The sequence below is a fragment of the Cornus florida genome, unplaced genomic scaffold (genome assembly GCF_030987335.1).
Source record: "Cornus florida cultivar Cherokee Brave unplaced genomic scaffold, ASM3098733v1 CherokeeBrave_3.0.0_Hap2_Chr11, whole genome shotgun sequence".
NCBI lineage: Eukaryota > Viridiplantae > Streptophyta > Magnoliopsida > Cornales > Cornaceae > Cornus > Cornus florida.
Genome location: NW_026775581.1, coordinates 51,806,755 through 51,878,843, shown reverse-complemented (window position 1 = coordinate 51,878,843; position 72,089 = coordinate 51,806,755). Strand labels below are relative to the sequence as shown.

General features: G+C 35.3%; 2 protein-coding genes across 2 annotated transcripts; one reads left to right on the top strand and one right to left on the bottom strand.

Moving 5' to 3' along the window:
* The first annotated feature begins 14,623 nt into the window (after positions 1 to 14,623).
* LOC132285915 (uncharacterized) lies at positions 14,624 to 37,571 on the top strand. The gene is made up of 6 exons (XM_059788152.1): positions 14,624 to 15,386; positions 18,014 to 18,065; positions 35,055 to 35,144; positions 36,210 to 36,274; positions 36,704 to 36,865; positions 36,987 to 37,571. Exons 1-6 carry the CDS (start codon positions 14,769 to 14,771, stop codon positions 37,035 to 37,037), a joined length of 1,038 nt encoding a protein of 345 aa, XP_059644135.1. The 5' UTR covers positions 14,624 to 14,768; the 3' UTR covers positions 37,038 to 37,571.
* Positions 37,572 to 38,296: 725 nt separating this feature from the next.
* Positions 38,297 to 45,907, bottom strand: LOC132285914 (aminoaldehyde dehydrogenase 2, peroxisomal). The gene is made up of 15 exons (XM_059788151.1): positions 45,727 to 45,907; positions 45,158 to 45,300; positions 44,792 to 44,872; positions 44,560 to 44,708; positions 42,943 to 43,035; positions 42,693 to 42,816; positions 42,518 to 42,583; positions 42,369 to 42,435; positions 42,082 to 42,158; positions 41,657 to 41,770; positions 39,897 to 39,974; positions 39,662 to 39,813; positions 39,512 to 39,572; positions 39,276 to 39,382; positions 38,297 to 38,761 (listed from the first exon to the last, which is right to left on the bottom strand). Exons 1-15 carry the CDS (start codon positions 45,833 to 45,835, stop codon positions 38,671 to 38,673), a joined length of 1,512 nt encoding a protein of 503 aa, XP_059644134.1. The 5' UTR covers positions 45,836 to 45,907; the 3' UTR covers positions 38,297 to 38,670.
* Between the last annotated feature and the right edge of the window lie 26,182 nt (positions 45,908 to 72,089).

Below are 72,089 nucleotides of genomic sequence, written 5' to 3'. Positions count from 1 at the left end.
ACGTCTGTGACTTGTTATAAGAACAAGCTAGAGATAAAGTGAGTACATATGCACTAGAGATTGTTATACATGCTCGTTGAGAAGCAAATATGGAAAGGTGGATGAGGTGAAGTATTTAGTATATGGTATTTCAAGAGTTTAAAAAACATAATAAATACAATTTCAGGATTATCCTAAAGTTGTGGGGGTAATACTATCCATAAATGAAATTTGCTACGAGACATCTCATCTTAAGAGAAATACTTATAAATGTGGGGGATTCCGAGTCCTAAGAGTTCTAGGATAGAACCAAAAATCATTTATAGTATTATAACAATAGTGCATGTTATTTCTTATATGAAAATATTATGGAACAACTAGAAGAGTTCTTTTTTAGATGAAGAGCTGTGTTATTTGTTCCAGTTGAAAAGTCAAGTGTGCAAGCTTATACGTCCTTGAGTGGATTAATGTTGATACGAGACAACGATATAAATGTGATGCATAAGTCATTGTATGCCTTAAAAAAAATTTGATATACTAACTAGTATATTTGATATGAAAGATTTAACATCTGATAACATAGTATATTCTCAATAGAGTGAGATTGAGATAATACTAGTTATGATAACAAAAACCTAGCTAACTTTTGTCGATATAAATCTCAGATATAAATACTAGTAAAAGTATATCACTGATTGATATTGCAAGGCAAAATTAATAAATATGACTATTTGCGCACTTTCAATCCAGGATAGGATCACTGAAAAATAATAAATTGGGTAGTTGAGATACACCCTGAGTCAAATAATGCATAGATCGAGGTATCAAACTAAATTGGAGATGTAACAGTGATGTAATTTAGATGTGGGATATTAAAGATTTCAAATCCAAGAGTTGATATGTCTTTAATATTAAATGTGTAGTTGTATGTTCTTTTAAAGAATCAAAGTTAGAAACTTTGAATAAATCAAACAAAAAAGTCAATAGACTTAACTTAGAGGACATATCAAAATAAGTCCACACCTGTGCCACTAAAGAAAAATATATTGCTAACAATAAGCAATTTTAGGGCACAAAATATACAGTTGCTCTGGAGAAATCTCTGCAAAGTGTAATATTTCTAAACACAACCTTATGGCCACATATAAAATTGAGGTTGTACTAGAGAGCAATTGTACAGATTATTGAGGGGAATAGGATTAAAAGCCGAAAGCTAACGAGTCACCTTAATGGAAACCCAACCTAGCTGACTAGAGATCCCAAGATCTAGGTTCAAAGGGACAACAAAAATTCTGAGTGACTCACCAGAAGCACTGGGAAGATATAAATCTTCTACCCATTTCTATGATGAGACAGTGCTACCTACAACGAGGATTAGGATAAGCTATGCTTTTAATGACTTCTTATACCTTGAAAATTCAAATGGGGTATGGTAGGATACTCTTAATAAGAAGTCACCTATATGGGTGTGAAGTGGGGCCACTTTATGAGAACTAACTTTGTGAGGAAGGGAACTGTGTGTTTGCTATTGTCTTGGTTTACATCAACGGCTGAACAGTTTAAGACAAGATGTTCACTAGTTAACCAGTAAATCCGATAGTAATACACTAGGGAAGGTTCAAGGCCAAAAACTACCTATCTCGATGTACTAACTTTTCGGCTATACTCTCTCTAGTGTCTGCATGATCATCTTTTACATTTAAGCAGCCAATTTTCATTCATGTGGGGAATTATTAGAATTTTTGAATGAAAATTATTTCATTAGTAATCAATATATGCCTTTGACTGAATATGTGTGATCACTGGTTGGTTGTGGGATGAAAAGATGCAATTTACAACAAACAGACATAACCTATTTAATGTGAACCATCGCAACCTATTATAATAGTTGTGTCCAGTGATGAATAGACACATATAAATGGTTATGTCCAGTGTGAAGAGACACATATAAATGGTTGTGTCTAATGGTGAAATGGTTGTGTCCAGTGATGAAAAGATGCACCCAATCCGAAAAGGCATTTCTATTTCTATAAATATGAATGGTTGTGTCTAATGATAAAGAAACGCACCCAATCCGAAAAGGCATTTCTATTTCTATAAATACCCATTGGGCTGCCATTTGCAAATCGTTCAATTCATTTTTTTCTTTCTCCCTTTTTAGACTTAAACCCAACCCAAGTGGGTTCAAACCATAGGTCAAGTGGTCCGAGCCATTTATACCCTAATCTAATTTCATCAAACCATATTAAGATTGGTACTAATCATTTGGTTCGGATTGCATCCAATTTAGCATTTATATAGTATAGATGCATTTTTGAGTCAGAGAGAGTATTACATGGAAGAGGTTCGCCATATCCACGAGTTTGTAGTGCTGCTACTGGTGGATGTAAACTGTTGTATCCTGTGAGATAGACGCTACTAAGTCCGTTAGCACCATAGCAGGGCGAATCTGTCTTAGGACATAATATTCAATATTAGCCTCGGTCCAGGTTCTTTATTTATTATTTATTAATTTATTGTTTTATTTTGCATATTTAATTAATTATTTCTTAACATATTATTAATTATCTTGTGGCACATTAGTATAGGGTTAGTTATATCTTAAATATCACATGAATCACATATATTTACAAACATAAGATACATAAAAATCATTTTTCCCAATATATATATATATATATATATATATATATATATATATATATATATATATATATAAAATACCATAAGTACCATGCACCTAAAAGCGTTCATGAACCTAAATGGTGATAAATGAAATTCAAGTGTGATTTTTACCCTTAAAGTTCATACTTGAAAAAATTTACATCTTTACCCTTGATGTTGATCTTCAGACTATTATGCCCCTCTTGTAGAACTCTAGACAATTTTACCCTTGCAATGGTTCTTGGACTAACTTGTAGAACTTTAGATGATTTTTCCCCTATAATGGTTTTTGGACTATTTTGCCCTTTAAGTATTTCTTGAACTGTTTTGGCTATTTTGCCCTTTGAGGTAGAACTTTAAACTATTCTGCCCTTATAGTATTTCTTGGACTATTTTGCCATTTAAAAAAGTACTTTAACTGAATTGCCCTTTGTAGTAGTTCTTTGACTGATTTGACATTTGTTGAAGATCTTGGACCTTATTGCCCTTTTAATGTAGCTTTTTGCAAACAGTATTGTCTTCACACTCAAATCATCTACCTAATAATTTATTTCTATTTCACTCATTAATCATATAATCATTAAATTACAAGAGTGAGTTTTGTACTATGAAATTTGCCAATTACAGCATTAGAATTGCTAAATTCCTAACAAATAGTATTTTAAAATCTCTCAATCGCACAAGTCATACTCGCCAATCGCTCTTTGTACGGGGTAGTCTTGGTCATCATAATTAGTATGGTGACAGACTCGTGAAAGGTTTATAGCATTGGATGGACCAACCAAGAGCTTGAACTTGTTATTAATTGAACCTTTAAGAAGAAATTTGAAGAGTGACAAAAGGTTCATTTTGATAATAATTTTTCTTAGACAATTTGTACATTTGAAGTTATAGAAACATTGTTCCTTGCCCCCCAAAAAGGCAAATGTGGTATAAATTTGAGTTTTTGCTTTGGCGAAATTAAATCTCATTGTATCTTATAGCCTTTTGATGGAAACAAATGCTTTAGCTGTGTTTTGTGCCTTTGGACTTGAAGAGATGTTACTACTTGACAAAGTGTATTATCTTATCGCTTTTGTGGTGGTGTTGACTTCGTTCACCATGACTGTGATGTTCTTATTTTTCAGTCTGAACTTTACGATAAGTCATAGATTCTAGGAAAGGCTTTCTTAAGCAGAGGATCGAGGTCTCTCCATACATACAAAAAAATTTGTACTCATAAATATCTTGTCTGGAAATTAAAGAATAGAAAGTGGAGTAAATATCAAATTAATTGATTTTGTAAAATAAACGAGTAGAATCCTCTTAGTATATTTGTAAATATATATATATATATATATTTTAAATCCTCCAATTTGATTACTTTTGTTGGTTGGATCTAAGGGTTGTTGAAACTTGAGTTTTTGAGATTATTTTGTATTTGAAGAAGTCCATCAATGATTTTTGATCGAGAGTTGAAAGAGTTTGACTTGAAACAATATTGTTTGGAGATTCTTTAAACTTGCTGAATCTTAAGGAGGAGGACGTGACTTTGTTGTGCTTCTTGTTCTTTCTCTTTAAAGCTTGAGTGGTGAAAGAGTGATGTGTCGGCCAAAGCTTCGGTATCCTCTCCGAGTCTTCTTCTCTAAAGCTTTGGGTGTTGGATGAATGCCTAATCCAACAGGGATTCAGTATTCTGTCTGAGTTTTTTTGTTTTCTTTCTCCGCCCAGGACCTTTATTTATAAGCTCAATGGAAGAGTGGCTTTGTAACTTGTGTAACATCTTTATCTCTAATGAAATGTATTGCTTATAATAATTAGTATATTGATATATACAATAGTGTTCAATTGCTCCTTGGTGAGTAGGGAGCAATATACTCACTTTTACTCATAACCTTAGGATCTAATCCTACGACTAATTAAAACAATAGTTATTTTAGGTAATTGTCTTTATTTTATTAACCATTAATTATGAAATGACTATATTGGACATTCTTTTTTTAAAAAAAATAACAATAATTTTTTTAATTTGATTAAACTTTACCTATGCCCTTTTCCATCATTGTCGGTCGTCACCACCACCCACCTCCTCCCCCACTGCCACGACCACCTCCCCCAACCATACCACAACACTGCAACCTCCATCACCACCATACTGCCACCCACCACCACCATCACATACATCAATAATTATAAGGACGCCAATTAATTTGTAGATTTAGTAATTCTTAGTCAAAAGTAGCTATCAAATCTGTCTGGGTGGAGGTGGTGTGGTGTAAGTGGGGCGGGGAGGGGGGTGGGAGGGAGGTGGTGCCCGGATAGAGGTGATACTGGCGGTGGGGTGATGACAGTTCATGGTTAAATATATATTTTTTTCTTTAAGAATGTATCAAATATAATCATTTCATAATTAATTGCTAATTAAAATAATGTTAATTTCCTAAAATAATTATTCTCCCCAGTAGCCGTTGGATTAGATCCTAACGTTATAAGTAAAAGTGAGTGTATTGCTCCCTGCTCATCAGGGAGCAATTGAACACTACTATTGATATATATATATATATATATATATATATATATATATATATATATATCACAATTATCCTTTCATTTGGTTGACCGATATTCAAGTTGGATTTTTTTTTTTTTTTTTTGTCATTCAAAGGCTTAAAGGCCAAAAGCCAAGATGGCAGTACAAAGGCGTAAAGCCAAGCCAAAAAAGACATACAAATCTTGAAGCAAAGCAAAAAAATAAAGAACAAGCTCAGATTTGTGAAGGAAACAGAGCTTAACACTCTGCAAACAGAACTACCATGGGAGAACGCAACAAACTAGAGAAACCGAAAGGTCTGGCCATCAGCATGGCAATCGCTCTAAAGCTACAACCACAAGGCATTCTGATACACAAAACCCCGCATAAGATCCAATCAAGGAGAAAAAGATCAAATCTAGGCGAGGAAAAACTCAAAACCGACCTAGATCAGAGATCTAACCGGAGAAAGACAACAGATCTATCCAAGCAAGCCGAAAACGAAACAAACATGAGCAGATCTAGCCGAACAAAAACAAAAAGAAAACTTTGTGTTTGGGGGAGCTTCTCGACACCAAAAGTCCTTTTGTTGATAATTCCTTTCCACAAGGAATTTTGCTAAAAGGAATTTACAATAAAAAGTTGTTTGGTGAGTGTAGTTTTTAAAAGACATTTTACTATTTTACTTTTTAAAAGAAATTTTTGTTTTACCATTTCCATTCAATCCAATCTCTTTAATACTGCCATTCAAACCCATCTCCATCGTCAATGTTTGACGAAGGTTGAAAAAAATACCAAATGAAATTTTTTATAAACAAAATATACTACCTAACAACATGAGAATGTAGCAAAAACAGCAAGATTAGTTGATCAAAATGAGAATACAACAAAAACAGTAAGCTTGTGTACTATGAATTTTCATCCCTATTACATTTTTGAAAATAACCCTCAACAGATAAACTAATTATAGTGAAATTATAGACCCATTTTTACCCCTACTCAAGATTTGATCATGGATTTCATCCTTAACATTGGTGCATTAGATCCATCAATTCTTTACAAATTCACCTCTAATTAAGGTTGCTTTACAAATACATAACGAGTTGAGTTCTGAGTCTGAGTGCAAGCCAACAGGGAATTAGAATTGGCATTTTATTGACTTCATTCACCTCGATATACGTAATAAGAGTCCTCCCTCCCAAAACCATAACTTTAATTTTCAGACACATAAACACACACACTGTGGCGGCCCAAGTTTTGTAAACTCGGTGCGTCAGTGATGACCAAAAGATGACCCGATAATGGATTCGAAATGCGGAAGCAAAAGGTGAAACAACGGTCTCTAGAGATACAATGCGTCTCTAAGACATCAATGTGACCCTCAATGAGGTCACGGAACCCAAAGGAAACAAATGCAGAAGTGTCGTTTCAAAAACGGACAAAAAGAACCTAGGGGCAAAATGGTCATTTTGCAAAAAAGTGGATTCAGGTACTATTGAGCACACCGCTGGAAAGATAATGACAAATTAGTCAAGTTCAAAAATTTTTTTACTCAATTTGGAGTCCGGACGGGGGAGAAAGGTCAGAAACAAAAATGATGTCGTGGCGGCCCGACGAGGACAACCCACCACTACTGCAACTGAAAATAAAAACGGGCATCTAAACGGACTTTTTTGGAAAAACTCAAAGAAGAAACCCCCCCTAAAATCAAGTTTCCTACTCTAATCTCAGATGGAAACAAAAAAAATACATTTCAAAATGCCCAAAATGCCCCCAAGAAAATCAGGTCAAGAGGAAAAAAACTAATCCGAGCTACTGCCCAAGTTTTGGAAATAGGGCTTTGGGAGGTTTTTAAATTGCCTAAATTGAAAATGCAATCTTAAAATGCACCTACAAGACCTCCGGAAGTTTCGGATCGGTCGTGACGATTTTCAAAAAAAAAGTTGATGAATATACCAACTACATTTGTACTAAAAATTTGCAAAACCTGGCAGCAAGGATTTTTCGAAAAAATATTGATTTTTGAGGGCCAAAATGATGTTTTCTGGAAAAACACAAAGAAGAAACCCCTCTCAAAATTGAGTTTTCTACATGACTCACAAGAAAATATGAAAAAAAAAACGCATTGTAAAATACCCAAAATGCCCCTGGAACAGAATAGGGTAAAACTTGCTAAAAATGCTACTTAGAGTTTTTGTTTCATCAAGGAAGGTATTGTTTGCCAAAGTGAGCATGCAAGTGTATGTAATATGATAAAATAGATGTGCTACAATGGCCTATGGCCTCATTACAATACATTTACAATATTTAACATATCAAACCTCCAAGTTAGAAAAATTACATTTCATAGACAAATCATGAACATGCTAACGCTTGCATGTGAACAAGAATGCTTCTAAAGAAGCTCAACTCAACAATTCACCCAAGCAGTTGCAATCTCCAATCTTGTATCATGTACCTGAAATATGCCCCAGTATCGTAGGGGTGAGTAACATAAAGCTACTCGTAGGAAATGAGCATGCATCGACCTAAAGTTTTACAAGTTGCATGATTTAATTATTGTGGTTCATTCCACCTAACGTCTATGTCAAGGTGAGACTCAGGGAGCATCCTAGCTACCTAAGATCATTTCTAGCATCAACAACCTCATTCATGCAATTTTAACAACATAGGGTCATGCTTACACAAAGCAACAACATATGAGCATGCTTACACAAAGCAACAACATAGTGGTTCTCAAGGTTATCAACTTGAAGTCTAAAATGCAACATCAACTAAATATAATAATTTAGCATAATTAGAATATCTAATACCACACATCAAGACATAGATTCTCTAGGTTATCAACTAGCAATCTAAAAGTGTGAAATCAACTAAATATATCAATTACCAAAACCACAAGTCACAATTAAACATTAGTTGTCAACTTGGAATTGAATGTGAAATCAAATAGTGGAAGACTTGGACATCACAGCTCGGATTTCCGCCGAGACAAGGCAAATTTGGAGCTACTAACCCCCAGGCAGCCTACCCAACGCGTGAACTTTATAGGGCTAATTTGGAGCTACTAACCCCCAGGCAGCCTACCCAACGCGCGAACTTTTGACTTAGAGGACTCTTGTCCCCGTACTAGAGCCAAACCCTAGCCATCACAGCTTAACAATATCCCAAGCAACTCCAAAATAAATAGGTTAACAACTTATATACGTATTAAACAGTACACGAAACTACCTTCATGCACAAGTAGGTTGTAAGCACACAACACATGCTCTAAATCCACAACAACTATAGGATGACAATGTCGAATCTTCAGAGCGCGATTCGTTACGCACTATAATAACATCACATGTCGAATCTTCAGTATGCGATTCGCCACACGTTATAACAATATAATCCAATATTGAAAACATTATTTATAATTCTATTAAAGTCTAAAGTCATGTTTCAAACATACCATCAATGCCAATTTCAGGATTTAATCATTAAAACAATAGAAACGGAATTTAATCAAATAAACTAATTAAATTCCCTAACTTTCAAATCTCAATCAAATGGCCTCTAATCAATGCATATTATACAATATAGCATAGTATATACATACATTCACTAAAATCTCAATTAGGCCAATGGCACAACAAGGTAGAATTTAATTATATCATGATAATTAAACTTTTAAATTTCAAAGTAACTTCAAATGGTCCCAATTTAATATATACTAGTACACAAGTCCTAGTCATCATGATTATCAAGTAAAAAACTTAATTGGGCCAAGGGAACCATTAAATATATTTTAATTAATCATTTAATTTAAAATCTCTAGATTTTCATACTTGTCCAAATACTCTCAAATTAAAGTATGTTAACAAACACGCTAAGACTTAATTTAAAAGCATATTACAAGTTCATTTCATGAAAAGTATGGCCATGGGATTTAATCTTTCACCAAAGATAAATATTAAATAAAAAGTGCAATTCTTATTCAATTAATCCCAATTTAATATATGTTAACAAACATATTAAAACATGATTTTCTAGCATGCCACAATTCCATTCTAAGTTATACACATCTTTGTGAATTAAATTTCATACAAAGAAATAATTAATACTAATTTTCTAGAATTGATACAAGGCATGTAATTAAGTTATATAATCATGCTAAACACTCAATACAACACACACAAAAGCCTAGAACATCCCCTACCTCAATTTGAGATGAAAATCTCAAAAGCCACCAAATGGAAATCGCTCCGAATCCGACGAAACTTCTAGGTTTTGTCGGGGACTACACCATGCACATAACCCCCAAGGAAGCCCCATCAAAATCACAACTTGACTTCAAACCCAAACTCAAAGAATGGTCAGAAATGGGTTCTAATAAGGGTGAAAGAAGCGCGTAGTCAACACGAACACTAACGCAAAGGCCCTTCTATATTCTAACGAAGGAATGAAGCTCAAAAGAGGAGAGAGAAGATGGTAGCCTCCCTTGGGTTGCCATGGAAGCTTTAGGTCGTGCAAGAGAGTGGGGAAGATGAAAAAATAAAATATCTCAACCCCCTTTTATAGAAATCTCAAAAAGTGCCCCGAACGGGCCCAACCGGGTCCGAAAAAGTGAAATTTGAGCAGACGCTCTCAAATGACAAAACTCTATGAATGAAAAAGATTCAAAATGAGAAAATATGAATAACGGAAGAAACAGCGTCAAAAATTGAGTGCCGAGCAGAAAGTTATGCCCCAAACAAGTTTGGCCCTGACCGGGGCCAGAAACCCTGAAACTGGAAAACAATGACTAGAAAGAATTTCTAAGAGTTCACAACTCGACGAAAAGTGAAAATGAATCCCATACGAGGATCCAGGCTCAAAATAAGGCATTTAGCAATAACTTTCATTAATTGCACAATTGCCCCTCCAAAAAGTGAAAACTGCACTAATGGCCCAGAATGAAAATATCTTCCAAAAATATTTTCTTAAAAACCCCTGAAATAAAATATCTTCAAAAGATATTTACGAAAAACACCCTAAGAAAAGAAAATAATTTCAAAGAACTTTGAATTCATGCCCCTATGGAGACCATGAACAATTAGGGTACTTTCTTGCAAAAGTAAATATACGTATTTCGTGGAAACCACTCAAGATGGAGATACATGAAGTCAAAAACTAATTTAAAACACAAGAAGTGTGGTTATGCCAACAAAGTGTCAAACGGGGAAAAGACAAAATAGGGAAAAGGACGAAATAGGGAAAATGACGAAAAGTGAATAGTGTCGAAAAACGAAAAATGTGGAAACGACTCGATCCTCAAAGGAAGTTGTCAATCCACATAAAAGAGTCTCGGAAATCACTCCAAAGCACTCGAGACGACACTAAGCGAAGAGGAACTGAATTTAGAAAGAAAAGATAACGGAAAAAAAATATCCATGAAAATCCGGGTCATTACACACACACACACACACACATATTGTTACAAATGCTCGTATATGAAGACATATTAGTTAATAATACCCTGTAAAATATAAGGGGTTTGCCGGCGATTTTTTTTGCAGTCACCTCTTTTGCTAATCGAAGAGAATCGTGACTAGGAGTAACATGTAGTTTACCCCTTCAATAAAGATTTGTAAATTCAGGTGTCAAAGGAGGATATGAGTCAGATCGTAGTAAAAAATATAGACGAGATATGAGGAGAGAACCAACCGAGCAAATGGATATGGCTGGTCCTACCTTTTAATTAGGGTTTACCCTTCTAAATGTTAAAAAGTCCATAATAGGTTCTCTACATTGAGTTCCAAGTATTTATGGCTTACATAGTGTATTCAATTGACCTACAGGGGTATCTTGATCATTTCGTAGTGTTAAGAAGACTATCTAAATGGACCAAATGGTCTAAGAAAGGTACATTGTCTTTAAAGACACTTCTGCAAACATCTTAGGGTTAGAAACCCTAGCAGAGACAATATTATTTTGATATAGAGCTTTTCAGGGGTAATTAGGTCTTTTCACACATGTATTATATCATAATACATTGTGTATGTTGTTACATTGTGTTGAATTGCTTAATTTCACAGGTGTTCAAAGTATTCACAGATTTAGCAGCTGAAATCTTTATTAATTGACAATATCTCTGTAAGGGTATTTTTTTGGTTAATGTATATATGCTAAGAACTCTTGTGACATGTGACTTGTGATCTGGGTATGAAAATATGCAGGTTGTCATTCTTTGCTTAGTGATTAAGCTTGTGATACATTCATATATATATACATCTTCAAGGCTGTCAATAAGGATGCTTATTGATCGAAGATATTTTCTGAATAGGTGGCAAGTGTATTATGGTATATTCACAAGGGAATTTCAGATAATTCCATGTCCATTGATTGGATAGTGGTGACATATACATTTCCTCTTTGAAATAATATTTGTATTGTTGATGTACTATATATATGCTGTTATAGTCTTTCTAGGGTTTTTAAGCCTTTGAGTGAACCCTTATAACAAGCTGAATTGAGAGTGTATTGTGAGGAATATATGAACACACTTTTTCTGAGATTATATACAATGATGAAGGCTTGATTTAAGTTCAGAAATCCATTCAAAGAATACACAAGTATTGAAGATCAAATGAAGGCCTGTAGCTGTGAATTTCACTAGTTCAGAAGCTGGTTTCAAGGCCTTAGTTTGATTTAAGCCTACTGTGGTGCTTGTACTAGGTTGAGGCAAGTGTAACTATATATTTTACATCTTCAGAAAGCATGTTTATGACCATCTTTTATCTGCATTTGATTTTGATGTCTCAGATATGTATTTCAGCTTGATTTTTTGGTTTAGTATGTTAATCTGAACTTATTATCACTATATCTTGCTGTGAGTTGAATTTATATCATTTGAGCAAGTTTTTATAGTTGAATCAAGATTGTTGAAGTTGAGGTTTGCACAGGATTAAGGTCAATACATGTTTTGACCTTGTGAAACCCTTGTTGTCAAGTTTCTGCAGAACTGCAGTTGAGTAATATTTGTATACACATGCTATATTCATCTTTATTATCATTTGAGCAAGACTATAATGAAGATACAAGGCTTTGGATTCCATCTCTGAGGTTGTGGGACTCAAAATTCCTATTTTGCCCCTCAAACCTTAGTTTCAGCAGAATGAAGACTATGTGCTTGTGTTGATACTTTAAGTTTGTTTAAGTATTATTGATTATAAACCTTTTTATGTATTGGTTGTGAGCTGTGAGTGCTCATTAGGTCCAAGGAAGGGTGCTTTGGACAGAGGGAATACAATGTGCACTAAATGTTTCTAGTGTATGTGTAGAGGCTGCGAAAGCTAATGTTTCATCTTGTACAAAGGTATGTGTAGAAAGTGAAATAGCTGAGTGTGTAACTACTTGCATACAACTAGTGGAGATTTTATTGGATGAGGCTAAGGTTTTTTCCTATTAAGATGGTTTTTCTTGTAAATGCACCGAGTCTTGTAAATGTATGTGGAAGCTTGTTGAATCTGTTATCATACTCATTATATTACATTAATCATACAAAGAAGAAAATTTTTTAGAAGAACCAATTCACCCCCTCTTGGTTCATCAATTGTGTATGACTAAATTATGATGTATTGTTCTTATTGTTTTATGAAATTTCCATGTGCAATTTTTCAACAGTATAAAGCTGATATAGTTCCTATATAAATTCAAGATATATCCCACATGATATATTAGTTAAAAAGAAAGGGAAAAATCATTGTGCAAGAAAGTTAATCTTTCCTTTACATGTTCTCATGAATTTGTTATCTTATTTTCATTGTGCAAGAGGGAACTTTTTGAATTTCTTAAAATAAATGTATAGATGTAATAACAATCAATGACATAAATGTATTTGTGCTTTTCTATATTTAAACACCTTGTTGCAGTTACATATAATAGCAATTAAGACCTACTGTTACATATTATAGGTGTCATAGCCGTTTAAGCTCAATGAAAGATATGTACTCTTTATTGTGCTATTATAATAAGTGTAATGCCTAATAGCATGAGTTATTTCTTAAAAAATAGCTTTAAATAATTGACAAGATAGAGATTTTACTTAAAAAGTGTTTCACTCGTGGGAAGTGGACTTGAAGGTTTTCCTGGCTTCTTTCAAACCGGCTTCTAAACCATTAAATATTTTTAAAAGTCTGTTTCAGAAATTTTACCAAACACTCATTATAATTGGAAATGGGTTTCCTGGGCCTGAAAGCCCGTTTTGATCCTAGAGGAAGCCCAACCAGACAGGATCTTAGTTTGATCTATTGGCATATATTTTATGGTGGGCCAGATTGATAGTAAGTCCAAATTATACTTTGAATTGTCAATTGGATTAAAAGGTGATTAATAAAATTTTAATGTCTACATAGGATTATAAATTACGAAAAATATTAAGCTTACATAAAAAATTCTAAAAGTTCACATCGACTTTTATCATTTTATTAAAAGAAAAAACAAGTTTTTAAATAGTTTGCAATATTTATATTAACATAATTAGTAATTACTATATTTTGCTAAATGGTATGATGAATTAATTCAATTATGTAATTATACACACTTTGTTAGAACTATATATTAAAAATTGAAATAAAGAATACAAGAATTGTTTCTTTTGGGTAATTAAAACATATCTAAACAATAATATACAACTTTATAAATGTTTTATATTATTTTTGAAACTCTTTTAATTTCATTTAATATTGGAATATCATTAAAATAAAAAAGCAATAGTTTAAAACTAATAATTATTGTAATATATTAAATAAATTATATAAAACTGCTATCGTATTTGATACCACGAATTTTCATATAATATATATATATATATATATATATATATATATATATATATATATATATATATGCGTGTTCTTGTGACTTGCATTTTTTATGCCAAATTTTTAAATGTAATATATATATATATATATATATATATAAACAATTATACTACAGCTTTGTTTACTGTACCAGATTTTACCAACCATGCTACAATCGAATTGAATGTTTATCTATTTTTTTTTTTTTAATATAACAAGATTTTCTGATTTGTCTTTTTTTTTTTTTTTTTCCTCAGTCAATTAACAAGAATTTATTTATTTATTTATTTTTTGCTTATTTTTCCAAAAAATATAACTAGAATAACTAGAAAAAGGCTTCCACAAAACAACAGCAATGCTTTTAGATTGTACTATTAGATTAGAAGCAGAATTTGAGGGCTCGATTAATTAATTTAATTAACCAAAAATTTAAAAGATTTGTTTGGTTCAAATTTGAAAACTGTGCTTCTTTTTATAAAACTGAACATAAAGTAAGGTTTTCAGCAATGATAAGTGATGTATTTGTCACTTATAAATTTTGTGAGGCCTTTCATTTTTATTGATGATCAAATTTTGTTTTATCAAACAGTAATTAAGCAAAAATCATTTTGATATATATCTATATATATATATTGAGATCTGATTTGAAAATTTAAAACCAAACAGGCCTTGAAACTTCCATTTGAGTTGGGTGTTTTTGAGCTTGAAAAGGAATGCAAACAGGCCCTAAAAAGGGCATTTTTTTTTCAATACCCCATTTTCTGTAACAAATACTCAGACTCTGTGTATCAATGGAGGAAGCGAAAGCCGCAGCTTACTACGACGAGCTGACACGCAAAGGCGAAGGAGCTGCCAGGTTCAAGCAGGGCCTCGGCTTCTCCTCCTCCTCATCAACCACCACCAATGACTCCAACGACGTTGTTCCAACCAGAGGCTCAGCTCTTCCCTCTTCTTCTTCCTTCCTCAGCAGCTTCGTCAGAGCTTCGAGCCCTTCTTCAAACACCTCCCAATTTCAGAAACAAGCTCAGCTCCAAACCATTCACAACAAGCTCAACAATCCCAAACGCAATTCCAATTCCAAACCCTCCTCCGAAAATCACTCCTCTAGGTCTAGGGTTTCGAATGACCGTGCAAGAGATGGCCACAAGTCTGATGTAGAGAGAGAAAGTCGAGAGAGATCTAGAGATAGACATTCGAGGAGGCGAAACCGAAGCCGAAGCAGAGAGAGGCACTCGGATCGGCGGTCGAGTAGAGATAGAGATAGACATAGGGATAGGGATAGATATAGAGAGAGAGACAGGGAGGGGAAGAGGAGGAGTTCTTCCCCTAGTGGTCGGAGGTTGGAGAGAGAGAAAGGCGCGAGTAAGGCTGTTGACTATTCCAGATTGATTGAAGGTTATGACAAGATGGTATGTCCTATTCGTCTTTACCCAGTTGTTTTAAATTGGTATTTTCAATGTTTTCTATACAAGAATTTGGTTTAGGGTCTCCATTGAAATGATATAAATGATAGGCTTTGATATTGCCATTGGCATGCAGCTTTGCCTCATCTCGAAATTAATTTTTTTTTTCACTGTAAATTCAAAACTTGATTGAGCTGGGGCTACTGATATAATTTGTGGAATTAAGCATCACATTGTAAGTGTTTGAAACTTTGAATTTAGTTCCTTTGGTAGTGGAAAATGTGGAGTTACTTTGTGGAAACTTATAGCATTAAGAAAGTCAAACACGGTAAACAATGATAATTGTTGATAATTAAGCTATGAATTTATATGATAAAGTGGTCATTGATGTTGATATTGTTTTTTCTTTGGACCCAATTTTTTCTAAATGTTAGTGCCAAATAGAACTTTTAACCCTCTTTGTTCCATCATTTATTTAGCTTGTAGCTCCTGTGAGGGGTTAGGCATGGCGTCAAAATCTTTAGATGCACGCGGTATACTCCATTCTATATACTCTCACAGTAGGTTTTCATTTGTATGAGACCAACTCAGGTCAATTCCAATAAAGCATTGTCCCAAGAATTAGGGGATGGTTACATGAATCCTATTTCACTAATATGCTCTATGTAAGCGATAATTTCTCAATCCAATTGCATGTCATCATCTTCCTCACTATCCATGATACTTTCAGTCTTTTTCTTTTCCTAACATCACCTTCAATGTGGACCACATTACTTTGCAGGTGCAAATTTGTTTTGAAATTAACTCATAGGATGGTCAAGTCAATAAACTACTGCAAAGTGCAAACCAATTACATTTTAATGTTTTTATCCCTATTTAAGGATAAATGATAAAAGGACTTTTTCGTGTTTGGCTGGAGGGATGGGAAAAGAGGGATGAAGCATCCCTCTTTGCTTTGTATTTTTCTATCTGCTCAAAATTGGGGGGAAGAAGACAGAGAAAGAATGGATAATTACCACAAATATGTAATTTCTATTTTTAACCTTCCCAAAAATTTGAAATGAATATCTAATTTTTATAATTTTATATAATGAGGGTATATTGGTAAAAAGAATATAAAAACTCTTTTCCCTTCCGACCAAACAAAAAAAAGTGTCGCCCCATTCATCCTTTCTACTATCCATTCCATGCAACCAAACAAAAAGTGAGGGAGACACCTTCCCTTCCCTAGGAATGCCTCATTCATCCCTTCCCCTCTTCCTTCCGGCCATTTTTCCATCCCTTCAACCAAACAGAGCATTAATCTGGACTATCACAAGGAGTCAAGAAGAAGGTAAAAGTACATTAAGGTCAAGTAACTTAAAAGAACGACTAATTTGAAATAAATTATAAATATAGCTTTGAAACCCACAATTTTGTTCAAGATGATGAAGAAATTCTTTTCCAAACAGAGAAAGACTATACTTATAAGGAGTTTCTGTGATTGTGCTCCTCGTTACCTCTTTGTAGATACATATATATCTATATGTGTATGTATTGTTTTTTTTTATAAGTATATGTGTGTGTATTTTATATACTAGGTATATAAATTAATTGACAGTTTCTAATACCAAATTTTCGTGCAAAAATTTGTTTTAGACCATGCTGTCTCAATTCCTTTGTAGTAGAAGGTGTGCATGAAAGAGGCGTGTGATCACACCTTATCTGAGACACAGTGTGGCAGATCTATACTCTTGTATTTAACCCAAAGCAAGTTTGTTCTCCACTTTAGACATTTTCTCATAATGTATCTAAGATGCTCATATACAGTTTGAACTAGGAAGCACATATAAGAAGTAAATACAATTTAGTCAAAGTGGATGAGAAAACAATCTTTTATAGTTCTTTGAAAACAGACATTTTTATAACTGAGTTTTAAGAAAACTGAACCAAGCAGAGTTTTTTGTATAGTTTTCTATTTTAGAAAATTGTTTCCATAGTTACAAGCCAAGCATGCCCTAAAAATCTCTCTTATTCTTTTTCCATACCTCTCTCTCCACTACTCCAATCACCCTACCCTTTAACTATATAGTTATCATGTAAATTTAAAAGCGGCGGGACAAGTTCGAATTTCGAACATTATATTTGTTAGATACGAAGCTGTAGACCAAACTTGGTTCTTTCTTAATATAATAGTTTAGATCATTAAATGTGTTTTTTCTTCTCTATTATTTCTTTGTTTGCATTTTTTTCCATAATTGAGGAGTGCATGTTAACTTCCTATGGTTAATTGGTTATTCTATGTGCCTTTTTGAAGTGAGATCGTACTCTTATGCATACCAAAGATTAAGATATTGGGGCAGGTGGAATCCACACTCTTTCCCTTTAAAGGGTCCAAATTCTTATATATTTTTCATAAGGAAAAGGTCCAAATTCTTGTATACTGTGTGAACCTGAAGAAACTGCTTCAAATGCAACACATCATTCCAAAAGTGGGAGTATCCTCCATCCAGATGGTCTTTTTGTGAAAATGTGTTATAATTGTCAAGTAGAGGTTTGTGTACTGATTGTAGTACATTGCATATGCTTTTTGTGGTTCTGTTTTGTCTTTGCTATTGTTATAAAATAAAGAATGTGTATCTTTTCAATGACAGTCGCCAGCTCAAAGAGTTAAAGCAAAGATGAAGTTTCAGCTCTCTGAAACAGGTACCTTACCCAATGCTGTAGTAACAAACTTTTAATTGGTTATTGATTGTTTTGTAGTCTATACCTAATATCTATATGGATGTGGCTCTAACTTCATTACTTTACTTTTTAAATATTAGCTCTATGTCTTATCTTCCTAATTTGCTAACTGTTATTTTATATGGAGTTGTTTGAAGAATGAAAAAATATAGGTTGGGAACTATTTTGGATGGAAATATGTGTTAGTAAGAGTTAGATTGATTTATTTCATTAGCAAAGTAATCGATCATTGTTAAACCCCAACTGAACTGCCCAGTTGAAGACCGATTATATCGGGCATTAAAGTCAGACTGACATTATAGCTATCCCTATGTTCATTGTGGTGGTTTTGGATTTTGTTGGTGTTGGTTAGAGTTGTCCCCTGGATTTTGTTCTCTTTCCTTATTCTTTGGTAGTAAAATTAGCTATTAGCTACCAGCCTACCACTAAACAAAACACACACACACACACACACACACACACACACATATATATATATATATATATATTTGAAACCTTTCAAAAAGGTTAAAGGTACTGATAAAATTTAGTTAAAACATGCTCGCGTGTGCCATGAGCTTATTGGCAATACATGTTCCAAGCTTGGCTTCACATAAAATTGAGTAGCTTGAGCTTGGCTTGCATTGGCTTGTTTGAGTCTGCTGCAAGTAGAAATAGGTAGCTTTCCTCTTATATGTTCTGAAAGGAAAACATGTGTCAAATGCTTAATTAACATTTAACAGTGAAGGTGATTAAACTAAAGGCAGCCTTTTGGAGCACACTTGATAATACTGCCATCCATTACATTGATACATTATAAGGTCTATACTGTCACACACGTATTTTGACAAGTCTATATTGTTACATATATAAATTTAGTGCCACCTTGAGTCCCTTGTTTAGGCTAATGCATTCTGTAAAGCGTGTGAAGATAAAAATAATGGTGAAAAGCTATGGAAACGAATCAGGAGGTTGCACCCCTAGGGCCTAAGTGGGGTCGCACCTCATAAGGGACTTGCAACCCAGTTATACTCACTATAGAGTGTAGACAGTATGCAATGGAGCTTGCGTAAGGACTTATACCAAAAAGACGTGAGGGCATCAGGGAGGAACCTAGGAAGATCTGTTGGCATAATCTGGGTAATGATTGTGGACAAAAAACACTGGGTATTGTTAAGGCCCACCTTAAAGGGGGGTGGGGGCACGACTATTCAGGTTTGAGGCTTGAAACACAGTTTGGGGTTACTGGTTACCAGGAAATAGAGTAAAAGGCACGAGCCTAGGAGCACACATGTCTAGGCATGATAATCACATTGACAAGGATTGTAGTCAAGCCTATTTTAGCATTGTAGGGGTTCGTTTTCGTAACATAATAAAATATATAAATGGTGAGGCAAACTTGGAACACAGTGGAATCCGAGGTGGATTGAGAGAGGTGGAAGCCCAACTAAACTTGAGAGAGAGAGAGAGAGAAACAGGATGGCAGTGTACCATTGACTCCCTTGGTAAATGTTTAAGGGTTGTGAAGACAACCTATGTGAGAGAGAGGCTTTAGAGCTCTCAATGTCTAGGAGGAGTTTTCCTCCCTGTTTGCTTTACCCCTCAGCCTTGGAACACTTTCTTATATAGGCCAGGTGAGAGGTTGGATGATGTCATCCCATGACATCACCTATAAATTAATTAATATAATAATTAAAAGAGATAAATATCTCAAATAATTATAAATCTATATTAATTAAAATGAGGTAAATAATTTCGGGAGTCAAAATGGTATTTCTCTCTCTGCAAATCAGGTCGAGGGTTGACTCAACGAGCCCTGAACTTCAGCCACCAAACCAAGTACCTCTCGGATCCCAGGTAATCCTAAGTCTTGCTCCCAACTCAGGTCTTTAAGTCTTCAATCTTCTGCTCGAGGTATACCGATAACGTGGTAAATGGCACGTATCTTTGACCGTTTGACTTGTGGGCCATCGTTGATGATGTGGCGTAGTCTGTTGACTATTTGACCGAGGTATGTGGTCATTGTTGATGATGTGGCGTAGTTCTTTGACTGTTTGACCAAGCTATGTGGGCTGTGTGAGGTAAGATATTTTGGACACCTACATTTAGTCCCCCTGCGCGGGTGAGCTTTGTAGAATTCGTAAAAGAGTAGTCCTGCATAAATGACTTGAGAGTGGTGCTATATGCGAGGTTTGACGACTTAGCGAAATACTAGGGCTTGGTGACTTAAGGGTAAGGCCCTCGAATTTGATGACCTGGGCGTGATGTCGGGGTATGGTGACTAGGGTCTGATGCCAGGTTTTGTTGACTCGAAGGTGAGGCCTTCAAGGTTTAGTGACTTGGACGTGATATGCAATACAGGGTTTGATGACCTGGGTTTGATGCAAGGGTTCGGTAACTTGGGTCTGAAGCTAGGGTTTGTTGACTCGAAGGTGAGGCCTTCAAGGTTTAGTGACCTAGACGCGATACGCGATGCAAGGTATGGTGACCTGGGCGCGATGCCAGGGTTTGTTGACTCGAAGGTGAGGCTTTCAAGGTTTAGTGACCTGGACGCGATACGTGATGTAGGGTTTGATAACCTGGGTATGATGCCAGGGCTTGGTAACCTGGGTCGGATGCCTGAGTTTGTTGACTTGAATGTGAGACCTTCAAGGTTAAGTGACCTGGACGCGATACGTGATGCAGGGTTTGGTAACCTGAGCGTGATGCCAGGGTTTGTTGACTCGAAGGTGAGGCTTTCTAGCTTTGACCTGGAAGCGATACGCGATGCAGGGTATGGTGACCTGGGTGTGATGCCAGGGTTTGGTGACTCGAGGGCGAGGCCCTTAAGGTTTAATGACCTAGACGCGATGTGTGGTGTAGGGTTTGGTGATCTGGGGGCAGGAAGTGTACAAGCCAAGTGTTGGCGGGAGCAAGTGAGAGAGTTTCAGAGCGAGTGAGTGTTCGAGCCAAGTGGATGGTGAGAGACGTTGAGAGCGAGCGAGTGTTCGAGCCAGGTGGATGGCAAGAGACACTATAATGTAAGTGATGAGGATGAGCGAGTGCTAGTGAGTGTTGGCACGAGCGAGTGCGAGTTTGAGAGAGTGAGTGTTCGAGCCAGGTGGATGGCAAGAGACACTATAATGTAAGTGATAAGCACGAGTGAGTGCTAGTGAGTGTTAGCACGAGCGAGTGCGAGAGTGCTAGTGAGTGTTAGCACGAGTGAGTGTTCGAGCCAGGTGGATGGCGAGAGACATTATAAAGTAAGTGATAAGCACGAGTGAGTGCCAGAGAGTGTTAGCACGCGCAAGTGCGAGAGTTTGAGAGTGAGTGTTCGAGCCAGGTGGATGGCGAGAGACACTACAATGTAAGTGATAAGGATGAGCGAGTGCTAGCGAGTGCTAGCATGAGTGAGTGCGAGAGTTTGAGAGCAAATGAGTGTTCGAGCCAGGTGGATGGCGAGAGACATTACAATGTAATAAGTGACAAGCACGAGTGAGTGCGAGAGTGCTAGCAAGTGTTAGCACGAGCGACTGTGAGTGATGTTCGAGCTAGGTGGATGGTGAGAGACACTACAAAGTAAGTGATAAGCACGAGTGAGTGCTAGAGAGTGTTAGCACGAGTGAGTGCGAGAACCAGGTGGATAGTGAGAGAAACTACAATGTAAGTGATAAGCGTGAGTGAGTATTAGTGAGTGTTAGCACGAGCGAGTGCGAGAGTGCTAGTGAGTGTTAGCACGAGCGAGTGTGAGTGAGTGTTCAAGCCAGGTGGATGACAAGAGACACTATAAAGTAAGTGATAAGCACGAGTGAGTCCTCGAGAGTGTTAGCACGAGCGAGTGCGAGAGTTTGAGAGCGAGTGAGTGTTTGAGCCAGGTGGATGTCGAGAGACACTACAATGTAAGGGATAATCACGAGCGAGTGCTAGTGAGTGTTAACACGAGGGAGTGCGAGAGTTTGAGACCGAGTGAGTGTTCGAGCCAGGTAGATGGTGAGAGACTACAAAATAAGTGATAAGCACGAGCGAGTGCGAGTGAGTGTTAGCATGAGTGAGTGCGAGAGTTTGAGAGCCAGTGAGTGTTCGAGCCAGGTGGATGGCGAGAGACACTACGATGTAAGGGATAATCACGAGCGAGTGCTAGTGAGTGTTAACACGAGCGAGTGCGAGAGTTTGAGACCAAGTGAGTGTTCGAGCCAGGTAGATGGCGAGAGACACTACAAAATAAGTGATAAGCACGAGTGAGTGCTAGTTGTGTTAGCACAAGCGAGTGCGAGAGTTTGAGAGCGAGTGTTCGAGCCAGGTGGATGGCGAGAGACACTACAATGTAAGGGATAATCACGAGCGAGTGCTAGTGAGTGTTAGCACGAGCGAGTGCGAGAGTTTGAGACCGAGTGAGTGTTCGAGCCAGGTGGATGGCGAGAGACATTACAATGTAAGTGATAAGCATGAGCAAGTGCTAGTGAGTGTTAGCACGAGCGAGTGCGAGAGTTTGAGACCGAGTGAGTGTTCGAGCCAGGTGGATGGCGAGAGACATTACAATGTAAGTGATAAGCATGAGCCAGTGCTAGTGAGTGTTAGCATGAGCGAGTGCAAGAGTTTGAGACCGAGTGAGTGTTCGAGCCAGGTGGATGGCGAGAGACACTACATTGTAAGTGATAAGCACGAGCGAGTGCTAGTTAGTGTTAGCACGAGCAAGTGCGAGAGTGCTAGTGAGTGTTAACATGAGTGAGTGGTGGATGGTGTGAGACACTACAAAGTAAGTGATAAGCACATAGTTGTCAAAGGCGCCGAAGGCGCGCGTATAAAGCGCAAGGTGCCTACAGGTGCCATCATGTTGCCTGTAAGTGCTTAAGGCGACTGGCTTGAAGTGGGCGCGCGCCTCTGCTACAAAGGCACAAGGCCACAGGCGCATAAAAGGCGCACCTGCTTGAAAAAGGCTTTTTTTTTTTTACTTGTTTTGTTATTATTTTTGGTTGGTATTGTTTATTATTATTATTTTTGGTAAATATTATTTTATTATTACTTTTTATATAACTTTACAAAACTTACAAAGCAAAAAAAAAATAAAGAAAAGCAAAAGAGCAAAAGGAAAGAGACAGAGGCTAGGGCTTGCGAACCGCAGTGAAGGCGAAGGCGAAGCAATCTCGGATCTGCCGATTCACGATATGTTGTTCTTCTCTCCTTCTCTCTCTTCTTTTTCTCTCTTCTCTTTTCTCGCCATCTTTTTCTCTCTCTTCTTCTTCTTCTTCTTCTTTTCTCTTCTCTCGGCTCTCTCGAGTCTCGGCAGAATTCTTTTCTTTTCTTCTTCTTCTCTCTTCTCTCGGTTCTCTCGAGTCTGGATAGAATTCTTTTCTTTTCTCTCTTTTTTGGTTCCCAGTTTTGGGTGTGTAATTGTGTATGCCTTTCAACTTTTGTTTTGTATTTCATAAGGACACATTTAATTTATATATTGATCGCACACGTGTTTGTACTTTGTAGCCAAACTAAAATTGTGTAACTGAAATTTAAAAAAATTATAAATCAAATTAATTAATTGAACATTATTTTTCTTACCATATTAGTTTTGTTATATGTTTTGACGAAAATATAAATAATTTTTTTTTTTTTTTTTTAAATTTGCAGTCATTGAGAAAAATTGATTGACTAGAGAATATAAGTGCTTCACTACATATATCAATTTATAAAATTCAAATGTTCATTGAAATTATTGAATCACTAAAAATTAAATAAATTCAATCAAATTGCAATATTCAATTTTTATATATATATATATATATATATAAAAGTTGAGATCGAAATAATTTTCATATATTAATAAATAATATTCTGCTTTCTGCATCAACAGTTTCAACACTGCTTTCTGCTTTCTCCTTCAACATGGAGTCATGGATGGATAGATGCTTTTTTGCTTCTTGCATGTTTATGTTGAATATTGAACTTAAGTAATTGATTTAGTTGACTTTTACATCTTTATATATACTATTGCATCTTTATTGGGTGGGTTTTTTTTTTTTTTTTTTCAACGTGCGCCTTGCTTCAGTCAGGCGCGCGCCTCGCCTTGCGCCTCAGGCTCCAAGAGGCCTTTGCGCTTTTGTGCGCCTTGAGCCTTTAACAACTATGGATAAGCACAAGTGAGTGCTAGAGAGTGTTAGCACGAGTGAGTGCGAGTGTCCTCTCGATTTTTGATGTACAAAGCACGTCAAAGAAATATGATGTATGATCCGAGTGAAGTAAAGCATATATATTTAGTCCCCCTGCATCAGTGAGCTTTGTAGTAGCCCAAGCTTGCATAAATGCGATATCGATGGTGAGAGAGAGCCAAGTGAAAGGCTTGTGACAATACAATGATGGTGAGTGACCCTACATCCAGAAATTTTTATAATGCGACCTCAATAGTGAATGTGGAAGGTCTCACACCACTATGCAATTGGCCGATGTAATGCGTCGAGGATCGAGTCCTCGAGAAGTGATGATACAAGCGAAGTAAATGGTATGAAAGACGTGTCTTTTGTCAAGGACATAGGACGTTATAGATGATGTTGAGTCAATGTCGTGGAAAAGAATGCGTCGAAGATCCGAGTACCCTCGAGGAGTGATTGTATTTTTGGGTCTGTTAATTCATTGACAGTATCTCTCGCGACATGAATTACACCTGTTGAGAGGGAGAGGTACCGAGTGTCCCATGAAGCGAGCTGGTTCTACCCTGAAAGTAATAGTGGAGGGGTTATTTTATTTAATTGTCCTTCGAGAAGGGAAGCTGTTCGAGTTCCCTCTTTCCTCAAATAGTAATGCAGGACCCACAATTCAAAGACTCGCAGAGTCTAATGGTCTGCAAGCTTGAGTTGCATCGAGGCTGTTTAGATAAAGCATATTTGAGTGTGTAAAAAAAGTAAACCAGTCATGAGAGGTTAATAAAATTAACGAATACTCCATGATATAGCTGTGGTAACCAATAATACTGTCGGTAGACAAATAAGTTTGTAGAACAAACAAATAGAGTACTGTAGAATATAATAAAAAATTCAAGTGAAAATAATGAAAGACGTCAAGTCTATTGGGTAGACGAAATAGCTTCTGTTGCACCTACAGTCTTGAGCCGTGTAAAAAGCAGTAGGTACATTTCAACAGTATTTATGAGTATTTTAGTGATAGGTAAAGCTTCTTTATAAAAGCAAATGACTGGTGTACGAATTAGAGCCAAGGGTGTAAAAAAAAATTTTTTTTTTTTTGATAGGACCGGTGGTCCGCATCAGTCCTTTTGAAATTGTACTAGTATCGGACTAGCTCTCTAGGTACATAGCTGGAAAGAGGAGATTTTGAACTTTAAGGCAAGATTTGTGTTAGCCTTTTAGTCAATCACCATTCAGATATACAATAGAAATTTTAATTGTAAAGTGGTAGATTCTCTGCAAAATTTTATGCAAAGGTCACTTCATTACCTACAATTGATATTGCTATCATCCTACATTAATAAGCAGAAATGTAAAAACTGATAGGAGGTACATATATCTGGTGTGTATATATACAATGATGTATATACATGTGCATAAAAGACAACATATGGCTAGAATAAAACATTAAAGATAATTAGTGGCCTCAATTATCTCTTTCCGTGGGTTATACATATATATATAGCTGAACCTTTTATTTTTTATTTTTTTATGCTTGGGGCGCGTGCAGGCTAAAATAGTGAGTGGTCAAGAATACATGTATGTATACACATAGGCTGGTTCAATGGGGCCGAAGCAGCTAGAGATGCCTAATTTTATGTTTAGTCACCCATGTAATTACTAGATTCTGCTTCAGGAATGAAAGTAATGATGTACTATGCTAAAGGCGTGTCGGCTGTTTGAGAAATGTTGGTGTGAGACATGAGCATGAGCAGCATGTAGCTCGACATTATTAGGCTAATGCAAAATCGTGTCACAGACATGTGCATTAGTATAAAGAAAATGCGGAGAAATAAGAGCATGAGTTTAGAGCAAGATCACCGGTTTGAAGCGTTAGTTTAGACAGAGAGTTCCTCTACATTTCATGCTGGTGAATGCAAGATGAGGTGCGGCATCAAAAGGTTGATGAATAGAAAAACTTCTTTTCCTATCCACATAGGACTCCTCCTATGATTTATACGAGATACCTCCCCAGCGGAGTCGCTAAAATGTAGGGGTTCATTTTTGTGACACAATAAATATATAAATGGTGAGGCAAACTCGAAACACAGTGGAATTCGAGGTGGATTGAGAGAGGTGGAAGCCCAAGCAAACTTGAGAGAGAGAGAGAGAGAGAGAGAGAGAGAGAGAGAGAGAGCGAGAAAGAGGATGGCAGTGTACTAAACACCATTGACTCCCTTGGTAAATGTTTAAGGGTTGTGAGGACAACCTATGTGAGAGTGATGCCGCACCTCATCTTGCATTCACCAGCATGAAATATAGAGGAACTCTCTGTCTAGACTAACGCTTCAAACCGTTGATCTTGTTATAAACTCATGCTCTTATTTCTCCGCATTTTGCATTAGCCTAATAATGTCGAGTTGCATGCTGCTTATGTCTCACACAAACATTTCTCAAATAGCCGACACACCTTTGGCATAGTACATCATTATTTTAATTCATGAAGCAAAATCTAGTAATTCCATGGGTGACTAAACATAAAATTAGGCGTCTCCGGTTGCTTCGGCCCCATTAAACCAGCCTGTGTATACATACATGTATTCTTGAACACTCACATTTTTAGCTACACGTGCCCCAAGCATAAAAAAAAAGGTTCAACTATATTATATATAGTACCCACAGAAAGAGATAATTGAGGCCACTCATAATCTTTAATATTTTATTCTATCCATATGTTGTCTTTTATGCACATGTATATACACTATTGTATATACACACACCAGATATATGTACCTCCTATCAGTTTTTAAATTTCTGCTCATTAATGTAGGATGATAGCAATATCAATGGTACGTAATGAAGTGACCTTTGCATAAAATTCTGTAGAGAATCTACCACTTTACAATTAAAATATCTATCGTATGTATCTGAATGGTGATTGACTAAAAGGCTAACACAAATCTTGCCTTAAAGTTCAAAATCTCCTCTCTCCCGCTATGTACCTAGAGAACTAGTCCGATACTAGTACAATTTCAAAAGGGCTGATGTGGACCACCGGTCCTATCAAAAAAATATATGTATATTTTTTACGCCCCTTGCTCTAAGTCATACACCTGTCATTTGCTTTTATAAAGAAGCTTTACTTATCACTGACATACTCATAAATACTGTTGAAATGTGTTAGAATGTTATATATATATATATATGTTGGGCCATTATGTAATTACATTATATTAGTAGGCCCTTGTGTTATTAAGGAGGCTTGTATCCCTTATATAAGCCTATATAGGCTTATTTGGAGTGAGTCGGTGAAATATATATACATTTGTTCTCTCTGTTCTCTCTATCTCTCATGATAAACAACATGGTATCAGAGCGGGTTGTAGTTGTAATTGCATCTGGGTTGGGTTGTTCTTCTACAAATCAAAATCAAGATCGAAGCCAACTCTGTTCTTCGCTGAAGATTTGTTCGTCGTTCTCAGATCTGACTCGCTGAAGATTTGTTCGTCATTCTCAAATCTGACGCCTTTCGTTTTGTTGGTCGAGGCTTCCTTGGCTGTCGCAAGTTGCAGAAGCTCCATCATCGCGATCCCACTCCGCTCCGTTGTTAGATCGCTGTTTTTTTTTGTTGTTGTTGGGTTGTCGTCACCGCTGCAAGGGCTAGGGTGTGTACTAGCCTTGTTTTTCCATTGCGAATCTCGGGTGCTGGAATTTCTTGTCGGTGGTAGAGTTCTGGTTCTCGCCGGCGCTGATTGTGAAGGAGAAGGGTGGTGTTTGGCTGCAGGAGTGAGGCTATTCCAACCCTGGTTTACTAAACCTGGGATAGTTATTCCAACCCTGGTTTCGTAAACCCGGGATAGCCCAGATCCGATCCGAGGTCCGATCCGTTTGTCCAGATCCGGCCCGTTATCCGGATCCGACCCGCTCGTCCAGTTCCGACCCGTTATCCGGATCCGACCCGTTTGACCAGATCCGACTTGTTCTCGGATCCGACCCGTTTGCCCAGGTTCGGCCCGAATACCAATTCTGCTTCATATTTTCTTCTCTGTTTTGCTGGGTAAGACATGGCCTCCACTTCAGATTTGTTTTCTCCCACTTTTGGTCTTCATTCTTCCATGACTTCTGTTAAACTCAATGGGAAGAACTATATACTATGGGCTAAATCAGTTAAAATTTTTCTCAAAGGTAGAGGCCTTGGTAATCATCTGACTAAAGAGAAACTCAAGGAAACTGATGCTTCTTTTGATGCATGGGAAAAGGAAGATGCTCAGATCATTTCTGTGATGATAAACAGTATTGAACCCCAAATTAGTACAACTTTACTTTATTTGGATATTGCAAAGGAGATATGGGACAGATTGCAGCAACTGTATTCTGGGACAGGTAATATCACTCGTGTTTATGAGCTTTGTAAGCAGTATTTTCATCTTGAACAAGGTAGTCACAGTATAGAAGAGTATTATTCCAAAGTTATGGGCATTTGTGAGGAGCTGAATATGTATCAGCCCATTACTGCTGATGTTCGCAGTATGCAACAACAACGTGAGGACTTTAATGTTGTTCGTTTTCTTACTGGTTTGTCCTCAGTTTATGAGTCTTTTCGTTCACAGATTATGGGCAGTCCCACACTTCCATCTCTTACTGATGTGTTTTCTAGACTTCAGCGCGCTACACTTGTCAGTGATACCTCCACTTTGAATACTGGGCAGAGTGGTGAGCGTTCAGCATTGATTGTTTCAAAGGGTGAAAATACTGTTTTCCGTGGAGGTCGTGGGGGACGCTCCACACGTGGCGGTCGTGATTCACGGGGAGGACGTGGCCGTGGCAGGGAATCACGAAAATGTACTCATTGTGGTCTTTCTAATCATACTGTGAATTTTTGTTGGGACCTTCATGGCAAACCATCTAGTTATGCAAATCAAGTTTCCTCCTTTCCGAATGATGTTGCTTCTGGATCTCATAATGTAGCTGAATCAGATACGGTCCCTGTCTCACGTGATGAGTATACTCAGTTTTTGTCTTATAAGCAAGCATCTAATTCATCTTCCACGGCTACCTTTGCCCAGTCAGGTACTGCACCCACATGTCTATTGTCTTCCACTCGCAGTCCTTGGATCATAGACACTGGAGCATCCGATCATATGACTGGATGTTCTTCTCTTCTATCTGATTTTAATTCTGTACCTCCTTCTCAAAGAGTTACCCTTGCTAACGGTTCCTCCGCTAAGGTTTCAGGTTTGGGGACAACTCAACTTAGTGATTCCTTGTCTCTCTCATCTGTTTTATATGTTCCTCAGTTTCCCTTTAATTTAATGTCTGTCAGTAAGCTTACTAAATCTCTTCAGTGCTCTGTTACATTTTATCCTACTTTTTGTGTGTTTCAGGATCTCAAGACAAAGAAGACGATTGGTACGGGGAATGAAGCTAGTGGCTTATATTACTTTGATGTGGCACCTTATCCTGTGGCTCTTCAGTCTTCTCTGTCTCCATTCCAGTGGCACTGTCGTCTTGGACACCCGTCACTTCAAGTTTTGCAGCGTCAAGTTCCTAGTCTTAGTAATTTGAAATTCTTGTCATGTGAGGTTTGTCAACTTACTAAGCACCATCGTGTGTCTTTCAAGTCTAGGGTTAATAATCGTGTCTCTAGTCCTTTTCATTTGGTTCATTCAGATGTATGGGGTCCAATAAAGCATTCTTCAATCAATAAATTTCATTATTTTGTGGCATTTGTGGATGATTATTCTCGCCTGACTTGGTTGTTTTTAATGAAAGATCGTTCTGAGTTATTTTTAATTTTTCAAAAATTTCGAAAAGAAATCAAAACTCAGTTTGGCTGTCCCATTCGTATTTTACGTTATGATAATGCTAAGGAATATTCTGCAACCCCTTTTGATACCTATCTTAGTGATAAAGGAATTATTCATCAAAATTCAGGTGTTTATACTCCTCAACAAAATGGAGTTGCAGAACGTAAGAATCGACACCTCTTAGAAGTAACCCGTGCTCTTTTGTTTCATATGCTCATGCCTAAACGGTTTTGGGGTGATGCTGTTCTTATTGCCTGTCATCTTATTAACCGTATGCCGTCATCTGTATTAGATGGCAAATCTCCACATTCTATTTTATTTCCTGATTCTCCTTTGTTTTCTCTTACTCCTCGAGTTTTTGGCTGTGTCTGTTATGTCCACAATCTTGGTCCTGGTTTTGATAAACTTGACCCACGTGCCACAAAGTGTGTATTTCTTGGATACTCTCGTTCTCATAAAGGTTATCGTTGTTATAGTCCTGTTTCTCAACGGTACTTTAGTAGCGTGGATGTGACCTTTTGTGAGTCCGTCCCATATTTTTCAGATAGTGATTCAATTCTTGATATTACTTCTGAGTCGCTTCTTCCTGCGGTTCCACTTCCCTCACTTTCTCTTCAGCCTAGATCTCCTTTGCTTGCCCCGTTACAGGTGTACACTCGAAGACCAAAGCCATCTGCTGTCGTGCCTCCTCCGTCGTCTTCAGAGTCTTTGGATCCAACACCTTCCACTGTGTCTGAATCCTTGCCTATTGCACTACGTAAAGCTCCTCGCTCCTGTGTTACTAAACATCCCATTGCTCAGTATGTCTCTTATAATTCCTTATCGCCATCTTTCTCATGTTTTTCCTCTCAATTGTCTACTACATTTGTTCCTAAGACTGTGCAGGATGCTTTGTCTGATTCAGGCTGGAGGAAAGCCATGCAAGATGAAATTGATGCTTTGCATCAGAATGACACGTGGAATCTTGTTCCTTTATCTCCAGGTGTCAAACCAGTTGGTTGTCGCTGGGTCTACACTGTGAAGTATCTTCCAGATGGGTCCGTTGAGCGGTTAAAAGCTCGTCTTGTTGCCAAAGGTTATACCCAGACTTATGGTATTGATTATGATGAGACGTTTGCCCCTGTTGCTAAGATTTCTTCTATTCGTGTTTTGATTTCTCTTGCTGCTAATAGACATTGGCCTCTGTTTCAGTTAGACATTAAAAATGCTTTTTTGCATGGTGACTTAGTCGAAGAGGTTTATATGGAGCAACCACCTGGGTTTGTTGCTCAGGGGGAGTCTCTTTACACTGTTTGTCGCCTTAAAAAGGCCCTATATGGATTGAAACAATCTAACAGATGTCAGACTGACCATTCGGTATTTCACCAGCGCACTAAAGCTGGCTTCATCTTTCTTGTTGTATATGTAGATGATATTGTGATCACAGTTGATGATTCTGAAGGCATTGCTAAGTTGAAGTTGTTTCTGCAATATCGATTCCACACTAAAGACTTGGGTAAACTTAAGTATTTCTTGGGTATTGAAGTTGCTAGATCCAAGAAGGGTATAAGTTTATTACAACGAAAATATGTGTTGGATTTATTAGAAGAAACAGGTATGTTGGGTGGTCGCCCGGTTGATGCTCCTATGGATTCGAATACAAAACTTGTGTCTGATGAGGGTGATCTATTTAATGATCCGGGCAGATTTCGTCGTCTAGTTGGAGAATTAATTTATCTCACTATCACTCGACCTGATATTTCATATGCAGTTAGTGTTGTAAGTCAGTTTATGGGAGCTCCTAGAATGCCACATTGGATTGTTGTTTTTCGGATTATCCGATATCTCAAGCAAGCTCCAGGTGTTGGGTTACTATATAAATCAAATGGTCATCTCAGGGTGGAAGGTTTTACAGATGCCGATTGGGCTGGTTCTCCTTCAGATAGGAGATCTACTACAGGCTACTGCACATTTGTAGGAGGCAATCTTGTACATGGCGAAGTAAAAAGCAAACGGTGGTAGCTCGATCTAGTGCTGAAGCTGAGTATAGGGCAATGGCTCATACTACTAGTGAGTTGACCTGGATACAACTTTTTCTAAAAGAACTTGGGTTGACAGTTGAAGTTCCTACTCTATTGTTCTGTGATAATCAAGCAGCAGTTCACATTGCCTCAAATCCTGTGTTTCATGAGAGGACCAAACATATTGAAGTTGATTGTCACTTCATTCGAGAAAAGATATTGCTTGGGAGCATCTCTACTCCATTCGTGAAGTCTAAAGATCAATTAGCTGATATGTTTACCAAAGCATTGGGTCATAACCGGTTAAGAACTATCTGTTCCAAGTTAGGATTATTTGATATATATTCTCCAGCTTGAGGGGGAGTGTTAGAATGTTATATATATATATATGTTGGGCCATTATGTAATTACATTATATTAGTAGGCCCTTGTGTTATTAAGGAGGCTTGTATCCCTTATATAAGCCTATATAGGCTTATTTGGAGTGAGTCGGTGAAATATATATACATTTGTTCTCTCTGTTCTCTCTATCTCTCATGATAAACAACAAAATGTACTTGCTTCTGCTTTTTACACGGCTCAAGACTGTAGGTGCAACTTAAGCTATTTAGTCTACCCAATAGACTTGACGTCTTTTCATTATTTTCACTTGAATTTATGATTGTATTCTACAATACTTTATTTGTTCGTTCTACAAACTTAAGAGCTCCAAGTATGGTGTGTTTCGTACTATAACAAGAGCGAGCAGAAAAGGTGTTGCCGAGGCATGGTGGATTGAATAGGTTTCTTCAGGGTGAGTGACTAGACATGTGAGTCGAGTGGGTGAGTGATGGGTCCAACAATTGCTCCCTCAGTATTCTGCCACCCTCCTTATCCTCTCATTTCTTCCCCTGCTTGAGTTCTGTCCCCTACCCTCTCCTTTTTCCCCTCCTTCCCCCTTCCTTTCTGATATACTTTAGTATTGGAAACACCTCACTTCCTATCTAACCTTCTTACGCATATGCTCGTTCACAAGCCTGTCAGGCTGATTCGAGCCTGTTTGGACTTGGCTCGTCTGTTGTAGGAGCTGATAAGGCTTGTGCTTGATTCATTTGTTTAATTTAATAACAAGCTTGGATGAATCTCTTGCTGAGCGGAACCAAATTGTTCATGAATGGTTCGGTTGCGATCTTTAATGATAAACTTTTTTTTTTCCTAGTTGCTCTTTAGGGAAAGTTTACTTGCAAGAAAAAGAAAAGAATTGTTCAGTTCATTTTTGCAGTCGTACATATAAGCATTGGTTAGTTGAAGTAGGTTAGTTTCATTAACAATGCAGAGTTGATTGACCAGATGATGACGGGTGTAAACAAGCATTCATGCAGTGCCGTAGCCACAGAGGGACAAGTGGGGGCAGTTGCCCCCACTGAACTTTTAATTTTTTAAAATTTTATTTGGAAAGATTTTTATATTTATATAATTGCCCTCTCTAAAATCTGACACTGCACATGTATATATTATATATATATAACCAAAAACCCTTTCACGGTTTTACAAAATGTTAGTTTCCCACAAAATATGATATTTTTTTTCCACTTTCTCAAAATATTATATTCTTTCGCACTTTCCCAAAAAAAAAAAAAAAAAAAAAAAAAAAAAAACCATTTCATCAAGATAATCTTTCACACTTTTAACTTTACCACAAACAAATGGATTGTTTCCATCACATTTTCCTTTCCGCGAGTCTTCAATATTTCACAAAAAATACAGAGACTTAGTCGTACTGTAGTACGGCAGACGAGTAATCTGATATATATATATATATATATATATATATATATATATATATATATATATATATATATATTTTGTATCATCTAAATTTTTTTTTTTTTTTTGTATCATCTAAATTTACGATTATTATTTGATATTGTAATTTTAATTAGAAAATTATTAGTTATTAACTTATTACTATCAAAATTATTTTAGGGCTGCTTGTTCTTTCAAAATTTAGTTTGTATAATTGTGTTACTAATTACTATTCTCTAAATAAGACTTTAATTTTTTTTTTTTTTTTATTTGCTACCCAAATCAATGAAATCACAGATTCACTTACATCAAATTTTTTGATTGATTGGATTATCTGGTTATAACTTATAAAGTTAGTTATCTTCATATCTTGCTTTTTATTTTTTTATTTTTAATATGAATGAATTTTTATTATGAGTACATTGATAATCTGATGTAGTAGTTATTAGAGGACAATTGTGAATGTACTAAATAGAAATATTATAAATCAATGTCTTAATTTTTACATATATTGATTTGATTCAATATATATATATATATATATATATACACACACACACACACATATATATTATTGCTATTAAAAATTGCCCCCACAAAAAAAAAATTCCTGGCTACGCCACTGCATTCATGGATGTGCCAAACTGTTAGTAGAGCATCACTGTTACAAAAATATCCAAGCTAATCTGAAAGATGCTCCTTGAAGCTTGTTTCCTTCTAGCAAATTGCTTCTTGTCATTGTGGTTGGCCTCTTTCTTAATTTCTCCATCTTTTCATTGTACGGTTCCTTGCATCACTGTCGTTTGGTGATAACTAGTCAACTTTGGGTGTTTGTTTAAACTGTTTGAGCAACTATATATATATATTTATATAATTCATGTATTGCACATCAATCTAATTGTTAGATTCACAATTTGTAACATAATTTCGAACACAGATTGATGACTAGTTTCCTTTCCTTCCACCCAAAATATGATATACTATATTATATGTGTGTGTGAGAAGCCAGAAAGCTCAACCTCTAACTGTAGCATATTCTTTGCCTCCTGTAATTTGACCAAATATTATGAGTTATGACTAGCAAAAGTCTTCCTGTACTTGGCCATATCTTAAATATATTTCACCATGGTTCTACTTATTGGTAGTAAAAGCTTCCCCCCCTCTCCCTCTGAATTCTGAGGGGAAGTTGCAATCACGCAAAGGTAGATGTTATGCTCTGCGTAAAAGCTTCCCCCTTTTTTTTTTTATTAACTTTCAAGATAAATGTCTAAAATGTTTCACTATTTGCAGCTGAAAAGGATGCAACAAATGGCATGGGCTCTGGATGGGAACGGTTCGAGTTTAACAAGGATGCACCACTTGATGACGAGGAAATTGAAGGTTAGACATGCTATCTCCAAAGTGCCTTGACTTATTTGTTGGTTATGAAAATGGTTGGGTTTTGTCATCTGCATAATTTACCCATGATTGATGAACTAAACAGATTTGAATTCTACATTGTTCATTTGTTCATTGTTCTTTCCTTCCCAACTTTTGGGCGTAACATCAACTGCTAAATTAGTATTACCAGTCTTCGATAACTTGAATGAATTTCTTTGCAATGTTATCTTCATACTTGTTGCTTTTTTCGTTCCATTTTTAACACCATATTCCTTCCAATGTTGGTGTTTTCTTGGGCAATAATCATATTATAATCACATGATAATCAAGCTGTGGTATGTGTGAAAATATCCTAGCATTTATTCTGTGGTAAGCAGTAAGTAAAATGTTACAAATGTGTGGATAATAAATCTAGTTTAGAAGTCTCTGTTGGATGATTCAGTCCGGAGATCCAAAGTCGGCATAGTTTGTTTCAGTTGTTTTATTCTTAAGCTGTCATAGAAACTTAAAATTAGTTGATTGGGTCGGGTCAAGTTGAGTGAATAAAGTTCAGAATCAACTTAATTTAGTACTCAACTTTCTCAGCATTTAGGTAGATAAGAAGGTACATATTAATACTTATTAGTTATCTCAGCTCATCAAGCTCTATTCCCAGCTAATTAAGTAAGCCATCTTAGAAGGCTGATAGTTAAGATGAATGTCTGCCTTTGTATAATTCGTCTGTACTTGGGTTTGTCCACTTCAACTCATCAGTTTCTTAGTGTTTTGGAAACTGAAATATATGGATAAAGTTGAAAACAAAATAAAAACCTATATGGATGGATTATAAGCACCTTTGGTCAAATCGTAAGGTAATAGATCAGTTCAATATGTAAAAACGTCATTAAGTTGGTCACCTGGATATGGATTTGGTTACTTAACCAGATTATATTTTCTGTACTATTTGGCTTTAATCAGATGTAGACCTATGCTTGCTCTAAATGAATATGTTCCCAGGAGGAATTTAATCATTAACAGTCTTTCTGAGCAAATTAGTACTGATGACATTTCATTGCCTGTCTGCAGCTGCAGAAGATGACGAGGCGTTAGTAAAGAACATTGGCAGAAGCTTCCGGTTTTCTGCAGTGGAGGTATTTTGAATCTCTTTCACGATTTACCACTCAATTTTAGTTCCTGTTTTGTGATCATGTCATTCATATTTAAAACTCCCTTCCGTCCCAAAATTCTTGGGTGTTTTGTGGAATCCAACTTTTTATGATGGTGGATTTTAATTTTTTTTTTTATTGTATTGATAAGAGTGAAATTTCAAATTTATCCTTGCTAAAAGATAAAAGAGTACTCCAAAATTAGTGCACTTGTTTAATAAAGTAAATGTCAAAAGGGTAGTTTAGGAATGTTATAAAAAGTAGTAAATCCATTTTAGGAATGGGACATGTATTTTGGGACGTCCCAAAATAGAAAGATGGGCAAGTATTTTGGGGATGGAGGGAGTAAAGAATAGCCGGATTCTTTTAAAAGAAGAATGTTGATTCTAATCTGATATAATTTTCATTTTGAAGGCCAGAAGGGAGGAAGAAATTAAGGCTGCTCATGATGAGGCCATGTTTGGAGCTTCATCAATTCCACTACCTATTAATACAACAGATGATGAAGTAGAGGAGGATAATGACAAAATTGTGAACATTGAAGTTGCCCCTGTTACAGGTCTCATCAGTGACAAGGTGAGAGATTTTAAGCATGTTTGTTAAGATAGTTATAGTTATAGGTGCTTGCAATGCAACAAGGTTCTTTGTGTGATTGCATGTCTGAGGTTTATGCATACTTTTTTACTAACGATTCTAGGTACTTGGAGTGCAACGAGGTTCATGGCGTGATCGTGCTCGTAAGTTATAGGATGCAAGCTGAGGCTACAGTTGAAAGCCATAACAGAAGAAACCTACATGGATAAAGCTACACAGTAAGGAAACGACACTATCTTGGGCAACTTTATCTCAACATTGCACCACTCACATTCAGCACAATGAAGATTTTGTTCAAGTTCATTGGAAGAAGCCTTTATTTCCAAATAGGCCAGCACAGAGTCTGAGAAGCTCTATTCCAGAAAGGGGTGATTTTGTTTTTATATTGCTTTGAAAATCATGCACTTGGAGGGGTCACTTCTGATTTTGGCAGTTGACATTGAGAGAATTTGAAAATGAAGTTTTCCTCTCTGAAAGGGGGTGATTTTGATTCCTTGTGGAAGTCTCATCAGAATACTATGCTGGAAAAGTGGAAACAAGAACAGTCCCCAGAGTAGTTCCACTTTGTAGAGCTCTTGTGCGTTTGAATTGAAATGTCTATAAACTCATCCTGCTTGTTTGTATATTGACTTGATTTTAGCAAAAACTTTGTTGTTAATGGCATGATGTGGCTTGAATCTCATTGAAATATTTAAGAGGTATCCAATACGTGACTGAAGTATTTAGTAGATACGTATCATAAATAATAGTAAAAATGTTTACGAAGTATTGGACACGTTTCTTCAAGCAAGTGTTGTATTCGACGTGGATACAATACTACAATACAAACATTCTTAAATGATAATATGGAATTTAATGACCCTGATGACATAAATTTTTATTTTTTAAAATGAAATACTAGTGTATCATGGACAACCCCAAAACTACCTCCCACAACGAAACACATCTCTAATATAGATATCCAATGGCTTCTACCATCTCCCAGCCAACAATGGCAGCCCCCTTCAGCTGGAGACTTTTAACTTCTAGAAAAGAAAAGTCGAGTTCATGGCTTTCTTATATGTGTTATCCATGCCCCCTTCAAGACTTCGAAAAAGGGACAAATGCCATTTCTTAGGAACACATACAAGATTCGTTCACTACAAAAAGGGATAGTGGTAACCCAACATTATTTACTTTAACTACATTTATAAATTTCAAAGTAATAGAAATACATGTCTTACCGAGATAGAATTTTTAACTTCCTATCCTCTTGCTAGAAGGCAAAGATTTACCTCCATGGAATGAAAAGGATGATTCATTCCGATGGATAAGAGAGTCCAACTACATTTCATCAGAACCCATGTTGTATATTTAAAAGAGGTGGACCTACTACAATCCTTTTAATTAAGGATGACACCGTAAACGGAGAGGAGCAGTAAAAAGGAACTAAGAATTAAGGGAATTGATAAGGCGAATTATTGCGCCATACAACGGATCTGTAAAAAAAAACTATGTTTTTGTTGACAAGTTCAGTTAGGTTTACATTTTAAGTTCAAACAGAACTAAGCCATCTCTAGTCCTCAGACAGGTATGGCTCTATGAACTCGCTAAGAACCCATTCTCACAATGAGATTACACCTTAGTACAACTCTCTAGATGAACATATATTGCACAAGGAAAGTACAAGATTGTGTTCATACGCCGTACCAAAGCTTTTCTTCAGATTGTGTGCACTACGCCATAGTTAAGGTTTTACTGGAGACACTTATTTCGTGTAATCTGGAATAAAGTCCATCGAGAGGTTTTTACAGCTTTGAAGGAGACTGATACCACCCCCATGGTTCATCAGAGATGTACTGCGTGACCTGCTTCAAGCTCAAGTAGTTTTCCAGCCCCCTGCAAAAGGATAGGAAAAATGTTCATATCCAAGTGATCATAGTCATTGATTCTGATAATCTGCGTATGCCCATCCTAATGCACCGGTTTAAAAAACGTCTCAAGCTACTTTTTAGGCTGTAGTTCTGTACCAAAAAATATACAAGTGGCATTTGCCATTTTTGGTTTTATACTTAGAAAGAGGAGGCAATTCCGAAGCGACTTCAAAGTTCAAACCAATTGTTGCAACACCATCTTCCACTTCTTTCTAAGATGCAGTTTGGGTAAATTTCTACTTCTACTTGCTTTGCTAGGCTAGTTTCTTCAGAGAATCACATTTTTTAAAGAAAGATCTAACATGCAAACATGCGTATGCACAAAATAATAAAGGATGTCTCACAATCTTCTCCGGAGAACTTGAGGCCTAACCATACCCTTACGCACACCCAATAACTATTTTTAGATGAAAATTTACATCCAAACCAACATATTCTACAAAGTTTGAAGGATGATTAAGGAGGAGGTTTCACATTACCATTCCCCTAATTCACGGCCAAAACCACTACGCTTATTGCCCCCCCATGGAGCTTGACAGAAGCACGGTTGTGAGCAGTTGACCCAGACAATACCTGCCTGAAGAGCCTGTCGAATAGCAGAACAATTGAAACACAAACATTAACAAAACTATGTGGGCTCCATCCAACCATAATATGATGCTTATTTGAGGCTGAATGGTGGTAGCTTGTTACTCAAGTACAAATCAAGTCTCACCTTAGTTACGCGCTCACACCTTTCCAGATCTTTGGATATCACAGCTGCACCTAAGCCGTATCTGTGAAACATCATAAACAAATGTCAGAACAGCTCTCCTATTAATCATGATAATACCAGACAAAATTCCCAAAAGAGTCCACAACTCACTGGGTGTCATTTGCTAGTTCAATAGCTTCATCTTCAGTACTAAATGTTTTAACACACAGAACAGGTCCAAAAACTTCCTCTCTCCAAATTTGCATGGAGGTAGTTACATCGGTTATGACGGTTGGTTCAATGAAAAATCCCTTCTTCAAATGCTGCCAATCATTCATGAAGTAACTCAATTGTCACCACATTTCAGAACTAAAGCTACGCATACCCGAACAGAAGGGGATTTTACCTGAGGACGAACTCCACCACACAAGATGGTTGCACCTTCATTCTTGGCTGTTGTGATGAATTGCATTACCTTCTCATACTGAAGAACACGAGGCAAATGTTAGATAGTATGCATCTTAATCATTTAAGAAATTACTAACTCAACCAAAGTGATGTATAGAAATATGTCGGGAGTCTATAAAAATCTTCAACTGGAAGAGCAAGATTGATGTGGCAACCTTATACACGCCATATTCCAATACTAACATATGGAAGAAATATCTACAACACTAAAAAGAATCCATCTCAGAGTTGATAGGTTCTTCCTTCTTTCAGAATATATTGTGATGCCATGTTTATGTCGGGAACACATCCATGTCTCTGCTCATTCAATATATATACTGAACATGTGAAAGTAATTCTTCTTATTTCTCTTCAATGGCACTGTAAAGGGCATTCCAGAATAGGCCAAACAAAGGGAAGGAGAATCTTAAAAGAGGGAAAAGTTCTATGAAATAAGCAATATGGAAGATGAAGTAGAGATACTTTGTATGTACAGACGAGCAACAATAATTATTATTTGTTTGAATTTGTTAGATTCATTTGCAATTGGCATTAATTGATTCTAAAACTTCCAATAATTCTTACAATAGAACCTGCTCTAGTTTTGTTAACTAAAACTACATCCTTAGAAAACATGAACCAAGCTATGAATGTATCCAAATGAAACTCGATAGAGCTCATTATTAATCCTTGGCAAAAGTTTATTAAGGTATCTAATTACTTCTCACAGTTTTTTTTATTTTTTTTTTATTTTTTTATTTTTTCTTCATATTGTTCTCACACTGGTCCAATTTTGGGTTGGCATTTTTCTCACGCTAATTGCTGTTTCATCATGCATGTCCTTAATTATTTCAACATATCCAATTAATACATGTTCTTTTCTAAACTTTACCAGATTATTAATTAATTATAATCTATCCTTTTCCAAAATACCTGAGTACCATAGAAAGGTTTATCTTATTCTCTAAACCCTTCTATCAATCAGAGCTATGGAAGAGTATAGTTTCCTTTACATTACATTAAAAGCAATAAGTCAAATTAGTACCAATATACTCTATCCGCATCTATATGCCCAATCACCCCCTCCTAAATTTTCTATGGTTGGTATCCTTGTATTTGAGAAGTGGGGTGAGGACTAAAAAGCCATATAAAATTTGTGAACTGATATATTTATTGTGGTCACTGTACACATGAATAGATAAAGAAGTATAAAATTGTAGTTCATGATCGCTTTATATAAAATATAGAAAGAGTGGCAAAATTTAGTCAACTAAACAAAGAGAAGTATATGCAAATTTGATTCAGCAGTTATAGGAAATTTTCATTTTACCACCAACGGCCTAACCAAAGTGGTATCTCCTCATCCTCCCAAATGGGAGGTTAAGGGTTCACGTCTCCGTTGAGACAATAGCGGATATGTGATGAGTCTTATCTAATAATATTGATTATTAGAAAAATAAAACCTTAAAACAAGTGCCATACTTTTGTGTGCCTATATCAAGTGTGAGTCCTTACTTGTTCCAGAGAATCAATCATCTATACCACGATTATATACATGATGCATATTTAGGCAAAATACCCCAGGTTTCTCAGCTACAATCTACCCATCAGAATTCATAAATAAAGATTTGCCTTTATTTTTATAATTTATTGAATAAGAGGCGTGGCAGATTATTTTCCAAGAAAGGGCATAGCAGAATTTTGAAACAATTTTCTTACCTGGCCTTCACTAACAACAGGGCCAAGCCGGCAACCTTCTTCCAAGGGATCTGAAATTTTAATGTTTTTTATCCACTTTACGAGCCTGTCTAAAAATTCCGCAGCTATGCTTTCCTGAAAGAGTTATAGGACAAATACTTAGCATATTTTTTCAAGGTGATCAGAGTTATTCAAAATCCATTCTAATGCATGAAATGTTAAAGTATGCAACTAACCAAGATAAAATATGTTTTCTTTACCATTAGCCCCTTTAGCTCATAGAATATTTTTTACAAGTATGTGCAAGTTATGCATATACAGATATAATTTAGTGCTGACATTTAATAGTGTTGCGTCTTTGATTTATTTTTCTGAACAACACAATTGTCCTTTCAAACTAAACCTTAAAAATGTGTGGAATACATACATCTACTTCTTGTACTTACATGCACTATAAGACGAGATGTTGCACTGCAAATCTGACCATTTGTCCAAAAGCAACCAAAAATAGTCCACTCGGCAGCTGATTGACAAACAAGAGCACTAGTAAATATTTTGATTGTTTTCTTTTGAGTACCAGAAGTTATTACTTGCACACTTTGTTTTATTACAGAAGAAGTAAAGCTGTTTTGTTTCTTTTTTATAATTATATCACACAAAGACGATTTAATTTTCAAATACATAAACAGCACAGAATTCAAAAAATGTGCTTGAAACATTAGAAGGTACTAACCCTTATCAAGATCAAAATCCTCAAACAAAATAATGGGACTTTTTCCACCTAGCTCAAGTGTAACAGGCTGTAAGCAAACATGATATGAGATTCGTGTAAGAGAAAAGATTGATAGCTAACACAATAAATTAAAATACATTGTACCATACCTTAATAACTGAAGCTGCAGCAGTCATGATCTTTCTCCCAGTGGCAGAACTTCCAGTAAATGCAACCTGTAAGGAAACAATCCAAGTGAGATTACTATATTGTCGACCTCCACCTGTTATATACCACACAGAGTTGCAGCATAAATTAAATAATCTAAAAGAAAAATTATTAAACCTTGTCAACATCAGGATGACATGCCAAAGGGGCACCTGCTTCTACGCCATATCCAGTCAGAATATTAAGGACACCCGGAGGAAGACCCACCTCTTTACACACTTCAGCCAACTCCAAACAGGTACTGAATTGAATATATAGCAATAAGCATATGGCAAATATAACTAAACATATATATATATACATATATATATATATATATATATATATATATATATATTAAAGTGTCTATTAATTGATAAAGACATACACAGATGCCAACTCTGATGGCTTGAGGATTGCAGCGCATCCAGCAGCCAGGGCAGGAGCAACTTTCCATGTAGCCATCAATAGAGGGTAATTCCTTCAACAAAAATGGCAAGTAGCATATAAGTAAATGAGGCACTGAGATTGTTGTTCACATTAATCAAAAGGCGATCAATACAAAAACCATTATTATCAACCATCAAAATAATCCACTAAACCAAGCCATACCAAGAATCATCATAATCCCAAGATAAATAGATCCAAGAGACCTAATTCATATGCTTGCCAACCTAGAAAATTGTAGAAACATTTTCAAACCTGTTCCTGACAATTATTGACATACCAAAGCAAGTGCTCAAGAAAAGGACCATCAAAGTGCGAACTCCCTTTTGCTAGTGTCCTTAATAAAATTTTAAATCATCATTTGAATAGCCTAATCAATAATTGTGGACCTATTCAAGAGTCCCATCCATTGTACATGGAAAAACAGGAAACGGACATTGATATGCCGATTGCTGACATACAGAACCATGAGCACCGCAAGAATACGATAATACACCAAAAACATACATATAATCTGAGATATTTTTCAATTAATTCATCCAATTTTCTGTGCTGCAAATTGTTTAACTTAGAAGATGAAACTAAACAAATAAAACATAGTCCTACTCCTACTACATGCTTTGCTAATGTCAACCATGGTGAATTCCCCACACCTCCCTCCTTTTTCTCTCATTTTTGGAGACATTCAAGGCTTGTCTAACATGCTAACAGGAGCATCCAGTTCAGGCACACAGGTCCGCTTAACAAGTGTTTGTGATGCATAGGTGTCCCAACTCTTGTAAGCATCCCCCAGAAATAATAGAGCAAGCTATAAAATTAACTATTTAAAAACAAAAATCCACACAAGTCATTTTGATGAAACGCACTTTTTAGGCTATTGCACACTCAATGTCTAACATCATAGACAACTTCTTCTATGTTTAAATTAAATCATATAACGGAAAAATAGACAAAAATAATATTATAAATTCAGAACTTCATCTTGGCTGGCAATTGGCAGTCAGAGCCATTACTAAGAATGTCAAATAACAAAACCTACCGCGGCCATCAGATTGAATAAAAATAGCAAAAGATAGTTCATGAGGCAAACACTTGGAACAAACACCCAGCCAAAAGTGAATAACAAAAGGAAGTAAACAGTTCAACACAGTTTATTATTATTTTTTAACACATTATGTTATTTCGACTAATTAACTCGGACGAATTTGATTAAATGTGTAGCCAAAGCATGAAAAGTACAACGAATACACCATGTATGGGGATTGGAAAGAATAAATACTAATGGATAAATAAAATGAGTATTAATGGACTGCAGGAAGAAGGTCAGTAGATGTTCTTATGCAAGAAAGCATGCAACATCAAAACATTGCATGGTACCGGAGAGTCTATAGTGTACATGGATTAATTAAATGAACAAGACCACCCCTTCCCATCAAGATAGAAAAGCGATTGTAATAATATTTCAGTTTACAAAGAAATTCATGCAATCACCAAGGGAAAATCTAACAAACAAAAGAAACCAAAGCATATATAATGAATAAAAAGAAGTAGCAGATACCATGGAGTAATCAACCCAACAACCCCAATGGGTTCCCTGAGAACATGACACTTGAATGCCTCCATTGGAAGAGAAACAGGAGACTTTTGCTTTGCATCCAAAGCTTCAGCAAGGTCGGCATAGTACTCGAAACACCCAGCAACATCGTCCTGTATGTGACATGAAGAAGTGTGTAAGCTACATGTGCATAATAGTAATACAAGAAAATTTTAGGTACATGTCACAGCCATACTATATCCCATGCTGCTTCATCCAGCGGTTTCCCGCAATCAATTGCTTCAAGTTTCGCGAGTTCAGCCTTTCTCTCTGTTACCTGCACCAAATGGAGAAAGGAAGTTCTCAGGATGCTCCAAAACCGAACCGAACAACCTCTAAATTACAATGATATAATGGTTCTGCAGAACATATATTCAAATGGAACAACACTTAAGGGTCTAAACTCTAAGATAGCTTGATAAAAACATGTGATACAGACTCAGAAGGGCAGTTCAACATCAAAAAGGTAGAACCATTGAAACTTGGATTTTAGGTCAACAAAGTTTCAATAAGGCATCAAAACCTACTGAAACATTTTAATGCAATAAATTTTAATATATACCTTTGCAGCAATAGCTCGCAAATACTTTGCGCGATGTGCCCCAGTTGCAGAGGCCCAGTCTCTCCCTTTGTTTCGGGATAGGGCCCTCCGAGCAGCACTCACTGCGAGTTCCACATCTTCTGCAGTAGCAGCCGGAATATTTCCTAAAATACAACTCAACAACAAAGCTCCACTTATCAAATTGAAGTAACAAATCAAAACCAGGAGTCATTTCATTTGTATCTGTTTGGTTTCCGAGAAAATGCAGAAAAGTATACTAGTAATAGCTTTGATATTGATTGTTTCATTACTAAAGACATCAAATAAAGAAAATCTCCTTAAAAAACCATTACACTTAGTTCTATGGATTTCTTTACTTTTTTTCCCTTTTTCATTCTCATTTCGTAGCCAAAGCAACAAATAGCTAATCAATGATCAGAAAAGCTTACAGTAACCAAAATGCACAATTGAAGAAATGTAAAGAAAACATAAAATAGAAGAAATCTCCGATTCTCAACCGATTCAAACAAAATCATAAACATATAATATTATATAATTAAATCTATAAGTATAGAGAGAGACAAAAAGACCTATGATCTCTTCGGTTGAAGGATTGATGATGGGAATACGATGCTTCTTCACAGGTTCTCTCCATTCGCCGTCGATGAAGAGCTGACGTGGAGGTATCCTGATCGCCATCTCTCTCTCTCTCTACTCTCTCTCTAGGACTGGCTTGAGTGTTGAGTTCAAGAATTACCATACTGGTAGTAGTTTAGCATAGTCGTTTTTATATCACGCTTTTGGGTCTTTTCGTAGTCGGTCTTCGTTTTTTGTTCTTCTTTTTTCAACGCTTTTGGGTCTCTTTGGGGTCGGTGTGGCAAGTCTAGTGCCGGCCGACATCACTGTTGCCGACTGCCTACCATGTCTACTGGTGCCTGCCGACTTCAAATATTGCGGACTTGCCTACCATGCCTACTGCCTACTATTGTGAGTAGTTTTGGATAAATTATTATATGGTCATGTATCATTGGGATGGGGCCAATTATATTTTAAGTCTCATCTCGTGGATTAATTGGGGTTCTTAGTTTTGAAATCATATAATAATTTTATGAATAATAAAGGTTGACAAGTCTAATTCGTGCCTATTTTTCTAAACTCGATTAAAATTTGGCATGTTAGGTTGCACTTGATTTAAAGTTCTTTTAAAACTTATTGAAAAATTTACATTTTAAGTTAGATTCAAGTTAGATTAAGTTGAATCAATCCAAGTCCATCCAAAGATCAAAGTGGCTTCAATTAGGTCTGAGCAATTTGTGTAATGTGTTGAGTTCTAACCTAATTGAGAAAAAAAAAAAAAAAAAAAAATGGTGAAAGCGTTAATTATTTTTTTAAATACTATGTCCTTTAAATTTATTCTTGTAGTCGCACAATTGTCCTAAAAATTACTCTTTAATTTCACTTTTGAAAAGTAATTATGTCAAACTTGTATTAAAAAATAAATTAAAAAATATCTAATGCGACTAAATAGAACCGACTCAGATGCATAGTTTAGTAGCTTGAACCCAGTTTTATACTTATTTTACTTTTTAAAAATCGAAAATGACAAAATGGTCCTCCAAAAGTACTAAAGTGAAGTTTTAATATCATTTTGGTGACTCTTAATCATATCATTTAAATAAATCAAAGAAATATAAAGAAAATATAATAAAATCTCTTGTGTTGCAGGATTGATGATGAGAAGACGATTCTTGTTGACAGGTTCTATCCATTCGCCATCGATGAAGAGCTGGTGTGAAGGCATCCGGATTGCCATTTCTTTCTCTCTCTCTATATCTATCACTATCGATCTCTCTTTCTCTCTCTATATATCTATCGCTATCCATCTATCGCTATCCATCTTTCTCTCTTATATCTATCGCTATCCATCTTTCTCTCTCTAGGATTAGGACTAAATTGAGTGGGTGATCGATTTCAAATTTTCAATAATTGAGTAGGGCTATATTGATTCTTTTTATTGCTCTTGGGACTTCTCGAGGTCGGTGTGACACTTAAACCGAAGTTTGGTTGGATATGTTTTTTTTTTTTTTTTTTATTTTTATTTTTTATTTTTAATTTGGTGAATAGGTTAATCAAAGTTGGATTCAAAGGTATAAAAATTTGGAAAAAACAAATTTGTAGATCGATTTTAGTTACCAATTGACTTAACGATAAGTGATATAAAATTTTAAGAATGAAAGAGATTCTATTTTTATTAATCACTGACGAGAGTCTTGTTTATTGACATATGTGTTTTTTTTTGGCTTGTATTACAGTTTGGAATGCTAGATTATGCTTGATTTAAAATTGTTTTTAGGGATTGGTTAAATTATGAAGTTACCTAATATTCTAGAAACATTATTAGGACAAATTGCATAAAATTCTTCTCCACTTTCAATTTTTGGCAAGAAACTCTCTTAAAGAAAAAAGTTCATTAAACTCCCTGACCTATCAAATTTGTTTTAAGAAAGATTTTCATTTTAAGTTTTTATTCCTTATTTATTTTTAAAAAATTAAACTTTGAATTTTTTAAAAAAATTACACACCATTAAAGTTATGTTTTATATTGACAAAATAAAAATGTTCACACCATTAAAGTGATGTTTTATATTGACAAAATAAAAATGTTAGGTTCTTATTCCTTTTTCATTTTAAGTTTTCTTTTCCTTTATATGTTTTTAGAAATAAAAATTTAAGAAAAAATTGAAGTTACCTAATAATCTAATAACATTATTAGGGCAAATTGCATAGAACTATTCTCACTTTCAATTATTGGCAAGAAACTGCCCTGAAAAAAAAAAAAAAAATGGTTGGCATCAAACCCCTTAACTATCAAATTTGTTGCAAACCGATGTTATAATGAGTAAAATGTACTCTATTCTCACTTTATTTTCCTTTATATGTTTTTAGAAATAAAAATTCAAGAAAATTTTGAAAATTTGTTTCAAGATATTTTCATTTTCTTATAGATGCACCATTAAAAAAAATCAATTTATTTTCAATAATACTATGCCAAATGAGTTATGTTTTATTAATTTTAATTTAATATTAAGGGCACCATCTTATTAAATTTGTATTAAGGGACATTTAAGTCATTATAACACCACTTTGCAACAAATTGAAAACTTAAGGGGGGGTTTATGTCAACTTTTTTCTTTAAGGAGGTTTCTTGCCAAAAATTGAGAATGGAGGGGAATTTTATACAAAGTGTAACTAATTCTGAATCGAGACAAGGTTGAAATATTTTAACCCCAGTAATAAAAACTAATATCCAAGTCCAACCCGAGTTTGTTTGTTTGGTTGGCCTGCAGAAGTTGCACCCCTATCATTTTTGCAATCCATTAAATTTCAATTTATTTTTTTATTATTTTAATTTTTATTATTATTATTATTATTTTAACACAATTATCTTTTAAAGTTATCCTCACACTCAATTATCCTAAAAACTACTCTTCGCTTTTGAAGAATAATTATGTAAAGTTTTATGGAAAATAAAAAAATTATTATTATTTTATGCGCCTAAATAGGACCGGCCCTTGTGCTGTCGTGATATAGTATTTTTTTCAAAATAGAAAATAACAAAATTGTCATTTGAAAGTATTACCCAATATATAATAATTCTAAAGAAAAATGATACTTTGGCCTCCCTATTTCATAAACATACACATTTTCAACCATTAGATGATTTAACATGCATGTATATCCAATTAAAGTGGGTCCCATGTCAATCCATCTAATGATCCGAAAACTTCTGTTGTGATATAACATGCATGTATATCCGATTAAAGTGGATCCCATGTGTCCTAAAACTTCTGCCGTGGATTCATGTCAACTCGTCTACTGAGGGATACTTGTGTCATTTTCTTCGTAAGGAAATTAAGTGAAGTGGCAATATCAATTTACTTATTCCTATAATACCCTTAAATAGTAATTAATACAAATGACCTAAGTAACAAAATCATTCTCAATAGGTGTCGTTTTCATGTTTCTAATGCGCTTTCATTCTTACGCTCCAAGCTTGCTCTTGCTCAAATTCTCATTACTCATGGCTTAATTCTGCTCTCTCACGTTTACGCTCATACTCTCAAATTCGCTCTCGCTTCCACTCCAACTTTATACAATTTAGCAAATGACTTTAAAAAGTAAGACATAAAATATATTTAGATCAAAACGTACTTATTATTATTTTTATTATTATTGAAAGACAAATAAGTATTAACTTTTTTTTAGGAACAATAAGTCCTACTTTTGAGGTTTTTTTCTTTTTCTTTCATTTAAGGGTTAAACCACTTACATTTTCCATTTATACCCATACTAAATTTAAGTAAAATTTTGTAATTATGAATTTATTCAAGAATTAATATATAATCTATTTTAAAAATATATTCGGTAAGTTTTAGTTACTTAATAATATATTCTGTAAGTTTTAGTTACTTAATAATGTCGCATTATGAGTTTAAATAATAGTTAATCTAATTTAAATTCAATTAAAAAACTCAAATGTAGAATACGGGATTTTAGTACAAAAAAATAATTATTCTATAAAAATTACTAAAATGATTTATTTATTTTTATGTCTAATTTTGTAAAGGTATGTATATATGAAAGTTTGAGTTTAAATTTTATATCTAATGTAACAAGAGTTTATATAATTTAGTAAGGTTATAAATGGAAGATTTAGTGATTAGGACTTAAATAAATAAATAAAAATGTTAAAACTAAGACTTATTGATCATTTTCTGAATTCTTGAAAATAATTTTGTGTAGGTTGAGCCCTTACTTTTTGAAAAAGTTTGCAAAAAAAAAAAAACTAGGGGTGCACACGGTCTGGTTTGGACTGGATTGGGAGTATTTTAAAACCAAACAATTTATAACGGTTCTATTATTTTTGAAACAAGAACAAACCATAATATTCAAGGAATCAAACCAAACCAAACCACAAAAACCGGTTTGGTTCGGTTCGGTTTGTCGGCTTCAGTTGATTTTCTTTTTTATTTTATTTTAATTTTGTGGGGGCAAAGTTTTAAATATATATATCAACTAACATTGATATAATACGCCAAAAAAAAAAGAATTTTCAAAAAGAAAAAAATGAAAGAAAATTGAGATATATTTGAAAAGGGAAATTTGACTTTTTATAAAAGAAATTTAAGGAATTTAAAGAACAAAAGAAAGAAAGAGGGCATGTGAGAATTTTAATTGATTTAGGTTTAGGATATGATATACATATATAAATATATATTATATAACATAGTAATGATTCGGTTCGGTTCGTACTGGTCTGGTACAGCACGACCTTAAACTAGGACCGGACTAAAAACTTACAATTTCATAATTTTGGGTTTAGGACAGGACCAAACCGCTATACAACTAACCCAAACCGTCCAATTCAATATGGTCTGATTCGATTTTTTGGTTTACCCAAATTTTTGAACACTCCAAAAAAAACCCATCAATTAACTTCCCAATATGGAAAAAAAAAAAAAAAAAAAAAAACTTCCTAGTAGAATATTTTGGTTAATTATGAAAAGTCAACAACACATACGTGTGAAGTAGTATTTTATGCTGTCGTACAATTTAGGATCCAGTGCATTTAAATAGATAGGACAATAGTTACTTAATAATTTTAAATTAATAGTGTAAAAAATTCGTAAAGTAATTAACATTAAGTTAAAGATTTATTGGATTCAATAGTTAACTATTATCAAATTGAATGTTTTAATTTATATTTAATTTATTTTGAATTCAAATTTAAAATGACTAACTCGAATCTAAACTAACTAAAAAAATGAATCAATATTTGTAACCGATTTGTTTAATGAATTGTAGGTAGGACAGTTATCCCAATGAATCATTTTGTTTTTACACTGTCAAGAAACATGCTCGTACCCCATTCATAAACACATACTTTTTGTTCCACACCCGAACTCTAATCTCTCCCATCTTATTTGAATTTGAATTATATATATATATATATATATATATATATATATATATATATATATATATACAATTCATTAAAGAAACATGCTCATACTCCATACATACACATAGCTTTTGTTCTGCACCCAAACTCGTACCTCTCCCATCCGTTTTGAATTTCTATATATATATATATATATATATATATATATATATATTTGCTTGAAATTTGGCAATATTACTTCAATTTTTTTAATTTTGTAGGTAATAACTAACCAAACAATATTTGTTGATTGTTGTAAACATTACCCAAAAAGAAAAAACCGACTCACTAGTGACATTGGAACCTGTCACGTGTTTAATAGAAATATTTTTATCCAAAGTACCTAAAAAAAGAAATAAAGAAAAAAAAAAAACCCTTTACCAAATAGGAGGGAACATCTTTAGTTTTATGTTAGAGATCCGATCGATCCAATTTGAACCAAAATTAGGTATTATTTTATAGAGCGTAGTTAGTTTACTTCATCTAACAACATTTTAGGACTTTTATTTATTTATTTATTTTTTGAAAGTTGAAGCAAATATTATAAATAAAATGATAAGATTTTACATATGGATGGGCCACATGATAAGGCCCAAACCAAAAAAGAAAAAGGGGGGAACATGTCCAAGAGCCCAATGGAACCAATCAAAAACTCTCCAGTAGCAGGCATCAAGGCCTAGGACATCATCAACTAACAAATGACTGTCCTCTGGTTAAATGATGCATGATGCTCTGAAATATAGTTCATTCAGAGCATGAGACATCAATGGCAAGGTGGTCGTGGTGAGAAATATTTTATTGCTCCAGTTGAATTGATGACAGGGTATATATCATCAATTGATTAAATACGTAGTGATTGGACAATTAAAGTAAAACATTTGTGTTTATGTGAGAAGATAAAATTGGTTAATGACACGGATGATGACACGGATAACGTAGTATAATCTGTTCAGGAAAGTCTTTCTCGTGATTGTGGTAGTCAGTTGATTTGGATTGGCAAGAAATGATGGGGAAGATCCCAGTCCATGTAAACACTCAGAGAACTGTGGTTCCTCTTCCATGTAATGCTGTTGAGATTGCCCATAGCTAATTGCTTCTGTGATGACATAGATTTTCCTTTTTTGTTCTTATGTATGTGAACTGCTTCCGAATCATTTTCCATCATAAAAAGGGAGAGAAGGTGTGGATATATATATATATATATATATATATATATATATATATATATATATATATGGAATCCTATATCGAGGGGGGAGATGTACTTGTTTTAGAGTGATTTTGATTTTAAAAGTCTTGATTATGCTTAATGTTTAATATCTCATATTTTTATATAGTAGCATTAATTTCCTTGAACAATATTATATATGCTTAATTGAGTATGTTTGCCATGCATGTTTGTGTTTTGTAGGCAACAGAGAATCTAATTTGAAGTTAATCAAGTGATTGATCGTTCGGATTTACATAGATTGTTTCAATTACGATTCTAGTGACTTCAAAGGTGCGATTGATTTCCATATGAACGCATTCTCTATATTGATTTCTGAGATAAATTAAAGCTCACACAATAGATCTAAAACTCAGAAATGCCCATCTTCAATTGCCTCTCCAGAGTCTCACACAATGCAGCTCCAAAACAGCTCTCAAGGCTCAGCAGAGGGGCGCACACAACTCTCAAGAGGCGCGCACACACAACTGCTACTACAATGGTGTATATATGTGCTGATGCAGACGTGTTTTAACACGTTGATGCAGCCCTAAAAATGGATGGAATTTGAAGAGTGAAGGGGTGAACCTTATGTGGTTTGATTTGAGTTTTAGGGCTTCCGTCCACTAAGATTGGTGATTGGTGATAGATAGGGACATTTTGGTATTCCTGAAAATAAAGAATTCCTATAAAGTATTATAGGGCCTCCACCCGATGTCCGAAAATAATAAATATAAAAATAAAGAAAAATGCCGAAAAAAGGGACATTACACTTGTTAATGGCTAGTAGAGCTTTGGAGGGCCTGGAAAATTGGAAATTGAAGACCTAGGTCTTCCCCGTTCATAAAACCAACTCCTTTCAAAGAGAGATGGCAAATTTACTCAAAAGCTGTTGTCACTATTTTGGTAACTTTGGGGCTATAAATACCCCAGGTTGCCATATTCAATGATTCATCCCATTCACAAAAAGCTAGTTGACACTAGTGATTTTTTACAAGGAAAAACCTCAATGTGAGGTTAAAAAACCTCCAAATTTGCCCCCAATGACCTCCCGTTCAAACCCTAAATCCTAAAACCTAAACCAAACTGGCTTCAACATTCTTGGAGCTCTAGAAATGCCTCATTCGCAATCATTTCTAATCGGAGAGGTCTTTTCATGAGTTGTAATGTGTTCATAGGCTGAAGGGTGATGAAGTAAAAGGTATAAAAACCAAGGATCGATTTTATTTTTTTTTAACTTCTGTGAACCGCTTCTTTCCGGAGATCAGTTTCATCATCTTATTTTATTATCCAAATCGTATAAATTTATTTATTTTAAGTAGGTTTTGAGTATTTTTATTTCTTTTACATACACGTAAGAGGTGAAATAGAATAACCCCGTTGAAGTATAATACATTCTACTCCTCTCTTACTTTTATAGTCTTTAAACAGTTATAGTAGTTAACCAACAATTAAGACAACTTCCTTTTTAAATTCAAACCCTTGAATTTGAATTCAAGTCCAAATCAACCTCTATTAATCTTATCCTCTTTCCATAAGACTGTATTATCAACACGTGACCTCCAACAACTTATCTCCAAATATTTTATTTGTACTTGTGACACGTGGCTGAATAAGAAAAATTATTTTTGGGGTGCAAACAATGCCCCCAGCTCTTTAAAAATGCGATCGGGTTGATCGTAATTTAAATCGGCCACTAAGAATCGACTGCTCTAAATCAGCCACTAAAAATTGACCGTTTTAAGATTCGGCACTATACCAACACTTGGAAAATTTACTTAAGAGCATTTTTAAGTGGCCGAACCTCTATCCAGTTTTATTCTAATTCATTAGCACCTTCTATAACTTCTTTCGACCGCTCCAGATTTGCTTTCGACTGATACTGAATTTAGTAACAAATTCGGCCTTTTGCATTATAAATTTGCCTTTCACACTCTAGCAGTCCTTAGGCTAATTTTACTATATTACCTTGTTGTTGCCAAGATCAAATGGAAATTCTTTCGGCCTCTTTAGCCTTCTTGAGGCCGAATGGTTTGCCCTTCATGGCTCAGATAGTCTATTTGTCATAGGGTGCTGATTTTGTTGTTACCTTTCTTGTTGGAGAAAGAAATTTAGTGCTGCAAGCACTCTTCAATATAGGGGTCGATCTGGTGTCCTCATCATCTTTTTCTTCTTCCATTACTTTCATTGCTAGCTTGCTCTTGCTTAGCCATTATAACTAGTCATTTCTCTTCTAACCTCTCGACCATATTCTCTTCGAGGCCAATTTTCTTTAGTGGTTGGCTATGTGTAGAAGCAGAATTCATGTTGCGTGCATCCATTATAGGAAATGGATCATTACCCATCCCTTCTTGCTTCTTTCTCGGGAACCTCAACAACCTTTCTTCAAATATATTATGAGGATTTTGTTTAAACATTGGGTTGAAAGATCTCCAATAGATTTGTTGGTTCCCCACTTCAACTTGCCGCAGATTAATATTTTGGTTAATTGACGCCTGAGCAGGCTGAGGCACCAACTTCTTTTGAGGAACTACCCGAGACTGATATTGAGTCTGAATATGCCACTGAAACTGAATTGACCTTTGTTGCGGCCAATGGTCAATTTGTTGCTGAAGCGGATGATATATTTGTTGGTGCAACTGATAATACTACCTTCGTCCCACAATAGAGGTCCATTTATAGAAATTGGAGTTTTTAAGGGGACATGCAATTAATGCATTGTCCCCTTTTAAAATTATCAAATTGTCCTTTCTAATTTAAATATATATAGTTGCAAAGTTTGAAATTTTTTAAAAAGATAAAGGATAATGATCGAAATATAAAGGAAAGATGTTTTGACTTTTCAAAGAGGACAACTAATTTGGAACATGTAAAAATGAAGTAATGGATTACTAATATGGGACGGAGGGAGTACTAATTTTGGGGCTGACATACTTGCGGATTGTGTTGATAAATTGGATTGAGGGGTTGTGAATTGATGTTCTGATCAACCTCTATGATCGGTTGACACTCTGCTGGTAATTGTTGTCGCGGATGATTAGTATGTGATTGGTTAGCCTGGGGTTGAAACTGGCTATATAACTATTGTTAAAGGGGTTGAAACCCTTATTGCCACTGTTGCTGATGGTAATAATTCTGCTACTCAACTGGCGCTGGAACCTGTTGTTGTGTATCTAACAACAGTTCACTTGCATTTGGCTGTGCCACAACATAATTAAATCTTGTTGATAAAACGGCCAGTAAATCATTCAAATTTGCCAATGTATTTTGTATTGGCTTGATTGAATTAAGCAAATTACGGTTAGTAATATCCACACTTTGTGCCAAAATTTTGACACTTTCAGCCAATACTTTATCACTCGGTTGCTGATTCACTCCAAGTTCAGCCTTCCATTCTTGATGAGAAGGCTGGTGATCAGGCAAATTTTGAAATCGCGAATGGAAAATCGCCATGAATCAAAATTTTAAATCGCGAATGGAAAATCGCCATGAATCAAAATTTTCAGAATTTCAGCGCCTTTGATTTTCCTAATTTTCAGCGCTTCTATTTTTTCTGATATGATTTTTGACAAGCACTTCAGCGCTTCAGATTTTCAGCGTCTCTGATTTTCGACACTTTAACGCTTCAGATTTTCGACACCTTTGTTTTTCGACACTTCAGCGCTTTAGATTTTCAGCTAGCGCCTCTGCCTCTGATTTTTGATAATTTAGAGCTTCAAATTTTCAGCGCCTCATATTTTTGACACTTCCGGGAAAGTCCTACCGGCCATGCCAATTGTTTGGCTCTAATTTTTTTTATGGGGGTGTGCCAGAGTCTATTGACTCAACTTCAAAATAGCCAAACCTATCCTATTTATAACCAAATAAAAGAAATCGGTCTTTAGAGAATTTCAGGCACTTGTAGAAAAATTAGGATTACCACTTTCCTTTTGGGTTCTTCAATGCCTCAATGAAAGAACTTTAATAATAGAAAATGGAATAGATGAAGGGAGCAAAGAGAACTAACTGCACAAGTATTTATGAATCCCAGGAATTTAAAAATAACAGATGGACAAAAGGCAAGCGTCCAATCTCTTATTCCATAAATAGAATTCCAATACAAAGGTTTACATGTAAGGGAATTGTAATTAAATTAGAACTACTCCAATGAAAATACAAAGAAAGAAAAATACAAAAAAATAGAAGTAGAAAATACTACATGATGAATAATGCGTTGCATGTGTTGGGTGGAGTACCTTTTCTACAGGCTCCTTCTCTTACTTTTAAGACAAATTCCTTTTTAAATTCAAACCCTTGAATTTGAATTCATGTCTAAATCAACCTCTGTTAATCTTATCCTTTCTCCATAAGGATGTATTATCAACCCGTGACCTCCAACAACTTATCTCCAAATATTTTCTTTATACTTGTGACACGTGATCGAATAAGAAAAATTATTTTTAGGGTGCCAACCATATGTAGTATATTTAATTCAAATATTTGACCAAAAAACTAGAATTAGGCTTCATCCGCAAAAGATATACTCAGAAACTTATAGAAAAAAGAAAATGATCATACATGTGATATATAGAAAATCTGGTGCCAAGTTTATATTTTACATGAACAAATGAATAAATACAGCAGAATCAACAAATAGGTCAATAATGAAATTGTACAAAAAAGCATATATATATATATATATAACAGATCGAATACATAAGATATATAGAGTGAGATCTCTATATTTTATATGATCAATTCTTCTGGGTGGTCTTGTGATACTTTTCTTTGATCCATTGAAAGCCCAAAGAAGTCCCTTCCTTCACCTTCTTCATTCCATTCAAAGCCACCACTTTTGTCTTCTCAAAACCTTCCCCAACTTTCTTTCCATATTTGGAAGTCCCACTGCTCTTCTTGGAACCCTGATCAGGAACTGCGTCTGGGTTGGGGTCCCACTGATCAGCCCATGATGCATGAGAAGAACTGTTTCCTTCCATCTGATCAAATACACTTTGCTTAAGGAAAATGATGGAGTAGTAGAGAGACAGAAAGAGAGGCGTGCAAGTATTGGTATACGAATTATGATGTTTTTCTATGATGAAGTAATATCTATATCTATCTATACACTTATATAAGCAAGTTGGTCAAACGTTCAACAATGGCATGGGTTTTTCATGGGTGGATGACATTATTTATTAACGCAGAGCAATCTGGTTAAAGACCATGATACCCCTGCTTTCGTCCATTCCAAATCCCTTTGGCTACATATATATATATATTTTCCTAAACGAAATTTCATTATTAAACCACCAAACTTAGACATAAAAAAAAAAAAAAAAGTGAAGAGAAGCAGTCCTATATTTAGAGTCTAAAATAAAATGATAGGATGTAAATTCAAGTCGTCCTTTTATTATATGATTATAAATTTAAACAACCTTAGAATTAACTAGATTGATTATTGAAAAATAAAGTTTTAAATTTTGATTCCTCAAAAAAAATTGTTTTCCTGTTGAGCTTTTAATATACTAACAAGGGTAGTGAGGTAAATTCACGACTTTGATTCAGCAGAAAAAAATTGTTTTCCCGTTGAGCTTTTAATTTGTGTGTTCATATACTAACAAGGGTAGTGAGGTAAATTCACGAACGATGCGTATAGGAAGACTTTGATGCCTTCGGACGAATCATTCTCGGGTTAGGCGCGAAATTTCACGCGGCTTCTAGAACTAAATAGTCAAATGCGGCATCTATTTTCAATTCAAATAAAATGACTCGTGAGTGGTGAACCATATATATGTAAATAAAATAAAATAAAGGAAAAAATGAAAAGGAAGGTGACGAAGGAGGATTAAAAATTTGTGTTTTACAAAAATTGTTGGAAGGAAAGGAAAGAGAAGGGAAGGGTTTGGAGTTAGGCTGCAACTGGGGCGGGCTAACACAGCCCAATCCAACCCCAACCCATAAATTTTGAAATTTGGACATACAATTCACAAATCGAGTTCACGTTCGGGTTGAGTTTTGTCAAAACCCAGACATATTCAGGTTGGGCTCGGACTCAACCCGAACCCAACCCAAAACCCAAAATTTAAAATAACAAAAAAAAAAAAAAAAAATCTCCTTTCTCTTTCCTCTCCTCTTTCTCTCTCTTCTTTCTCTTTCTCTCTCCGCCGCCGGCGTCGCTCGCCCTCAGCCATTAAAGAACCTTCCAGATCTGGGTTTTAAAATAAAAACATGGATTGCTACCCTGTACATGAAGATGTCTCTGTTATCACCAAGAAGTTTCTTATAGAGAGAACAGGCTTGAGCCAGAGGTAGACGAGCCAGAGGTCATCGTCTCACTGGCAGAGAATGGCTTCAACTGTCGAACCATCCACTGAAGCAACTGGAGAGAAGGGTCTCGACGGCATCGCCGTAAACGGCCATGGCCTCCTATTTTGGCTCCAATCTCGCCCCACTGAATCAGGGTATGCATATACATATATGCCTCCAACAGCAATCATCTTTCTCAAAATCCCCAAAAAAATTCTAAAAAAGTGACTCTATATATGACATTTTTCTTAATTTGTATGGATAAGTTCAGACAAGTAGTACTTGTTAAAGAACCAGAGAAGCCAGGGGATGAACCAATCGATGTTACGCCGTAGGTAATAAGTTTTGAACTTTTGATTCTTGCAGACAGATAGTGAGATACCCCTCAGATCCGAGACACGGGTTGATTAGGCCCAGGCCCAAACCCGAGGGAATATCAAACAATTAATATTTTATAATGAACACGGAATACAAAATAAATTAAGAAATGAAATTAAAGCTGGAAGGAACTAAAAATAGAATCCGCAAAATATTATAATTATTAAAATCCATCAAACCCAAACTCCAAAACTCTATCAGTTTACAACTTAGGAATCCATCTCTAGTGGACCCCTATTAAACATCCAAACGGAAGATAGAACAAATGTAATAAACGTTCAGAAATAAAACTATAGAGAGAGCCTTACATCGTCGGAAGAGTGAATAGAGACCTCTGCTCAGCACGAATACGTCTAAGCCTGGAACTGTCGTGTACCTGAAAAATAGAAGTGGGTCAGGCCCACGCGCAAGTTCTATACTACTACAATCCAAACAGAGGCCCGATACGCATGTACATCCTAAACAATTCAACAATAGCTAATAGTCCGTAAATATATATATAGTCACACTAAAGGACTCTCACTGGACTACAGGCCGGTCTCAACCTGAATAGAGGTAACATGCTAAAACGCACACGAAGTGGGCATATGTACCTATACCTAAACAGGGTACACCTCCAACCATCGTAACCAGCTACACATCCCGATGCATATACGCTCCCTAGCCATCGGTCCTGAGGCTCAAGCTCATACCGAGGTACCATAACAGTATATATATAAAATCCATCCAAAATCCCTGGTATTGCCGCTCAACAAGTAGTTGCCATGACAATACAAATCCACGGGACTTAACTTTTAGTTAATCCCATCCTTATTCCAAGTAGGTGGGTAATGGTATTGTTTTAAAAACCAAACCCATCCTTAGTATGCCACCGTCCCATACCGGTGCCTACTTTCCAATCCTCCAGTAGTCAATAATACCAATAAATCAAGTATATATCAACTAAATTCCAACATCCAACATTCAATGTTAGCAGTGATAAAATAAGCATTGATAAACAGGGTCACAACAACAACATATACATGCCCAATTTAAGTTGTTCCCTTTAGTCTGATATAAAGATAGAATTAATTAAAACTTCCATTTAACACCTTACAAATGACATACAGATATGTAGGTTATGTATCACAAAATCCTAACCTCCACAGTTGATACTAACTATGATAATGTAAGCATCAAAACAATATTCACAGTATGTATGTAGACATGCTCAAATTATAGTGTTCCACAAAACCGATCTAGTGTTAAACTCAAATCCTCCTAGTATTTAAGTTCCAACAGTTGCTATTACAGAAGTTAAGATAGCTATCATCTAGACCCATCCTTTTAATAATTTATACTAGCAGTGGTAAGGAAAAACGTGAACCACAGAACCACAATGCATCCACAAACATGCTTAGTCTAGGTTGAACAAGCATACAACACTATTGTAACTACCAGTTTCATAGCAAAACAGATATCATTTTAGTTTGGTTTAATCTTCATTAATCCTGGAATCATTTAAGAGTGCAAAGAGTATGAAGCCTAAGGGAAAGAGTAATGATAGAATCTTGCCTCAGAAACTTTTGTTCAAAGTTTCAACGTCGTCTTCTTAAAAAATCTGGCGAGTTCCAAAACTCGGTTACTGTTCACGGGTACGAAACACTATTCCCGAACTCAAATTCTGATCTCCACCGTTCAGATTGTGTGACACTGAGTCGTGAACCTATCCTCCAAATTTCAGCTCGATCGGACCAAGGACGAAGCGGTATCATATGTTTGATGAAATCTGGGCAGAATGGAAAAAAACCTGTGCGACCCAGTTACTGTTCACGAGTATGAATCACTGTTCCCGAGGTCAAACTCTGATCTGCACCGTTTAGATTGTGCGCCAATGAGTCATGAACCTTTCCTCTAAAATTCAGCTCGATCGGACCACGGACGAAGCGGTATCGGATGTTTGATGAAATCTGGGCAGAATGGGAAAAACCTGTGCGACCCAGTTACTGTTCACGAGTACGAATCACTGTTCCCGAGGTCAAACTCTGATCTTCACCGTTCAGATTGTGCGTCACTGAGTCGTGAACCTCTCCTCCAAAATTCAGCTCGATCGGACCACGGACGAAACGGGATCGGAGCTTTGATCAAACCTTGGCAGAATGTGAAAAACTGCGTTTTTCCTTCTCCACTTCCACAAAACGTGTGCTTTGTTTAAAAAAAACCCTACACAGACGTCTACCTTATAGTTATAGAGTTTTTCTAAACCCTAAGTTCCTTTAAGTCCAACTCACAATCCTAACCGGCTCATCCAATTAACGTAAAAACCTACGACGGGTATAATATAAAACCCTAATTTATACTGTAATTCCAACAAATAACTAAAAATAAATATCATTTAAATAAATTAAATCACCACAAAAGAAAACAATTAAGCACCTAATAAAAAAAAATAATGACACATAATCAAATAAAATGCACTTAAATAATAAATTAAAAACCATTAAATACCAGGAATATCCTTTTTAAAATTAGGGGTATTACAGATAGATAACTGAAATATATGGGTTTTGAACTTCTGATTCTTATCGATTTTGTGACTTGCAGTTGCACAGAGAGAGATATAGAGGGGGCAATTTTAGAGATGAGAACGAGAATAGAGATGGAGGCGATTAGGGAGGCTGAAATGATTTGCCCTAAAAATATATATATTTTTAATAATAATATAATCAAATATATATAATATACATATACATATATATATATATATATACATATATAATATATATAAATTTCTGGAATTTTTTTTTTTTTTTTTAAAAAAAACTCAACCCGTCAACCTGACCTAACCTGTCTGAAAATATTCGGTCCGGGTTATAATCACAACCCATGTTAAGTACAATTCGGGTTGGCCCAACCCAACCCGATTTGGGTTGAGGTTGGGTTAGGACTGGGCTGGGTTGGGCCAACCTAACTTGTAGCGCTAGTTTGGAGGGTTAACTTGTGTCTTCAACAGTAAATTTCATAACCTCTCAAAAATGGGAGGAAATGAAGGGAAAGGGAAGGAGAGGCTTGGTGTGTGATTTCAGATGCCAATCTTGCCCTTGATATAGGTTTTGATTGAACTGGAACAACGGCGATGGAAACTGATATATATATATATATATATATAGCGGCGATATATGGAAGCTTGCGACAGATATGGGTTTTGATTGAACTGAAACGGCGGAAGCTTGCGACAGATATAGGTTTTAATTGAACTGAAACGGCGGCGATGGAAACTGATATATATATATATATATATATATATATATATATATATGAAACCTTGCAAAAGATATGGGTTTTGATTTTCTGAACAATCTAAAATGATATGCCATATGGGTTTTGAACTTTTGATTCTTGCACACAGAGAGAGAGAGAGAGAGAGAGAGAGGAGTCGGGAACGAGAATAGAGATGGAGGCAAGATTGGGGGAGGCTGAAATGATTTGCCCTATTTTTTTTTTCTTTTCTTGTGGCCCATCAGTAGAGGAGACTATATGTGTGTGTGTGTGTATATATATATATATATAATAGAAATGGAGGCGAGATTGGGGAGGCTAAAATGATTTGCCCTAATTTATTTATTTTTTTATTATTTTTTTTCTTGTGCAGTATAGGAGAATATATATATATATATATATATTTATATATATATATTTATTAAAATATAAAAGAGTATAATAGTCAATTTATTAAAATAATTTCATTTCCTTTCTTTTCCCAAACATGATTATTGTCCTTCCTTTTCTTTTCCTTCATTAATCAACCAAACACAATACCAAATTAAAATTATCCTTCCATTCCCTTTCCCTAAGAACTAATGTTATCCTTCCCCTTCAAACCGACTCTACCAAACATACCCTTAGTAAGTAGGATATTGTAATGGGTGGGCGCTAATTTATTTATTCAAAAGTTTAAACTATTGGATAATAATATATATTTATCTATTTATAAACACTTCAACCCTCATTCAAATTCGATGTGAGATAAGTTTCACTTGTAACATTTTCCCCCACCCGAACCCGCACAACGCCCTCGTTGTAGTCGGACCACCTTGCATACCTAGGGATAGACTCGGACGCTCTCCGGGCCGAGTGCTTGGCGTAACACCGGATTAAGAATTGGGTCTGGCTCTGATACCAACTGTAACAGGTGGACACTTGCCTATTTACTCAAAAGCTCGAACTATTGGGTAGTGCTGCATACCTACCTATTTATACACACTTTAACCCCCGTTCAAATCTGACGTGGGACAAGTTTTATTTGTAACAGATACCAACACAAAATCCTAGGCCAATATGGCATGAGACAAGTTCGGGTTGTGCTAAAATCTGATGCATGATGGTTCAGAGCTTCACGTCAAAATTAATTACTCTTTTTGTCTCGAATTAAGTGTCGCATTTGGTATTTGTGACTCACAAAGGCGACATTTATTTCGGGATGGAGGGAGTATTTATGTGCTTCATACAAAAATTACCCAAACTTTTGTTTATACCTTTTTATCTTTTTTGTTTATTTTTTTTTTTTAGACAATTTTTTATTTAGGTGCTTCATACAAAAGTTACCTAAATTTTTGTTTCTACCTTTTTATCTTTTTCCTTTATTTTTTTAAGACAATTTTTAATTTTTTTAAAAGGACACAAGGACTCAATGTCTATGTGAGTGAGTTACATGATTGCATGTGTTTTTGCTCGTAAAAAATCACATGACTTGAATGCACTAGTCTTCGTGAATATTAAATGTATAACATTTACTTAGAACCATAAGTTGGATTTATTTATCAACCAATCTGAATAATAACGGTGTTTTGAAATTTCTAAACATAAATTTTACCATTGGTACCTTTGATGTTGGGCTAAATATTCAAATAATTGTGATATAAGAGGAAATTAAACTATACATTTGACTTAATGGGGAAGAAAAATGATACGATTTCAAACACGGGTCAAACGACACCAAACAACATAAGGCCTATTGCTTATTCGATTCAAAATTCAATGTAATGTAATATTAACGTATGATCCTAATATAAATTTGAATTTCAATTTATCATCATTTATTTATTATTAGTAGCATATATATATTTATTTATATATATTTTGGTTTCCTTATTTTGTTTTATCATTTAAGCCCATCTTTTAATTTTATACCGTATTAAGGCAGTTCCAAGAATGGGTTAGTGTCTGATATCAAATTAAAGTGATACAACTAGAGGGCCATTGCAAGTCATTTAGAGAGATCGTGTTTAACCCTAACTCGACCTCTAACTCTATCTACTCATTCCGTGCTCAACTCAATCATTATCAAAATTTTAAATTCAAAACCAAATTTTAAACTCAAACTGAGATTTTGGATTAGAAAGTCCGATTAATTCTCGTTACTCATATTGCCAATCTTCACACAAAAAATTTAATATGATATGAGTTAGTTTTATACGTATTATAATACTCCTACGAACAATTGTTTTGGAACTTGATGCAAATTTTTAAAAATAATACAAACAAATTCATAGGAAATTAATTCTCATATATCGGATTTGACCTGAGTTTTATCTCCAGCCCGCCTAACCCATTCGGGTTGTAGCCCTAATCCTATGTGGCAACACACTATTAAGCTACAAAGAGGCAAGTTGGCGAGACAAGAAACCTAGCCCTGTTTGGCTGGGCTTCCAGCAACCTCAGAACAGGTTTCTAAACTTAAAAGGCCCGTTTCAAAAAAATATCCCTGTTTGGTAACAAAAAATTAAACTGGACTTTGAAGAAAATCTAGCTCCTTGAAAGCCCGTTCTGAAAAGCAGCAAAAACTTGCTTCGTAGATGGCTTCTCGGGAATCAGGTTATTGATGAAGTGATAAATTTTTAATTACCATATTGCCCTATTTTTAAATTGGCGGAACATAAGCTAGAAGATGTTGAAAGTTAAAACCTACCAATGACTCCCATTTGATCTAAAAAATTAAGTATTAGAAGAGTTATAAGATTTGTAAACTCTCATCCAATTCAACTCTTTTAAGAATTCTGAACAATCACTATCTCTCAATATTACTCTGATCATTTTAGATATCACGTTCACTTAATTCTAAAATTAGGGTTCTATTATAGTTATAAAGAAGAATGAAATTGGGTATGGATACTTTTGCTACCATCTCTATGTATCATTTTATGTTTAATTTTTTCCCCCTTCATTTTTTTTTTCCTGTGTTCCACTTCACTACGTCAGCCATCAATGGAAGTATGAAAAGTTGAGAGCATCAACAATTGAAGTATGAAAAAAATTGACACCACTAATTGTTGCTCCATCATTGGTGATTTCCACCCATCACTTTAATTATCCATTTTTTTTTTCTTCCTTTTTCTCTTATTGTTATATCTCAATATTAAGGATAAAATTGTCAAGTTAAACTGGATTAATAGTTAAAAGAACTTCAAAAAATGCACTCACCAAACAACTTTTATGTTTTAAATCTCTTCCATCAAATGCATTCTACAAAACTCATTTAGTAGAAGGAATTTTAGAATCAAGAAGTTACCCCAACAGGCCTAGTAAGAAGACTAGCTCAAGGCGTGAGAAGAGCGAAAGAATGAAACCCTCAGTTGGATTTGCCAAACAAAGGTATAGACCCCATATATGATGCCCCACCCCTCTATTTTAACTATTTTTAATCAATTGAACTCTATAAATTTCATAAATAGGAACAATAAAGGTGTTTCAAGGACTCCATAATTACTCCAAATGTGCTATTTTATGATTTTAATTCATTCCAAATTGATTCCAATATTTAATTATGGAATGACCCCTAAATCGAGCCCTGATTTTTTTTTTTTTTGGGTACTCGGATCTTGGTCCTAATTGACTTCAAGGAGTTCAAATGACTTCAAATCCAACCTTTAGGGTTTCATCATATTTCAATATTTCAATTTATTCCTACCGTTGGATCGTGCAATTAAGTCCAAATTAGGCTTAAATTATGATTTTGATACCCTAATTTTGATTATGTTGGCATTTAAAGGTCACAATCTCTCATCAAAACCAACCGAGTGGTTCAAAACATCAATATTAATCATAATTCATTCTATTAATTGTACTTTTAAATTTTGAATCGTTCTGCTGCCTGATTGAACTAATTTTGAGAAATCGTGAAAGTACGACTTTTGGGCCCACATTATCTATTCCAAAAATTTTAACACTTTATCTTCTCATCATCAATAACTCAAATTAATACTTGGTGAGATTCTATTTATTTTATTTAGAAGCACTGAAGTTTCCCCTCTGGATCGAGTTACTTTCATTGTTGGATTGAATTTAGGTCACTAGAGTCGTCTGATCGTGGGTACAGATCCTTGAACTCTCAAATCTTCATCTTGCCATCATCAAATCCTAAAATTGATGATTCCATCATGAAATTCAGGTCATTTTATGCAAAAAGATTTTGAAATTCCAAGAGCTAGCTCCACGAGGGCACAAATTTTAGTGATTTTTTTTTTTTAAGTGGGACTAATTTTTCTGGTTTCTAGTTGGCCATAGACCTCTATAACAAAAAAAAAAAAAAAAGAAAAAAGAAAAAAAAAAGAAAAGAAGACCTGCATCAGCAATCTGAAAGGGTCTTGAGCCTCCTTAACTTCAATCCAATCATTCTAAATCATAAACAATCCATCTTCTTCCAAAATCAGTTTCCAATTCTCCATTGAAGGCTAAAGGATAAGATGATCCCCTTTTTTTTCCTTGAATGTTGGAAATTTTTATTGATTCATAAAGAAAAAGGTACAGAAGATAAGTGCATTTATCAATCCACACAAGAGAATATACAAGAAAACTAGTATCATCCACCTTCAGACCCACGTGTTTGCCTTATTGGTCGGATAATATTGTTAAAATTGGTGTGGGTAAAATTGGTGTTGAATAAATGATACGTTAAAACCATTATTTTCATAAATTTGGTAAAATTTTCAATACGCTTAAGGTACGTTAAATAGTATCATCCACTTTTAGACCCATGTGTTTGCCTTTGTGTTAGGATACAGTCCTTATTTTGCCAAAATTCTGACAAAACTCAAAAATGAACATTTTTGTATAATTTTCACAATCACATTTTCCAAAGGTTTTTATGATATTTTTATGAAAAATATAAATTCTGAAATTTCAATTTTAAGTCCCAAAAAAACTGCACCAATTATTTCAAAGCTTTTTTTTTTTCTCCTGAGAAACTGTCAAAAAATTCTTTAAATTGTGGTTTTTGAAAATTTCAAAAAACATAACATTATAATAAACAATTCCAGCACTTTTTCAACTTAAAAACATTTTGATAATCATAGTTTTTTTTTACCCTAAAGGTCTTTTCAATCCAAGTTTTATCCGAATTGCGACAATATCATTATTTTGCATTATTTTTTGTACTTTTTATTTTTAAGTTGATCCACGTGTCCAACATCACAATTAATCATTTTAGGATCATTTATAATCTAAAAAATCACAAAATATAGTTTCATCACGTTCCTATGCATGTTAAGCAGAGATCTACCAAAATCACCAAATGACCCTTTTTGCTCCTAGGGTTTTAGTAGATCTAAAATTTGTGTTTGAATGCTTTGTATCTTAAAGGTAATTGTAATTCAAATATTTGACCAAGAAACTAGAAAAGGGCATCATCCACAAAAGATACTCCGAAAATGTTAGAAAAAAAGAAAAGAAAATCATCATACATATATATATATATATATATATATATATGGCGCAAGTTTATATTTTACATATATGAACATATGAATAGATATAATAGAGAATCGACATGTACTATTGATAATAATGAAAGTGTACAAAAAGCATATACTAAGACAGATTAATATACAATCAATATATATATATATATATATATATATATATATATATATGATCAGTGATTCTGGGGGGTCTTATGACACTTCTCTTTGATCCACTGAAAGCCCAAAGAAGTGCCCTCCTTCACCTTCTTCATGCCATTTGAAGCCACCACTTTTGTCTTCCCAAAACCTTCCCCAACTTTCTTTCCATATTTGGCGGTCACGCCATTACCGCGCGCGCCATTGCTCTTCCTGGAACCCTCAGGAACTGTTTCTGGGTTGGGGTCCCACTGATCAGCCCATGATGTATAAGAACTGTTTCCTTCCATCTGATGGATCAATACACTTTGCTTAATTTCCTTCACCTAGGAAAATGATGAAGCTAGTAGTACTCTTTTACACACACACAGAGAGACAGAGGCGTGCAAGTAATGGATATGATGTTTTTCAAGGTTATTAAGAGTTGATGTTGGAAGCTCTATATCCTTGTATCTATGATACATCTATCTTCTCTCTCTCTATATATATATAAGCATTGTGGCGGTGATAATCAACCATACATTTGGAATTTGGTCAACCTTCAACGATAGCATTGTGTTTTACATGCGTGGATGATATTATTTATTAGAGAAAGAATATTTTGGTGGTTAAAGACCATAATATCCCTGCCTTTCTTCCATTCCATATTTTTTCAGTGTCGGAATGATGAGATTTTAGCTGGTTTATATATATATATATATAACAAGTGTTATATTGTTTGAGTTGTTCATTTGCTCCAACACGAGTCTTGCACTTTCCTCTACCCATCTAACAGTTTTTCTTAAACGAAATTTCATTTTTAAGTGTAAAATAAATTTATTATATGATTATAAATTTAAACAATATTGGAATTATCCTAATTTTGGAAAAATAATTTTTATTAACAAAATTACTTGAGAATAATTAACTAGATTGATTATTGGAAAAAAAATTTTTTAAAAGAAAATTGTTTTCCTGTTAAGCTTTTATATGTTCATATACTACAAGGGCAGTGAAGTAAATTCAGGAAATTTGTCGATGCGTATAGGAAGACTTTATTATGCCTTTGGACGAATCTTCCTCGTGCTAGCGGCGAAAGTTCACGCGGCTTCTGGAAGTTTCAGGATGCACCTGTGAGTAATAGTCAAATGTGGCATCTAATTTTCAATTATCAAGTTGAAAAGTAAATTATGTTTTTTAGAAATAAAACGACTCACGAGTCATGAACCATAAATATGTAAATAAAATAAAAAAATGGATAATGAAAAAAAAATTAGAGCTCTAAATCACAATATCCCCTTGACTTTATTATAAGGGAAAATTACATATAAATGGAGTCAAAGTTTCATATTTACTTAGAGGCTGAGTCAAAGTTTCATATTTCTCTAAAATGGATTGCTGAGGTGGCACATGGTTTTTTACTGTTTAGAAATTGTGGTGCCTAAAATACCCTTACGTGAAGGTACTACTTTTTCTTCAAAGGTACCACTTTTTTGAACTGAAGGTACTACTTTTTGGTGTCCAGGTACCATGTTTTTTAAACACCCGCGAAGGTACTACTTTTTCTCCAGAGGTACTACTTTTTTGAACTGAAGGTACTACTTTTTTGAACTGAAGGTACTACTTTTTTGTTAGAGAAGGGCATTTTAGGCACCACAATTTTTTAAACAGTAAAAAACCATATGCCACCTCAGCAATCCATTTTAGAGAAATATGAAACTTTGACTCAGTCTCTAAGTAAATATGAAACTTTAACTCCATTTATATGTAATTTTCCCTTATTATAATTTCCTTAGGGCAAGAAACTTTAGCAATATAGGTTTTGCACTATTGATGATAATGTCATCCACTTGTTAAATTTACTTTTTAAAGTAAAATAATTAATGTCATTAATGACCTAATAATAAGAAGGCAAAATATCTTGTCCCACCCTGTTGACAGCCCCCTGTAATTATAGGACGGGGATGGAAAACGTCGATCACCGCGTTTGGATTATAGTAATAAATTATAATTTTGTATTTACACTTTATTTTATATTTAATAATAAGAATATATATTAAACAAATTCTAATTATTCTAATGGGTCATTAAGGTAAAACAGTCTGATCTACTTATTAGGCGGAATACAAGCGGCGGTCTAGCTAGAAAAAAATTAATCCAATTTGACATTAACATCATCACACATTATCTATCTCCTTGGTGAATACACCGGGACTGTCGACGGTGGACGGAACGGTGGTGGGTCTTGAACTGAGAAGAGATTCGGAGAGAGAGGAACAAGTCGCTGGCGACGGGGCTTACTGGTCCGGCGATGACAAGACAAAGGGTTGCACGGACGGATCGGCGGCGATTGACTACAGTTGAGCAAGAACGACTGGTGATGATGGCGATGGTAGCTGGTTGAACAGGTTGCCGAAGATTGCTAGAAAACATAAAATGGGTTGCCGGACCATTGCTCTGAACGGCGGGCAAGGATCTGTTCGTATCGGCAAAAAAGGGGATCAACGGAACAATCGGCGTGGCGGCGGAGCAGAGAGACTGATAGCGGTCAGCTAAGTGGCGGGTAAGGCATAGATCGATAAAGGACCGGTGGCAGTGAAAACGAAAACAGATATATATATATATTTTTTACAGCGCCAATATAGAGACCAAACAAAAGGTGTAGGGGTTAGGATAAGATCGATGGTTGCAAGCATGATGGAGATCAATGGCTGCAAGAAAGATGATGGAACGACGGCAGCGAGTTCTGGCGCCGCTGAAGGTACTGGCAACGGCGAAGACCAACCGGTGAAAGCACTGGAGGAGCTAATGGTGGCGATTGGTGGCAGCGGCATAGAGCTTTGAAGAAACCACCCGTGATTGGTCGGCCGATAGAGACTGATGGCGGTGAAACAGCGGGACTGAACCAGGAGTCGCCGGCGAGACAGAAAGCAAATCTATGCTCTGAACGGTGATAGAGGAGGACCTCGGCTAAGGATGATCTGACCAGCGAGGGGAACTTCAGTGGTGGAGCTAAAATGGCGGCAACAGACAAGGATCTGAACCGCGGTGGTGGACAGCGGTGTATTATGCCGATTTCGCCTATCCGTTCTCTTAGTCTACGGTTTCTCCTTGCCCGCCGGTAAGTTCCGCCCAAGCATACTCACAACTTCGCTGTTTATCACCGATCAATGATTGTTCACTGTTTGTCCTTACTTCTCGTCCGGATAGACATCGCATGCTTGCCGGCAAGTTCAGTCCCCGTCAGGCTTGGTCATACTCAACTACAGAGGCTAAATAAAATATATTAGTTCTTTGACAGCTACGTAATCACATAGATTCTGCCAAAGGAGCCGGCCAAATCCTTCTGTGTGATTATCATTTTCCTTGAAGGCTTTTTTTTTTTTTTGTTTTTCTTAGGGTCTTATCAAACTCGAGGCAGGGTTCAGCGTCCAGAACCGTGGCACCACGCGCATTGTATTATTTTATCTTAGACTGTCAGTGCATGATTTAATTTCATAGAAAAACATGCTCGTTTAATTTTAAATTCTGAGGTATGGATGCATAGTTTCTTTGAAAATATTTTTATTTTTTGGAATTATTTGCGTAATTAAGTTTTTGATATATTTTGTCTTATAGACCTTTTTGTAATTATTCTTTAAGATATTTTGAAGAAGGACTCTTTTGCAATTTTGAGAAAGTGTGACACACTTTCATTGGTTCACTTGTTGATTTTTCATTAAGACACTTGTTAGCCTAGGATTTTGACAAGTGTAAGGTTGTGATTAAAGCTTTGTAAAAGAGGCCTAGGATGTTGACTTGGGAAGGTGGATGTGTGTGTGAGGTAGTGTTAGTATAGTATCTTCGACTAACAAATACATTTTAGGTTAGTGAAAAATCTAGTAAAGTGTTGTCATCTTCATTTTTCACACCTAAGCCACCATTGTTATAATACCCTTAATTTTCAAAAGGATATAAAGAAAATTTAATTATTTATTTTATTATATTTTAATTGATTATGTGACGATTTGCTTACGTGACTATGTGTACGTGCTTAGTTGATTGAATTGTTTGATATGTATTGTGTTTACTATTGATGTGTATTTGTGTAATGTGATTAATTGAGTAGTTGTTTATAATTAAGTGTTAATTAAATGTTTAATTGTTTATTTTATTTTATTTTAATTTTAAATGATAGATTTATATAGTAGTAATAGATCAACCAATTGAGTCGCATGAATTACTTGGATA

Bases quoted from the DNA above. Each gene is read 5' to 3' on its own strand.
- LOC132285915 (XM_059788152.1), top strand. From the start codon at position 14,769: ATGGAGGAAGCGAAAGCCGCAGCTTACTACGACGAGCTGACACGCAAA. The intron at 36,275-36,703 runs GTATTTTGAATC...TTCATTTTGAAG, and splicing joins TCCGGTTTTCTGCAGTGGAG to GCCAGAAGGGAGGAAGAAAT. The intron at 36,866-36,986 runs GTGAGAGATTTT...TAACGATTCTAG, and splicing joins CAGGTCTCATCAGTGACAAG to GTACTTGGAGTGCAACGAGG.
- LOC132285914 (XM_059788151.1), bottom strand. From the start codon at position 45,835: ATGGCGATCAGGATACCTCCACGTCAGCTCTTCATCGACGGCGAATGG. The intron at 39,573-39,661 runs GTGAGTTGTGGA...GATGTTTCACAG, and splicing joins GAACTAGCAAATGACACCCA to ATACGGCTTAGGTGCAGCTG. The intron at 38,762-39,275 runs GTAATGTGAAAC...ATCCTTTTGCAG, and splicing joins GGCCGTGAATTAGGGGAATG to GGGGCTGGAAAACTACTTGA.